The following is a 72,089-nucleotide window of genomic DNA, read 5'->3' as shown; positions in this document are numbered from 1 at the left end:
GAGTCCCTTACTCCGCTTAGAACCCATAATCATTTATTTTTTTCTATGGTCGGGAACCAGGATTGTGTCTCTGGTGCAATTTCTAGATGTTATCCACTACTCCTTGCCCAGGTTCAAGATAAGCATCCATTGAAGCTTAATTTAAAGAGAAATGGGAGCAGGATGTTGGAGTAAAAGTACCTTCACACATAACGATTTCGTTAACGATATCGTTGCAACGTCACACTTTTTGTGACGTAGCAACGATCCCGCTAACGATCTCGTTATGTGTGACAGCGACCAACGATCAGGCCCCTGCTGAGAGATCATTGGTCGTTGGGGAATGATCAGGACTTTTTTTGGTCACTGATCACCCGCTGTCATCGCTGGATCGGCGTGTGTGACGCCGATCCAGCGATGTGTTCACTGGTAACCAGGGTAAATATCGGGTTACTAAGTGCAGGGCCGCGCTTAGTAACCTGATATTTACCCTGGTTACCATTGTAAAAGTTAAAAAAAAAAAAAAAAACAGTACATACTCACATTCTGATGTCTGTCACGTCCCCCGCCGTCAGCTTCCCTGCACTTACTGTCAGCGCTGGCTGTAAGGCCATGTTCACACCATCCTTTTTTTCATGCGAAATCGCCGCGATTTTCCCGCTGCGGGTCCGCAGCTGTTTTCCATGCAGGGTACATTACAATGTACCCTATGGAAAACAGGAACTGCTGTGCCCACATTGCGGAAAATCGCGAAAAAAAGCCGCACTGAATAGCCGCGGTAAAAAAGAAGTACCATGTCACTTCTTTTTGCGGAACTGCAGCGGTTCTGCACCCATAGACCTCCATTGTGAGGTCAAACCCGCAGTAAAACCCGCAGATGAAAAAAATATCTACGGGTTTTCTGCGGTTTGTGGTGCAGAATCGCTGCAGTGTGGCTGCCACCCCCCGTGCTCCGACGCCCCCCCCGTGCCCTCATCTCCCCCCCTTATACTTACCCGGCCTCCTGGTGTCCGTCCGGCCGTCTTCTCCCTGGGCGCCTCCATCTTGCAAAATGGCGGGCGCATGCGCAGAGAGCCCGCCGAATCTGCCGGCCGGCAGATTCGTTCCAAAGTGCATTTTGATCACTGAGATATAACCTATCTCAGTGATCAAAATAAAAAAAATAGTAAATGACCCCCCCCCCCCCTTTGTCACCCCCATAGTTAGGGACAATAAAAAAATTAATATATATATTTTTTTCCACTAAGGTTAGAATAGGGTTAGGGTTAGGGGTAGGGTTAGGGGTAGGGTTAGGGGTAGGGTTAGGGGTAAGGGTAGGGGTAGGGTTAGGGGTAGGGTTAGGGGTAGGGGTAGGGTTAGGGGTAGGGTTAGGGGTAGGGTTAGGGTTAGGGGTAGGGTTAGGGGTAGGGTTAGGGTATTTTCAGCCATTTTAACCTTAAAAAACTTCCTAGAAAACACACAGACTCTGCATAGAAAACTGCATAAAAAATGCATCAAAAAACGCACCAATAAAGCACCAAAAAAAGGACCTGCGTTTTCTGCCAAGAGCTGCAGTTTTTAGTCCTGAAAAAAAAGGAGGTAAATCAGGAACGTGTGAACATAGCCTAAAGCAGAGCACAGCGGTGACGTCACCGCTGTGCTCTGCTTTATGGCCGGCGCTGACACAGTCAGTGCGGGAAGCTGATGGCGGGGGACGTGACAGACATCGGAATGTGAGCATGTAGTGTTTTTGTTTTTTTTTACTTTTACAATGGTAACCAGGATAAATATCGGGTTACTAAGCGCGGCCCTGCACTTAGTAATCCGATGTTTACCCTGGTTACCCGGGGACTTCGGCATCGTTGAAGACAGTTTCAATGATGCCGAAGTCTTTCCCCTGATCGTTGGTCGCTGGAGAGAGCTGTCTGTGTGACAGCTCCCCAGCGACCACACAACGACTTACCAATGATCACGGCCAGGTCGTATCGCTGGTCGTGATCGTTGGTAAGTCGTTTAGTGTAACGGTACCTTAAGAGACAATGAGTAGTGTTGAGCATTCCGATACCGCAAGTATCGGGTATCGGCCGATACTTGCTGTATCGGAATTCCGATACCGAGATCCGATATTTTTGAGATATCGGGTATCGGTATCGAATCAATAGGGATGTGTAAAATAAAGAATTAAAATAAAAAATATTGATATGCTCACCTCTCCGGCGGCCCCTGGACTTCACGCTGCTAACCGGGAGGCTTCTTTGTTTAAAAAGCACGCCTTTCGGACCTGGGAATGACGTCCCGGGCTCTGATTGGTCGCGTGCCGCCCATGTGACCGGCACGCGACCAATCAGAAGCCGCGACGTCATTCGCAGGTCCTCAATTCCTAGAATTAGCAGTTTTGTGAATGAGAATGACGTCGCGGCTTCTGATTGGCCGCGTGCCGCCCATGTGACCGGCACGCGGCCAATCAGAAGTCGCGACGTCATTCTCATTCACAAAACTCCTAATTCTAGGAATTGAGGACCTGCGAATGACGTCACGGCTTCTGATTGGTCGCGTGCCAGTCACATGGGCGGCACGCGACCAATCAGAACCCGGGACGTCATTCCCAGGTCCTAAAGGCGCGCATTTTCAACAAAGAAGCCTCCCGGTTAGCAGCGTGAAGTCCAGGGGCCGCCGGAGAGGTGAGCACATCCCTATGGATCCCAGGGCCTGAAGGAGAGTTTCCTCTCCTTCAGACCTTGGGAACCATGAGAATCCCTTCCGATACTTGATGTCCCATTGACTTGTATTGGTATCGGATATCGGTATCGGCGATACCCGATATTTTTCGGGTATCGGCCGATACTATCCGATACCGATACTTTCAAGTATCGGACGGTATCGCCCAACACTAACAATGAGCAGTGGGATGACATTATCCTCGATTCCCCAGCTGTTCACTAGTTTGGCACAAAGGATGTCACAGATGTTCCTGCTGTATCGGGTATACAGGAATCCCAAATTCCTGCATAATATTGGGGTAAAAGAGGAGGACTTATGCCCGAGATGCGGATGGGGCCCTGACAATTTCCTACATATGTTTTGGTCAGAGGGGCGAGGCCTGGACTCTGAAGATGAGAGACACAGGAATCTGGAGCTCTGTGGGGACAACCAACAAACCGACTACCACAGCAACCAGAAGAAATATTTATTTATTTTATTCTGGACTTATCCAGAACATTACTGGGATTATTTTGAGACTAAGGGTACCGTCACACTATACGATTTACCTACGATCACGACCAGCAATATGACCTGGCCGTGATCGTAGGTAAATCGTAGTGTGGTCGCTGGGGAGCTGTCACACAGACAGCTCTCCAGCGACCAACGATGCCGAGGTCCCTGGGCAACCAGGGTAAACATCGGGTAACTAAGCGCAGGACCGCGCTTAGTAACCCGATGTTTACCCTGGTTACAAGCGTAAAACTTAAAAAAAAACAAACAGCACATACTTACATTCTGGTGTCCGTCAGGTCCCTTGCCGTCTGCTTCCCGCACTGTGACTGCCGGCCGTAAAGTGAAAGCAGAGCACAGCGGCTGTGCTTTCACTTTCACTTTACGGCCGGCAGTCAGTGAGTGCGGGAAGCAGACGGCAAGGGACCTGACGGACACCAGAATGTAAGTATGTGCTGTTTGTTTTTTTTTAGTTTTACGCTTGTAACCAGGGTAAACATCGGGTTACTAAGCGCGGTCCTGCGCTTAGTTACCCGATGTTTACCCTGGTTACAAGCGAACGCATCGCTGGATCGCATCGCTAGATCAGTGTCACACACACCGATCTAGCGATGACAGCGGGAGATCCAGCGATGAAAGAAAGTTCTAAACGATCTGCTACGACGTACGATTCTCAGCAGGATCCCTGATCGCTGCTGCGTGTCAGACACAGCGATATCGTAACGATATCGCTGGAACGTCACGAATCGTACCGTCGTAGCGATCGAAATGGTATAGTGTGACGGTACCCTAACTCAGAGAAGATTAGATATTCCTAACTGAAATTTTTACCTCAGAAACTGGAGGGTAAATAGAGCTATGGAGGAGGGATTTTCCCCCCCTGTCTGCAGCACTAGCTGAGGGCAGGAACAAGGCCAGCCAGACTGCAAATCAACAATACATGTCCTTGCGACTGTGCACGGGAGACAAGACGTACCAGAGCTCCGGGAGAAGTTGCCTTGAGGCTGCCTATCCTTCTGTGTGGCCATGCTGTGGTATAGAGGCCGCAACGGATCCTGGGGAGAGTGGCGGCTGAGACCATCAGAGCGGAGGCGCGCGAGGAGCCTGACAACAGAGCCCGACATCGGAGAATCTGCCGCCTGGGAATCTGGAGCCTCAGCACTTGCTGAACGCAGGAACAAGTCCTGCCGGATTACAGAAACACTAGAAAACCCCTCGTGACATTGCCCGGGGGACCCACTATACCAGAGCTCTGGGAGAAGTTGCCCTGAGGCTGCCTTTGTCCTGAACGGATAAGCCGAGGTACGGAAGCTGCATCAGATCCCAGGGTCAGTGGCGGATGGGACCATCGGAGCAGAGCCGCCCACCTAGACTGATACCAGAGAGTGCTCCTGTAATCGGAGAATCTGCCACCAGAAGATCCGGAGCCACAGGTGAGATATCAGCGAGCACTATAAGCCTTTAGCGGAGATGGGACTGGGGGGAGTTGTGGTGTACAGGGAGGGCTGCTCCATAACCCTTAAACACTGACAGCATTAACAAGACCTACGGCATTCCTCACTAACAGCAGCCGCAGACACCCCAGTGACTCTTCGACTTTTCTCCCACATTATACATGAGTCTTGGAGCTTGAGGCACCTCTGTTATCCGCGCCTGTGAGGATCCTATACCCTCGAGGGCTTTACAACTTAAGGTACCTTCACACTGAGCAACTTACCAACAAGAAAGACAACGATCTGTGACGTTGCAGCGTCCTGGATAGCGATCTCGTTGTGTTTGACATGCAGCAGCGATCAGGATCCCGCTGTGACATCGCTGGTCGTAGCTGAAAGTCCAGAACTTTATTTGGTCGTCAGGTCGGCGTGATTCGTCATGTTTGACAGCAAAAGCAACGATGCCTGCAATGGTTTTTCATGGAGCGAACAACCAGCGAGAACGATAAGTATGTCACTGTATCGATCCTGCATCGTTCAGCTGTTACAGTGTTTGACGTCTCCTAGCGACCTAAACAGCGACGCTGCAGCGATCAGCATCGTTGTCTATATCGCTGCAGCGTCGCTTAATGTGACGGTACCTTTAGAACCAGCTCTCTGACTCTTCAATTAGCTGGCTTAGCCGCAACACTGTGGCGGCTTATACAGACAAGTTCCATACTACACCTTGACACTGTGCTTTGAGACCGGAGAGAACCTTGCTAAGGCAAACCTGGAGACCTAATCCCCTAAAGCTGTTTTGAGTGGACATCTGCGGAACCCCGTTAGTATTAGTTTCCCCTACAGTGTGCTTATTCTAACGCATCTGCCAGCTTTGGATTATACCAACTAGAAACCAACACTGGTCTTGTGAACTGACCCCAACCTTGATTTCTTCCGCACCTATCCCTGGAACTGTTTTATACAAATTTACAAGACTTCAACTTGATATAAGTTTTTGAAATATAAGTTAAAGTGTTCTACTTTCATATTTTCTCTTTATTGCGTACCAAGCCATATCAATAGGAGGTAATTAATCCTTTAGGATTATCTTGACTTCCTAGTTAAAAAGCATTATTTGGGTCATACTTTTCCTACAATCTATTTGTGTTTTGACTCAATTCTCTTAATTTTCTATAATTTTTCCTTCAACACACCCAATACCTCAAAGATTGTAATTACAGTTGATCCTTAGTAATCTTATTTAGCTGATTATACCTTAATATTTGTTTATTATTAGGTTAAATACTGTGTTTTGACCTTCCACCTTACACCATGGCTTCTTGATCTTGACACTGTTTGTACATTCTTTAGCTCTATTAGGCTAATATATAGTCTTCCATCATACTTTATATAGCCATAATATTACATTAGCCTAATTATCCGTACCCTTTAACATACCATCTTGTTTTCTTTTCTACACTGTGACCTAAATCTATATATATCCACTATACTATATCCCTTTCAGTGACTTGTTATAATATCTACCTACAAGAATCGAACCTATTCTTATATACTCATTCTAAAATGAATAACAGTGGACTAAAACCTAAAACCACCCAAAACTCAGAGAGAAATACTCTCAGCATCATTCTTATTGTAACCCTTCAGAGGATCAATCTAAAACCATTAGTCTATTAAAATCAAGATCTCTTCTTAAAAAGGAAGAAAACCAGAACCTAAATATGCCCCTTACTTACAGCAAAGCTACTAAAATTGGAGGTCCTCCAAAACTTCAAACGGATACCCTCACCTTAAACCCGTTGACAAAAAAAGGCGCAGACATAGACACACAGATCTACATCCAAAATTCTCACTTAATAAATCTTTAGTTGAGGATATGGACCTCTCGATATCAACTAAAAGAAAAGAACCGGGTGACTGGAGTCATAAATATACCTCTTCTCAGGAAGTCACTGAGGATAAATAGGACGACTCCTCTCCAAACTTAAGCCTATATAAAAACCGTTTAAAAAAAAAAAGACTCTGACTCCTCCTCTCCCATAGTTAATAAGAATAACACTTCGGTAAAGGCAGAGGACCTCCCTAGGCCTGGGAAAAATAATGCAGAGGCCTACATGATGGACCTCGCTAATAAGATCAATGTAAATATGAAGATAAGTTTTGAGAAACAAATAGAACTTTTTCAATCCACTTTTGACCCTTTTCAACAAAAAATTGGAAGACCGTGAAAAAAAATTGTTGCAGTTGAGGACAAAACTGACAAGCTTTCTACGGAAAACCAATCAATAAATCAAGAACTCTGCAAACTCAAATCCAAACTAGGGGACCTAGAGGACCGCAGTAGTAGGAACAACATAAAAATTAGTGGAATCTCAGAGAATATTACTCTCAATAATCTCTCTGATTATGTGAAATCACTTTTCAAAAAAACACTACCATCTCTATCTATCTCCGAACTGACAATAGATAGAATCCACCTTACAAACTCCTTCCATGGACTTTTCCTCAAAAAAAGAAGTAGAATCCACTGGCGTGTAGGATTCCTTCAGGCGAACTCCAGTTTAGTGTAATACACTGTTCTGCATTGCTTATTTTTATTATACTTTACTTCTGATTTTGTTAATGTGATGCGGCTGCAGTGCAGTTTAGCGCAACCTCCACGAGGGGGTGCTGGTGAGGGAAGAGAGGTTGCACACTAACAGAGTAGCAACACTGAGCAGCCGCGTAGGTGTCACAGGTAACGAAAGATTGGTCAGACAAGCAGTCAGAAACTGTCAGGAGCAGAGGCACCAGAGGTCACAGCATGCACGAAGTCAGAGACAAGCAAGAAGTCAGAGCCAAACAGGAGCGTGGTATCCAAAACGTGAGACGTAAGACGAAGTCTAGGTACAAGCAAGAAGTCAAAGCTGGTCGGGGAACGAGGTATCAGAGAAGGAAAGCAGGAGGCGGGGTTCAGAGATCAGGCCGAGTCAAACAATGTTAGGAAACCACCAGACAAACAATACGTCACGGATAGGGAACAGGTCTCACACAAATACGAGAAGTCAGAGGCAGAAGGATCACCAGGGTATATGGGTCAGCTGCTCTAGCCTGGAAGCATGAGCTATCACTGACGCTGGCTGGCAGACTGCAGAGGACTGAAAAAGCCCAGCCAGCTCCAAAACGAGGCAGAGGGTGTCAACCCCCGCATGACCAGTCCAGAGAGGAAATAACAAAACAAACTCTGGACCAGATCATGACAGTTAATTGTTATATTAAGTTTCTTTTTGAATGCTTTTGATTATCATATACATACCCATTATAACTTGAGGGGTAAATTCCCACTATATATAGGTATTTTTTGTTTTTAAATTTTCAAGAGCATCAAACTTATGTAACTTAACTTACACTTACGTAAGAGGCCTAAACAGCAAGGTTTACAAAAGAGGCCTAACAAAAGGTTCATTTAATATGCTTAAAGGAGACCAAATTTCAGAAGGACAACCACCCCAAATTTTTCCATAAGAATTTGCCACACGTTTTTGAATCTGCAAACACCAGAAAAAAGCCCGGTGTATTGACAATTATAAAAAATTACATCTCATTTGAATTTATTGAAGAACATAGTGACACTCAGGGTAGATACCATATCTTGATTTGTCAACTGAATAACCAACTATGTACAATAATTGAAGTGTTCGCTCCCAATAAACAACACAAAGTTTTTAGATAAATTACTAAAAAAAAAAGTTAATTTAATCAGGAAAGACGAGTTAATTATGTTGGGAGACTTTAACATAGATCTCAACGGCCACTTGGACTCCTCGTCCGCAATCCAGTACTTATCTACTACCCTGAACAACTGGCTCTTTAAAAATAACCTCTTCGACATATTCAGAAGTATCAATGCCACATCTAGGGAATTTACTCACTTTCAGACGTCCAGCAATCCGCTTCACATATCAACTTATTTATTACTGACATATTTACTCTCCCCAAATTCAAAACAGTCACAACTGAACCTAAAACCATCTCCGACCATGCTCCAGTCTCAGGTGAAATCATTTTGAGTCCCCCTTTAAAAAACAACTTTCTATGGAAATGCAATTCCACCCTTTCACACAATCTCAAACACAAAGAAGATATAAAATCTGCCTTAGAAAACTATTTTGAGGACAATAGCTCTGATACAATAAACCCTTTTATCCGCTGGAACGCACATAAAGCCGTCATGAGAGGCATTATGATGCAAAGCTCTTCTAGATGCAAAAAAGCAAGCCGAGCAAAAATTACAGAACTACAATCCCAAATAAAAAAATAAGGAAACCCTACAATCTAGTCTCTCCTCTCCCTCTACAACAACACAACTAGGAATCCTTAAGCTCAGGAAAGATTGAAAATCTGAAATCTTTTCATCTTACGATTCTGTAATTGAAACATCTAAGTAAAAACTCTACTCATCATTTAATAAACCCACTAGATACATGATGAACCGACTGAAACAAAAAAGAATCCATGGCCGAATAAATAAAATTATTTCCCCCAACGGTATTCTCCTTTTACATCCCAAGGATATAGTAGATGCGTTTGCTAAATTTTACCACAACCTTTATAATATTAACCTACAATCCCCTTCCCCTCAACCAGATAAAAATGTTATTGAGTCAGTCCTTTCATCCATAAACCTTCCTAAACTAAATCCGAAAGACTTAGACCTACTTAGCACTCTTCTAACAACTAAAGAAATAGTTGATGTCATCCAACAATTAAAACCTTTTAAATCCCCAGGTCCCGACGGTTTTAATAATGAATGCGTATCCCCATATTTTTCTCAAATTTTTGACCTGGCATCCTCTCAAGGTTCCTTCCCAACAGAAATGCTAGAAGCCACCATCATCTTAATTCCCAAGCCAAAAGGTGAACTATAGAATGTAAAAATTTACAGACCCATCTCCTTAATTAACTCAGACATTAAAATATATTCTAAAATCCAGGCCAACAGACTGAACTGTGTTCTTCCACAATGGATTAATAACGACCACATTGGCTTCGTTAAAGGAAGGTAGCCCACAGATGGCACTGGAAGAATCATCAATATCATCAAATTAATCAATGCCTCTAAACTTCCTTCAATTACCCTTGATGCAGAAAAAGCGTTCGATAGAGTTAACTGGGATTTCCTAAAGCTTTCGGTTCTAAAATTTGGCTTCAATGAGCAGTTTGTCATATGGCATGGCGCTTTACTCCAACCCCAGCGCCAAAAGTTACTGTAATAACCACCTATCCAACTCCTTTCCGATCACCAACGACACTAGACAGGGCTGTCCCCTTTTGTTCATTATAGTCATGGAACATTTGACCCCCAAAAAATCAGAGAAAATAAAAATAATTTAGGAATTCATACACCATCTCGCCACTTTAAAATAAGCCTTTTCGCAATCTACTGATGACTTTCTCAGACCCTCTTAACTCTATAAAAGAACTCTTAAACATACTTAAAGTCAACGAAGACAAATCAAAAATTCTATACTTCAACTTAAGCGACGTTCTAATCAACAAAATAAAAGAAATGCCATCTCTAGGCTGGGCAGAAAAGGACATTACTTACCTTGGAATAACCATTAGTAAAGATATTAACTCTTTAATCACCTCTAATTTTGATCCATTATTTAGCACTGTCACCAAGGATTTTTTCTATTAATGGATATAGAGACCTTTCATGGTCAGGCAAATCTTTAATAGTCAAGACTTTTGTACTTCCCAAAATATTATACATTTTTAGAACGCTACCTCTCAAACTATCTACCTCTACTTAACGAGCCTTCAATCTCTAATTAACTCTTTCATATGGAAGTATAAGAAAGCAAGAATCACTAATAACACCCTATATAAAAATAAATGGCACGGCGGATTGGGTCTTCCAAATATTTCAGCCTATTATCTAGCCAACCTCATTAAACAGAGCATGTACTGGTTGACCCAAGTTGACCCGCCGGCCCGGCTTGACTTGAAAATCACTTTAAACAATAATAGATCTCCACTGTAATATGGTAATACCTTACATATCAATGATCATTATTGTTTTACTCATTATTGAGTTCTCCTGCACCATATATTCCCGTTCCCCAGTTATCCCTCGCTTACCCCCCTATAACTACCATTCCCCCTTCCTACCCTTTTAGAATGTTTAAAAAGTTAATAAAACTTATTGGAAAGACATATGTTTTGGTCATGTGGTTCCATAGGGAATTTCTGGACCCAAGACATAGACCACATAAATATGGTGTTTGGGGTTGTGATTCCTACGCATCCTCTGGTTTGTGTCTTGGGTTTTGTGGACCGGGTTGCTGAAAATGCAAACATAAGGTTGGCACTTAAAAGAAAGTTATATCAAACCTGGAAAACTATAGCAGCGCACTGGATAGACAGAGAGCCACCGTTTAGGGAAATTAAGGAAAATATGAATCTTCTGCTACGTCTTGAAGATGGAGTATATTAAAAGAGGAGAGCTCTGCATAAATTCTGTAAAATATGGGACGACTGGAAAATTCACCAAGGCTTGGATATTGTGTCCTTACTTGGGGGTGATGGGTAATATTATTAATGGGGTCGAGCGAGATATGTCCGATTAAGGTCCTCGGAGTGATGCACCTTTTTTTAATACCAATTAAAATACTGGTGCACAAAAACAATATCATCACCACATTAGAGAGAAATACTTAGAAAAGGCCAAGGGAGGTGCCTGGCCCTACTCTAATATCTAAAAAACACCCTACCTGACAGCGGAGGTTGGTACCCTTTTCCTGCGCAGTGGTGCCCCCGCTCACCGTCGACTGTCCCTTCTACCCCTCAAGAAGCCCTGTAGGAAGGGTGAAAATCCTGAAACCTAATGGTCTGATATAGTGGGACAAAGCAGGAAAGATGAAGTTAACGGGTGTGGTCTTATGTTGGAGACAAGGGGCTGATAACTACACTGACCCTGTCTTCCCCCGGCTTCACAGCGGAGGTTGGCACCCTATACTACAATATAACAATAATGGCCCTTCCCTCGACAGCTATCCCAAACAAAGCCCTAACAATGGGCTGTTATAAAACATAAGGTGCTGAAGTGCTTAGATATAGCATGGTAGGGTCATATAGACCACGGGCCCAAACTTAATGTTATAGACTAGCACAAGAGCTTGAAGTGGGAAGTACATATACAAATTACCATATCAGATAACCATAATCCCGATACATCAAAAATAATAATAAAATGGGAGAAGTTCAACCCCACAGTTTCAAAAGCACACTTCTCCATAAATGGAGTCAAGATACACATGTCAAATCCTCCAGAGCTCCTGAGTAAAAAAGGCCCATAAAGCATGTATATACAATATAAACTCGGCGCGTTTTCCCTCTCACATGAGGTTCATCAGGAGTAAATATACATGTCAAAGACTGCTACTTAGCTTAGTTATCTCAATATGTTCATAGTGATGAAGTCTACAGCTCATAGGGTCAGTCCCGTCCAGACGAAGTGCTCCAAGATAAGCCAAGTTGCAGTCTTTGACATGTATATTTACTCCTGATGAACCTCATGTGAGAGGGGAAACGTGTCGAGTTTATATTGTATATACATGCTTTATGGGCCTTTTTTGATTCAGGAGCTCACCCCCTCCTGTCCTGGTATGCATGGCTCACCCCCTTCCTTCCTGGTATGCGTGGCCCACCCCCTCTCCCGTCCTTGTATGCGTGGCTCACCCCCTCCCGTCCTTGTATGCGTGGCTCACCCCCTCCCATCCTGGTATGCGTGGCTCACCCCCTCTCCCATCCTGGTATGCACGGCTGTTATGAAGGCAATCCAGTGACACAGTGTGCCAGCAATCAGAGCACATACAGTGATCTGACAATAACCCAAAAACAATAGAACGAGCTCTGAGACGTGGAATCTCTGTAGACTGCAAACCTGAACCTATCCTAAACACAATTAAAGGTGGCTGTGGATTGCGCCTGACACTACCTATGCAACTCGGCACAGCCTGAGGAGCTGACTAGCCTGAAGATAGAAAAACAAGCCTGACTTGCCTCAGAGAAATACCCCAAAGGAAAAGGCAGCCCCCCACATATAATGACTGTTAGCAAGATGAAAAGACAAACGTAGGAATGAAATAGATTCAGCAAAGTGAGGCCCGATATTCTAGATAGAGCGAGGATAGCAAAGAGAACTTTGCAGTCTACAAAAAACCCTAAAGCAAAAAACCACGCAAAGGGGGCAAAAAGACCCACCGTGCCGAACTAACGGCACGGCGGTACACCCTTTGCGTCTCAGAGCTTCCAGCAAAACGAATTGACAACCTGGACAGAAAAAGTAGCAACAAAAGCAAAGAAGCACTTATCTAAGCAGAGCAGCAGGCCACAGGAAAGATCCAGAAGCTCAGATCCAACACTGGAACATTGACTAGGAGCAAGGAAGACAGAATCAGGCGGAGTTAAATAACAAAGAAGCCAACGAGCTAACCAGAACACCTTAGGGAGGAAGCTCAGAAGCTGCAGTACCACTTGTGACCACAGGAGTGAATTCAGCCACAGAATTCACAACACATGGCTCACCCACTCCCGTCCTGGTATGCGTGGCTCACCCCTTCCTGTCCTGGTATGTGTGGCTCACCCCCTCCCATCCTGGTATGCATGGCTCACCCTCTCCCGTCTTGGTATGCATGGCTCACCCTCTCCCGTCCTGGTATTCGTGGCTCACCCCCTCCTGTCCTGGGATGCGTGGCACACCCCGTCCTGTCCTGGTATGCGTGGCTCACCCCCTCCCGTCCTGGTATGCGTGGCTCACCCCCTCCCGTCCTGGTATGCGTGGCTCACCCCTTCCTGTCCTGGTATGTGTGGCTCACCCCCTCCCATCCTGGTATGCATGGCTCACCCTCTCCCGTCTTGGTATGCATGGCTCACCCTCTCCCGTCCTGGTATTCGTGGCTCACCCCCTCCTGTCCTGGGATGCGTGGCACACCCCGTCCTGTCCTGGTATGCGTGGCTCACCCCCTCCCGTCCTGGTATGCGTGGCTCACCCCCTCCCGTCCTGGTATGCGTGGCTCACCCCTTCCTTCCTGGTATGCATGGCCCACCCCCTCTCCCGTCCTTGTATGCGTGGCTCACCCCCTCCCGTCCTGGTATGCGTGACTCACCCCTTCCTGTCCTGGTATGCGTGGCTCACCCCCTCCCATCCAGGTATGCATGGCTCACCATCTCCCGTCTTGGTATGTGTGGCTCACCCCTTCCTGTCCTGGTATGCGTGGCTCACCCCCTCCCATCCTGGTATGCATGGCTCACTCTCTCGCTTCTTGGTATGCATGGCTCACCCTCTCCCATCCTGGTATTCGTGGCTCACCCCCTCCTGTCCTGGTATGCGTGGCACACCCCCTCCTGTCCTGGTATGCATAGCTCACCCCCTCTCATCCTGGTATGCATGGCTCACCCCTTCCAGTCCTGGTATGCGTAGCTCACCCCTCCTGTCCTGGTATGCATAGCTACCCCCCTCCTGTCCTGGTATGCGTGGCTAATCCCCTCCTGTCATGGTATGCTTGGCTCACCCCCTCCCGTCCTGGTATGCGTGGCTCACCCCCTTCCTTCCTGGTATGCGTGGCCAACCCCCTCTCCCGTCCTTGTATGCGTGGCTCACCCCCTCTCCCATCCTGGTATGCGCTGCTCACCCCCTGCCGTCCTGGTATGCGTGGCCACCCCTTCCTATCCTGGTATGTGTGGCTCACCCCCTTCCATCCAGGTATGCATGGCTCACCCTCTCCCGTGTTGGTATGCGTGGCTCACCCTCTCCTGTCCTGGTATGCATGGCACACCCCCTCCTGTCCTGGTATGCATAGCTCACCCCCTCCCGTCCTGGTATGCGTGGCTCACCCCTTCCAGTCCTGGTATGCGTGGCTCACCCCCTCCTGTCCTGGTATGCACAGCTCCCCCCCCTCCTGTCTTGGTATGCGTGGCTCACCCCCTCTCCCGTCCTGGTATGCGTGGGCTCACCCCTTCCTGTCCTGGTATGCGTGGCTCACCCCTTCCCGTCCTGGTATGCGTAGCCCACCCCCTCCTGTCCTAGTATGCATGGCTCACCCTCTCCCGTCTTGCTATGCATGGCTTATCCTCTCCCGTCCTGGTATGCGTGGCCCACCCCCTCCTGTCCTGATATGCGTGGCTCACCCCCTCCCGTCCTGGTATGCATAGCTCACCCCCTCTCGTCCTGGTATTCATAGCTCAACCCCTGTCCTTGTATGCTTGACTCACCCCCTCTCCTGTCCCGGTATGCGTGGCTCACTGCCTCCTGTCCTGGTATGCGTGGTTCACCCCCTCCTGTCCGGGTATGCATAGCTTACCTCTCCTGTTCTGGTATGCATAGCTCACCCCCTCTACCGTCCTGGTATGCGTGGCTCACCCCCTCTTCCGTCCTGGTATGCATAGCTCACCTCCTCCTGTCCTGGTATGCATAGCTCACCCCCTCTCCCATTCTAGTATGTGTGGCTCACCCCCTCCAGTCCTGGTAAGCGTGGCTCACCCCCTCTCCCGTCCCGGTATGTGTGGCTCACTGCCTCCTGTCCTTGTATGCGTGGTTCACCCCCTCCTGTCCGGGTATGCATATGCAGCGCCCCAGAGACCTGGTCGTTGCAGTATGACGCTCTGCCACTAAGGGGAGTGATGGTACGTCCGATGGCACTAAAGGAGTTCTCCTGACCAGGTATCACCAGAACACTTTACACTTCACGCTCCGGCCACTAGGGGGAGCAAAAGGCTTTATTTATTGGGCCACTCCTCACACTGGTAAAACTAGGGGTCGGGGAGGAAGTTAGTCAGAAGCTGACTGGGTTGGATTCAGGCAACATCCCGTGGCAGGGGGTGTTGCAGGGAGAAGACACAGGGGGGTCCCTGTCGGGCGTGGGAACCTGGCAGGTGCCTAGCAAACAGAACAGAACGTAACGGAACCGCGCCTGCACACCCCGCGGCGGTATCCAAGAGAGAGACACGAAGGGAAGGATATTGTGGAACAGTGTAAACGAGATCAAGCACAAAGGAGTACCAGTAGGAGTCGTGCCGTGAGACCGAGGCAACATCCTACTGATGCGTGTAGCCGGTGGCCGGAACACCGCGGGAGTAACTGACTCTAGGCCTTACTCCGAACTCCGCAGGACAGTTAATTATAGGTTGGCTGTCTCACTTAAACACCTACGAAGACATAGGGGGCAACTGTGGGAGAGGGGCGTCTCTAGGGTCCGGAAGAACTCCAGGCCTTCCCGTCATACGGGTGCGTCCTAGCATTAACGTACCTGGGGGACGTTGAACTAGAAAGATCTGGAACCAAAAGAAAGAGAGAGCTGTAGAGAACGAACGAACGAGAACAGCAGTTGTGAGGACTATTCCGAATGCTCAGCAGGGTAGGACTACAACACAAACAGGCGCTATTGTTAGGCAACGATTTCCATCTGCGAAGAAAACTCTGGATGTGCCCATCAGACCGGCCTGTCTCAGATAGCCCTGTTAAGCGTGCTCTGGATTGTGGGTCCTGAAGTCTTCAGTAAAGAGGTAAAGAGACTGCAACCCTGTGTCCTCGTTATTGACTGCACCTCACACCATCACCATCTACCTTACTGGGAAGCCCTGGGGACATACTTCACCTGTGGGAAGGTATACCATCCAGCTGCCATTCCATCACCCCAGCGGACCCCACAGCAGCGTCGGTTACCCTGTCCGAACACCACAGGTGGCGTCACGAACCCCTGACAGACTGCACCACCTTTATTGGACGCCCCTTAGCAGGGTCACGGACCGGGTCTAGCCACCATGACAGCCTCAGAACCGAACCAGAGAGGCCCGGTACCGAGAACTCGTGGCCCTGTGTCTGGGGGCGCTCCAACTTGGCGTCACGAACAGGATCCTACTTAAGCCTGAGAAGCAGGTCATGTGTGCCTTGGAACTGTGATTGAAACGTGTTGGACTGTGATTTATTGCAAGGACTGTGTATTGCTGATTGTCGCATGATTCCCGCCAAAACCGCCGCCATTGCCGCACCACGAGGAGCGCAGAAGGAGGGCGTGTCATGGGAGGAGATCGAGAAAACGGCGCGAACAGCAGCATCCGCCCACTCCGACTACGGCTGCAGGACAACGAGCTCAGGAATGGAGGAGCTCAAACACCCCGTGTGTGTGCCACTGCAGACCAAGGAGCAGAGCTGACGACCAGCGGGTACCTGAATGACGACGGAGTGACCTGGGGCCACCGCAGCCCAGCGGAGCCGAACCAGGGCTTGCCGCCACAGGGGAACCCGGATCCCCTGGAATTGCCGGAGGAGGCATCGGACCACCCGACTCCAGACGGGGGGTCAGCGACGGCGAGGAAATGGAAGTCGGAGCTGTGCTGGAAGGCCGCCCGGGGGGAGTCGTGGTCAGGGCCGCAGCGGACTCCAGTGTCCTCGTCAGCGGAGCTGACCGACATCGGTGGAACCACATCAGACGCAGGTACCAAAAGCGACCCTGCCCCACTGACCGCTCCGGTGACTGCTCCCCAGCCCATTGATGACTGTTCTCCTGCTACTGAGATTGTGGTGGCGGCCCTTTATGCCATGAAGGGGATCCAGCCCCCACTGCAGACACCTCTGGGTATACCGATAGACATCAGCCCCAGGGGGGTGGTCTTTGAGTGGAATGCTCCCCGGTTCCAACCAGACGGGTCCTGACAGGAGGGCTCCTACATCATCAGGCTCACCTGGGATCAGTATAGATGAAGTTTGATTTCACAATGGGAAGACCAGGAACGAATGGAACAGACTGTCCGACCAGAGGAACGGGTGCCCCTCGTCAATTGCTGCCCTGAGAGGCCCGGTACCGAGAACTCGTGGCCCTGTGTCTGGGGGCGCTCCACATAGCTCACCTCTCCTGTTCTGGTATGCATAGCTCACCCCCTCTACCGTCCTGGTATGCGTGGCCCACCCCTTCTCCCGTCTCGGTATGCGTGGCTCACCCCCTCTTTCGTCCTGGTATGCATAGTTCACCTCCTCCTGTCTTGGTATGCATAGCTCACCCCCTCTCCCATTCTGGTAAGCGTGGCTCACCCCCTCTCCCGTCCTGGAAAGCATAGCTCACCCCCTCTCCCATCCTGGTATGCGTGGCTCACCCCTCCAGTCCAGGTGTGCATGCTTCCGATTCAAAAAAAAAAACTCACCCTACAGTGTGCCCTCGCAGTCGCAGCACCTCGTTCCGGCTACTAGCAGCGCTTCCTGTGCTGATCGATCACATGGCACGGCTCATTAAGGTAATGAATATGCGCTCCACACCTATGGGAGTGGAGACGCTTGCATATTCATTACCTTAATGAGCGGTGCCACTTGATTGCTCAGCACAGGAAGAGGCAGGCGCCGGGACCAATGAGATGCTGATGCTCCGAGGGCACGCTAGTGGGTGAGTAGGATGTCTTCTGGAAGCCGGCGGCTGCGGGTGTCACTGTGTAAGAGAAATGCATATTAATTTTTCTTTAGCAGCAGCTCAATTACAACAGCAGCCGCCGGCTCCTGCCTCTGTCACCCGCTGCTCCCTCTCTCTCGCCGGCTCCTGCCGGTGTTACCCGCTGCTCCAGCGCTCCCCCTCCCTCGCTGGCTCCTGCCTCTGTTACCTGCTGCTCCACCGATCCCTCTCCTCCGTCGGCTCCTGCCTCTGTTACCTGCTGCTCCACCTCTCCCCCTCTTTTGCCAGCTCCTGCCTCTGTCACCCGCTGCTCCTCCGCTCCCACTCCATTGCCAGCTCCTGCCTCTGTCACCCGCTGCTTCGCCGCTCCCTCTCCCTCGCCGGCTCCTGCCAGTGTTACCCGCTGCTCCAGTGCTCCCCCTCCCTCGCTGGCTCCTGCCTATTTTACCTGCTGCTCCACCGATCCCTCTCCTCCGTCGGCTCCTGCCTCTGTTACTCGCTGCTCCAGCGCTCCCCCTCCCTCGCTGGCTCCTGCCTCTGTGTTACCTGCTGCTCCACCGATCCCTCTCCTCTGTCGGCTCCTGCCGGTGTTACCCGCTGCTCCACCGCTCCCTCTCCCTCGCCGGCTCCTGCCGGTGTTACCCGCAGCTCCAGCGCTTCCCCTCCTTCGCTGGCTCCTGCCTCTGTCTCCCGCTGCTCCTCCGCTCCCACTCCATTGCCAGCTCCTGTCTCTGTCACCCGCTGCTCCGCCGCTCCCCCTCCCCTGCCAGCTCCTGCTACCCACTGCTCCACCGATCCCCCTCCCCCGTTGGCTCCTGCCTCTGTTACCTGCTCCTTCACCGCTCTCCCTCCCTCGCTGGCTCCTGCCTCTGCTACCCGCTGCTCCGCCGCTCCCCCTCCCCTGCCTGTTGTGAATTCTGTGGCAGAGTTCACTCCTGTGGTCACAAGTGGTACTTCGGCTGATTCTCTCTGGGAGCTTCCGTTTGTGGAGGAAAGTGGTACTGCAGCTTCTGAGTTTCCTCCCTCAGGTGATCTGGTGAGCTCGTTAGCTGCTTCTCTACTTAACTCCACCTAATGCTTTGATCCATGCTTCCTGTCAATGTTCCAGTGTTGGACTTGTGTATCTCTGGATCATTCCTGTGGCCTGCTGCTCTGCATAGCTAAGTGCTTCTTTGCTATTTGTTGCTATTTTTTCTGTCCAGCTTGTCTATTTGTTTTGCTGGAAGCTCTGGGACGCAAGGGGTGTACCTCCGTGCCGTTAGTTCGGTACGGAGGGTCTTTTTGCCCCCTTTGCGTGGTTTTCTTTAGGGTTTTGTGTAGACCGCAAAGTTATCTTTCCTATCCTCGTTCTGTCTAGAATATCGGGCCTCACTTTGCTGAATCTATTTCATCCCTACGTTTGTCTTTTCATCTTACTCACAGTCATTATATGTGGGGGGCTGCCTTTTCCTTTGGGGTATTTCTCTGAGGCAAGGTAGGCTTATTTTTCTATCTTCAGGCTAGTTAGTTTCTCAGGCTGTGCCGAGTTGCATAGGGAGCGTTAGGCGCAATCCACAGCTGCCTCTAGTTGTGTTTGGAGAGGATCAGGGATTGCGGTCTGCAGAGTTCCCACGTCTCAGAGCTCGTTCTATTATTTTGGGTTATTGTCAGATCACTGTATGTGCTCTGATCGCTATGCACATTGTGTTCCTGAATTGCCTATCACAACACCTGCCTCTGCTACCTGCTGCTCCACCGCTCCCCCTCCCCCGCTGGCTTTGACAATGACTCGTGTATAAGACGAGGGGGGCGTTTTCAGCATAAAAAATGTGCTGAAATACTCGGCTTATACACGAATATATAAAAAAAATCAACTAATTGTGTTGTGACAACATCTGAACACTACCTAATAATAGCAATGAAAATATTCATGGTTTTCTTCACCAGAGAAAACAAGGACTATGACAGAAACTGACAGGTAACCCTGTGTAGAAATGAAGAAATGACAGATGTCATGCTGGAGGACATCTTGCCGTCATCTTACTGTTTCAGGTGACCTAACAGCAGTTGTCCGTGGTCACAAAGACCACAACTTCCATGGCATCACCGGCTCACAAGAGACACAATGCCCGGAGCAGAAGTGAGGAAGAGCAGACTGGACACCGCTCCTATTGTTATTGGTCAGCCATGAGCCAAGGGCTATGCTCACATTGTGGATGAGAAGCATGGGCAAGTATCAGGCATTGGCTGGATGTCGGCCATGTCTGCTTCTACCCGCCCCATCCCTTATCGGAAATATGCAAATGCATGTAGAAAAGCCGTGGAGACACCATCACGTGTTTCTCAACGAAAGCATTTGCATATTTCCCATAAGGGATGGGGGCAGTGTTCTAGATCACTGCGTTGAGAAACACGTGATGGTGTCTCCGCGGTGTTGGATGTTTTGATCTCCCCGAGGTCATTCATCCTTATGTTTATAGTCCTTTTACTAGGCACTGCTCCTAATAGCCAGTTTCCTATTCCACACTGATGAGGGGCAAATACCCCGAAACAGCTGTCTGTGGATGGATGCCATGTTTTCGCATAGGTGGTTTTCCTTTTTAGATGCTGCCCTTCCCGTGGTTGTTCCTTCCCGGTGAAAGACCTGGCTATTTATTGCTTGCGTTGAGAAACACGTGATGGTGTCTCCGCAGCTTTTCTACATGCATTTGCATATTTCCCATAAGGGATGGGGGCAGTGTTCTGCATCACTGCGTTGAGAAACACGTGATGGTGTATCCGCAGTGTTGGATGTTTTGATCTCCCCGAGGTCATTCATCCTTATGTTTACAATACTGTATAATGGTCACACATGATGCTCAATACTGTATAATGGTTGCACATGATGCTCAATACTGTATAATGGCCACACAAGATGCTGCGTACAGTATAACGGCCACATAGTGCTCCATACAGTATAAGGGCCCCACATGATGCTCAATACTGTATAATAGCTCCACATGATGCTCCATACTGTATAATGGCCACACAGTGCTCCATACTGTATAATGGCCACACATGATGCTCCATACTGTATAATGGCCACACAGTGCTCCATACCGTATAATGGCTACACATGATGCTCCATACCGTTTAATGGCCACACATGATGCTCAATACTGTATAATGGCTACACATTGCTCCATACTGTATAATGGCCACACATGATGATCCATACTGTATAATGGCCACACAGTGCTCCATACTGTATAATGGCCACACATGATGCTCCATACTGTATAATGGCCACACAGTGCTCCATACTGTATAATGGCCACACATGATGCTCCATACTGTATAATGGCCACACAGTGCTCCATACCGTATAATGGCTACACATGATGCTCCATACTGTATAATGGCCACACAGTGCTCCATACTGTATAATGGCCCCACATGATGCTCCATACTGTATAATGGCCCCACATGATGCTCAATACTGTATAATGGCCACACATGATGCTTCATACTGTATAATGGCCCCACAGTGCTCAATACTGTATAATGGCCCCACATGATGCTCCATACTGTATAATGGCCACACAGTGCTCCATACTGTATAATGGCCACACATGATGCTTCATACTGTATAATGGCCCCACAGTGCTCAATACTGTATGCTCCATACTTTATAATGGCCACACAGTGCTCCATACTTTATAATGACCACACATGATGCTCCATACTGTATAATGGCCACACATGATGCTCAATACTGTATAATGGCCCCACAGTGCTCAATACTGTATAATGGCCCCACATGATGCTCCATACTGTATAATGGCCCCACATGATGCTCAATACTGTATAATGGCCACACATGATGCTTCATACTGTATAATGGCCCACAGTGCTCAATACTGTATAATGGCCCCACATGATGCTCCATACTTTATAATGGCCACACAGTGCTCCATACTTTATAATGACCACACATAGTAACATAGTAACATAGTAACATAGTTAGTAAGGCCGAAAAAAGACATTTGTCCATCCAGTTCAGCCTATATTCCATCATAATAAATACCCAGATCTACGTCCTTCTACAGAACCTAATAATTGTATGATACAATATTGTTCTGCTCCAGGAAGACATCCAGGCCTCTCTTGAACCCCTCGACTGAGTTCGCCATCACCACCTCCTCCGGCAAGCAATTCCAGATTCTCACTGCCCTAACAGTAAAGAATCCTCTTCTATGTTGGTGGAAAAACCTTCTCTCCTCCAGACGCAAAGAATGCCCCCTTGTGCCCGTCACCTTCCTTGGTATAAACAGATCCTCAGCGAGATATTTGTATTGTCCCCTTATATACTTATACATGGTTATTAGATCGCCCCTCAGTCGTCTTTTTTCTAGACTAAGTAATCCTAATTTCGCTAATCTATCTGGGTATTGTAGTTCTCCCATCCCCTTTATTAATTTTGTTGCCCTCCTTTGTACTCTCTCTAGTTCCATTATATCCTTCCTGAGCACCGGTGCCCAAAACTGGACACAGTACTCCATGTGCGGTCTAACTAGGGATTTGTACAGAGGCAGTATAATGCTCTCATCATGTGTATCCAGACCTCTTTTAATGCACCCCATGATCCTGTTTGCCTTGGCAGCTGCTGCCTGGCACTGGCTGCTCCAGGTAAGTTTATCATTAACTAGGATCCCCAAGTCCTTCTCCCTGTCAGATTTACCCAGTGGTTTCCCGTTTAGTGTGTAATGGTGATATTGATTCCCTCTTCCCATGTGTATAACCTTACATTTATCATTGTTAAACCTCATCTGCCACCTTTCAGCCCAAGTTTCCAACTTATCCAGATCCATCTGTAGCAGAATACTATCTTCTCTTGTATTAACTGCTTTACATAGTTTTGTATCATCTGCAAATATCGATATTTTACTGTGTAAACCTTCTACCAGATCATTAATGAATATGTTGAAGAGAACAGGTCCCAATACTGACCCCTGCGGTACCCCACTGGTCACAGCGACCCAGTTAGAGACTATACCATTTATAACCACCCTCTGCTTTCTATCACTAAGCCAGTTACTAACCCATTTACACACATTTTCCCCCAGACCAAGCATTCTCATTTTGTGTACCAACCTCTTGTGCGGCACGGTATCAAACGCTTTGGAAAAATCGAGATATACCACGTCCAATGACTCACCGTGGTCCAGCCTATAGCTTACCTCTTCATAAAAACTGATTAGATTGGTTTGACAGGAGCGATTTCTCATAAACCCATGCTGATATGGAGTTAAACAGTTATTCTCATTGAGATAATCCAGAATAACATCCCTCAGAAACCCTTCAAATATTTTACCAACAATAGAGGTTAGACTTACTGGCCTATAATTTCCAGGTTCACTTTTAGAGCCCTTTTTGAATATTGGCACCACATTTGCTATGCGCCAGTCCTGCGGAACAGACCCTGTCGCTATAGAGTCACTAAAAATAAGAAATAATGGTTTATCTATTACATTACTTAGTTCTCTTAGTACTCGTGGGTGTATGCCATCCGGACCCGGAGATTTATCTATTTTAATCTTATTTAGCCGGTTTCGCACCTCTTCTTGGGTTAGATTGGTGACCCTTAATATAGGGTTTTCATTGTTTCTTGGGATTTCACCTAGCATTTCATTTTCCACCGTGAATACCGTGGAGAAGAAGGTGTTTAATATGTTAGCTTTTTCCTCGTCATCTACAACCATTCTTTCCTCACTATTTTTTAAGGGGCCTACATTTTCAGTTTTTATTCTTTTACTATTGATATAGTTGAAGAACAGTTTGGGATTAGTTTTACTCTCCTTAGCAATGTGCTTCTCTGTTTCCTTTTTGGCAGCTTTAATTAGTTTTTTAGATAAAGTATTTTTCTCCCTATAGTTTTTTAGAGCTTCAATGGTGCCATCCTGCTTTAGTAGTGCAAATGCTTTCTTTTTACTGTTAATTGCCTGTCTTACTTCTTTGTTTAGCCACATTGGGTTTTTCCTATTTCTAGTCCTTTTATTCCCACAAGGTATAAACCGCTTACACTGCCTATTTAGGATGTTCTTAAACATTTCCCATTTATTATCTGTATTCTTATTTCTGAGGATATTGTCCCAGTCTACCAGATTAAGGGCATCTCTAAGCTGTTCAAACTTTGCCTTCCTAAAGTTCAATGTTTTTGTGACTCCCTGACAAGTCCCCCTAGTGAAAGACAGGTGAAACTGCACAATATTGTGGTCGCTATTTCCTAAATGCCCGACCACCTGCAGATTTGTTATTCTGTCAGGTCTATTAGATAGTATTAGGTCTAAAAGTGCTGCTCCTCTGGTTGGATTCTGCACCAATTGTGAAAGATAATTTTTCTTGGTTATTAGCAGAAACCTGTTGCCTTTATGGGTTTCACAGGTTTCTGTTTCCCAGTTAATATCCGGGTAGTTAAAGTCCCCCATAACCAGGACCTCATTATGGGTTGCAGCTTCATCTATCTGCTTTAGAAGTAGACTTTCCATGCTTTCTGATGCTCCATACTGTATAATGGCCACACATGATGCTCAATACTGTATAATGGCCCCACAGTGCTCAATACTGTATAATGGCCCCACATGATGCTCCATACTGTATAATGGCCCCACATGATGCTCAATACTGTATAATGGCCACACATGATGCTCCATACTGTATAATTGCCACACATGATGCTCAAAACTGTATAATGGCCCCACATGATGCTCAATACTGTGTAATGGCCACACATGATGCTCAATACTGTATAATGGCCCCACATGATGCTCCATATTGTATAATGGACACACAGTGCTCCATACTGTATAATGGCCGCACTTGATGCTCCATACAATTTTAACTCAAGGAAAATAGAGTACACATATCACCAACACATCAATCCAATAAAAATAATTTTTTATTAAACATATATGAAAATGACATGTAACATAAAAATACCAGAAGGAACAATAGCTGAGCACTCAAAGGGGGGAACACTGCTCCATTAGTAAGACCAGGTGTAGCATATATCCATACACAGAACACAGCTCCATTGCTGCGGGTGCTTACATATTCACATAAGGGACTCAAGCTTGTGTCAGAGAGTACACGTGTTAAAAGCACCACCCAGTTCTAAGAAAAATATATATCGTTAGCATTAATGCTTACCCATTGTAGGTCAGAAGGTGCAGTGGTCCGCCCTAAGAACCCTGACGCGCGTTTCGCGTTTGATGGCTTTCTCAAAGGGGAGGTAAACTACTCCTGCAACTACCCGTCTTTTTATAGCCATGTAGCTCACTGATTGTGAGGAGGCGCGCGCGTCTGCGTCCCCCACACACCCAGAGAACCGCCCCCCCATCGGCGTCATTGCCCAGTGCGCATGCGGGTGAAAATACACCCGGTGACGTCAGAAGCATGCGCACTGTGCATTCCTGTCGCCCCATAGAGGTACGCTGTGTGGAATGGGTCGCAGTGCGCACGCGCACTATCAGCGGCCATTACATGGATGGAAGAAAAAAGAAGTCCCGGAATATGAGGTGTTGGTAAGTGAAAATAACATATACTGTCAGCGATCACCCTCTAAATGTGCAAATGAGGAAGATCACTGACCCGATATTCACAAGAATAGTGAAAGAAAGAAAAAAAGGTGGGACAGACCTAAACTAACCATACATAACATAGGTTGAATTTAAATAGCCGCAAAAAAGGCCTTAAAAGTGCTAGGAACACTGGGGACAGTGTCATATAAGAAACGCTTCAATAAAAAGAGCATATATTAGTGAAGTGATCCAGAGAAGAATTATAAAGTGCAGAATATACATACATTAAAATCGCTGCTAATATAAAGCATACTTGAATCCAGACACGATAATAAAGTGAAAATAAATAAAGTGACTTAGTGCACCTTTACTAATAAAAAGAGGGACTCTCTACCAGTATTAATGATGACAATTACAATACAGCTTTATAAAGATAGAATTTTTCTTTTTAAACGGCCACCGATGATTTCTCCTTGTCCTCCCAATTCGAGTTCCTCAAAGGACGGGAAAAGTCTTCTATGTCCCATACATATTCAGTACAAAACGAAAAATACACTAAAAGGACAAACAGGACAAAAAATTAAAATACAGCAACATGGGAACAGTTAATGGGATTACCCCATAATAAAAGGTAAATATCTATCTTATACCCCTATAGACTGTGGAAGGAACAGGACATCAAAAGGTCCCAAATCTCATATTATACAAGAACGTCACAAGAAGGGTGCGAAGGTCAATTTTTCATTTAACCCCTTTGGGGATAGGGTATCTAGGATTGTGATCCACCTGCACTCACGCTGAGCGAGAACCTGTTTAAGATTACCACCTCTCACCCCACCGTGAATGCAGTCAATACTGCTCCATACTGTAATAATGGCTCCACATGACGCCCCATACTGTATAATGGCCACACATGATGCTCCATACTGTATAATGGCCACACATGATGCTCCATACTGTATAATGGCCCCAGATGATGCTCCATATTGTATAATGGCCACACAGTGCTCCATACTGTATAATGGCCACACATGATGCTCAATACTGTATAATGGCCACACATGAAGATCCATATCGTATAATGGCCACACAGTGCTCCATACTGTATAATGGCCACACATGATTTTCCATACAGTATAATGGGCCCACATGATGCTGCGTACAGTATAATGGGCCCACATGATGCTGCGTACAGTATAAAGGCCCCACATGATGCTCCATACTGTATAATGGCAAGTATAATGGCCACACATGATGCTCCATACTGTATAATGGCCACATGATGCTCAATACAGTAAAAAGGCCCCACATGATGCTAGGTACATTATAATGGGCCCACATAGTTACCCCACCCATATCATTGCCTTCTCCATCACCACACACACACCTCTCACTGCGCTCCCTCGCAACAGCTGGCAGATTCCTTTGCCGCGGCGCTGAATGATGTCATCCAGCTGCGCCGCTGACTGCTCACGTCGCTGCAGCTGTGTTACGCCACTGATAAAGACCTCTCCGTGTCTCCTGTGCCAGTCAGTGTCAGAGCGAGGAGCAATATCTGCTCCGATCCGACACAGCCAGCGATTGCGCAAGCATTTTAAAGCAGCAGTACATTTGGTCTGAGGCCATGGGGGAAAAGAAGGATCTCGGCCGCAACAGTCTTAAAGGGAACCTGTCACCTGAATTTGGCGGGACTGGTTTTGGGTCATATGGGCGGAGTTTTTGGGTGTTTGATTCACCCTTTCCTTACCCGCTGGCTGCATGCTGGCCACAATATTGGGTTGAAGTTCATATTGGGTTGAAGTCTTTCCATAGTACATGCCTGCACAAGGCAATCTTGCCTTGCGCAGGCGTGTACTACGGAGGACACAGCATGAACTTCAACCCAATATTGTGGCCAGCATGCAGCCAGCGGGTAAGGAAAGGGTGAATCAAACACCCAAAAACTCCGCCCATATGACCCAAAACCAGTCCCGCCAAATTCAGGTGACAGGTTCCCTTTAATGGCAGTGACAAGGCGAGCGTCACTCCGGAAGCGACAAGCAGGGAACGCCGGGAAATGTAGTCCCGTGTCTATGTCAGCGTCACGTGACGGCAAGGGCGGGACCTCCTGGCGGCTGCATATTGGCTATGGCTGGTGGGAGCTGGAGCCGCCGGCCGCACAATGCGGTCAGGACACAGCAGGGATCTGTGTTCTCACGGCTGAGCTTGAACTGTATGGCCCTGACTGCAGCCAACCTGTGTAATGGCGGCTTGTCTGCCTGTACTATGTCAGGCACGCCTCCAGTGTGACACGCACCGGAAATGACGTCACACCTGGAAGAGCCACACAGTCTAGTGTTTACCCCAGAAGCTCCTTTCTCCCCGTGGATTCCCGGTGTGCGGCTCCGCAGGTGGAGTCTGCGCAGTCCTCGTCATCCTCCGTCTGGGGGATTCCTCCTATATCGCCTCCATACTCCGCACCCTCACTATAGCGCTTATTCACACCTGGGAGTCCTGTCTGTGTCTGCAGTGAGTGCGTTTTCCTCTTTGTCTCCAGACAGTAATGTCCTCCCCTGTGTACCGGCCACTGTAAGAATTCTCCCTCCACATGATAAGACTCACCTATTCACCTACAGGGGCCATAAGTCCTTCTATGTGGCCCTAAATAGTATTCGTGACCCCAATGTGCCCCCATATATTACCACTGGCCCCTGTGTGCCCCCATATATTACCACTGGCCCCTGTGTGCCCCCATATATTACCACTGGCCCCTGTGTGCCCCCATATATAACTATTGGTCCCTATGTGCCCCCATATATTAATAATGTGCCCTATGTGCCCCCATATATTAGTAATGTACCCTATGTGCCCCATATATTAGTAATGTCCCCTATGTGCCCCATATATTAGTAATGTCCCCTATGTGCCCCCATATTTTAGTAATGTACCCTATGTGCCCCCATATTTTAGTAATGTACCCTATGTGCCCCCATATATTAGTAATGTCCCCTATGTGCCCCATATATTAGTACTTCCCTTATGTGCCCCCATATGTTAGTACTCTCCCCTATGTGCCCCTATATATTACTAATGTCAATAAAATTATGTACCTAAGTACATATAGGTACGCGCTGGATAATAGCCCATAAAAACTTGAAATAAATCAAGGAGTGGAGTGACCGATATGGATGATAGGTGAAAAGTGCAGCGTCTTAGTATATTCACCAGTATCTGTGATTGATCATTGATGTTATATACAGATACTGGTGAATATACTAAGACGCTGCACTTTTCACCAATCATCCATATCGGTCACTCCACTCCTTGATTTATTTCGAGTTTTTATGGGCTATTATCTAGCGCGTACCTATATGTACTTAGGTACATAATTTTATTGTATCTTATATTCACTACCGACTGGGTGTGGAAGTTGGTTTGGTATCGCAGCAAGGACTAATAGTTTTTCAACACTTTTGCGCCACCATTTATATACATTTTATATTACTAATGTCCCCTGTGTGCTCCCATATATTACACATGATTCTTATGATGTTACATCGGCTTATCTTCTCATTCAGGTCTCTACAATATCGGATCCTCTCAGTGAAGATCTTCTAAATAAGAAAATTTTCCTGATTTATCCATCAAAGATAGATATGGAGAGAGACAAGATGGCGGAGAGGATATTACACCTCACCCTAGAGATCCTCTTCCGTCTTACTGGAGAGGTGAGAGATTCTGATGCCGTCACATTACATCATTCTTATCTATGGGAATAACAGATGGACAGAACTGGAGAGGTGAGGACTCTGGAAATGTCTGTAGTGAGATTTATTATTGTGTCTCTCCATAACCAGGATTACACAGTAGTGAAGAAGACCTCTAGTGAGCGCTGTCAGGACCCTGTGTCTGAGGGGTGGGGAAGACCCCTGAGCTCAATCACGGGGCCTCCACCTCACCCCCTGATACATGAGGACATCAATGACCAGAAGATCCTAGAACTCACCTACAAGATGATTGAGCTGCTGACTGGAGAGGTGACACTGCTGGGAATGCTGGGACATTATACAGTAACATTATGAAGGGATCGGTGGATGACGGTATCATTGTATGTGTCAGGTTCCTATAAGGTGTCAGGATGTCGCTGTATATTTCTCCATGGAGGAGTGGGAGTATTTAGAAGGACACAAAGACCTGTACAAGGACGTCATGATGGAGGTTCCCCAGCCCCTCACATCACCAGGTAATAGACAGGACTAGATACACACGACCTATAATTATCTGTATGTAAAGGATTAATTCAGTCCCTGTATGTGTTTCCTTCAGACCTATCCAGTAAGATGACAACACCAGAGAGATGTCCCCGTCCTCTTCTTCTTCCACACGACTGCAAGCAAGAAGATACCAATGATCATCAGGTAGATGGAGAGAAGGTGTCATGAGATCTCTCCTATGATGTGTAGACGGCTGTGAAGGTCTTGTGCTCAGTCTTGTTTTATCCACCAGTATTACCGTATATACTCGAGTATAAGCCGAGATTTTCAGCCCAATTTTTTTGGGCTGAAAGTTCCCCTCTCCGCTTATACTCGACTCATGGCTGGCGGCGGGTGAGGGGGAGAGACGACTGTAGCATACTCACCTGCTCCTGGCGCTGTCCCTGCATGTCCCAGGTCTTTGGGCGCACGCAGCTTTTCCTCTGTTCGGCGGTCACGTGGTACCGCTCTTTAAAGTAATGAATATGGACTCCACTCCCATAGTGGTGGAGCCGCATATTCATTACTGTAATGAGCGGTACCACGTGACCGATGAACAGAGGAAGAAGCTGTGGGCGCCGGAGATCATCTGTCTGGGAGAAGCTGCCAGGGACCGCGCCGGGAGCAGGTGAGTATTTCATAGTCACCTGTCCACGTTCCACCGCAGGGCGCCGCTCCATCTTCCCCATCCTCTTGCTGTGACTGTTCAGGTCAGAGGGCGCGATGGCGTGTTAGTGTGCGCCGCCTTCTGCCTGAACAATCACTGAGGAGAGACGGGGGCACTAACGAGAGGTGAGTATGTCTTTTTTTTTTTTTTTATTATTGCAGCAGCATTATTTGGGGCACAGTTTTATATGGAGCATCTTATGGGGCCATAATCAGCATTTGTGCATCTTATGGGGCTCCTGATTCAATATGGATATTCAAAAACACTTAACCTACTGATGTCTCAATTAATTTTACTTTTATTGGTATCTATTTTTATTTTTGAAATTTACCGGTAGCTGCTGCATTTCCCACCCTAGGCTTATACTCGAGTCATTAAGTTTTCCCAGTTGTTTTGTGGCAACATTAGGGGTCTCGGCTTATACTTGGGTCGGCTTATACTCGAGTATATTATTATTATTATTATTATTATTATAATACATTTTTATAGCGCCATTTATTCCATGGCGCTTTACATGTGAATATGGGGCAAGTATAGACAAATACATTAAACATGAGCAAAAAACAAGGCACACGAGTACATAAGGAGGGAGGACCCTGCTTGCAAGGGCTCACAGTCTGCAGGGGATGGGTATATACGGTATAGGTTTTATAGTTGTGTAATGAGAACGGTGGAGATGGCAGGATTAGAGCTGATCATAGATGTGACTTCTCCATCTGTCTATGACTTTTACAATATTTGTTTCAGGGTGAAGATCTGACCCATATTAATACTACAGAGACATATGTGAGGGGTGATGAGTGGTGTAAAGAGGAGATTCCTACATATGACTACCCAGGTGAGTAGTGACCACTAAATGCAGAGAAGTCACAGATTCTTCTCCACCACCGGCTGTGGCTGCTTTATCGGTGGTGTAATCCGGCTGTATTACCATGATCACCATTTTGCCTCTAGACCACAATATCTTCCTCCATCCAAAACTGTTCAAAGGACTTTGGGCATTGAAAGCCCTTTCATATAGAACTTACAACCTGGAGGATCCACCTACCCCCTGAGTTTAGGAGACACTGACCATTACCTGCCCAGATCTGTAAACTACAAAGCCAAATGACAGCGTACGTAGAATGTGCTGACAAGTCAGAAAATCACTTCAAGAAAAATATTATGATGGGCCTGTAAGGGAAAGCGGAGGGTAATTATGCTGTTGGCTTCCTAGATCCCTGATATCTTATTGGATGAATCTTCCTTCTCTCCTTTCTGTGCTGCTGAATGTGCTCATATGGTCCCTACAAGACCAGGTCCAGTCTTTCTGGTCAAACTTCACTTTTATGATTGACAACATTAAATGTGCAGTGAGGGCCAAGTGTGAATTTCTGTACAATCACAGCAGAGTTTCTTTTTATCCTGACTTTTCAATTTGTATTAAAACTTCAAGGAGGATTGTGATAAACTACATAAAAACATTATACCTGTGCCATGATATATCTCTAAGCTGTGCACGGCTGATGGCTGTAATATACATTTATTCACGCCTGCAGGAGATGTATTGGCTCGAGCTCTGGTTTCATGGATTCACTCCACAACATAAATTACATTATGTTTTCGATCCTAAGGAATTCAGATTACTGCACAATCTCTCCTGAAATGGGGGCGCTAATACTTTCTCTAATCTTCTGGTCAGGACTCAGTATCTCCAATTGTCCACCATAAATGAGTGCAACTCTGGTTTACTGTTGTTTAATCTGTATTTGTAGTTTTCAGTTAATGAGATTCTCGTGCTCTGGGGTGGGGCTGTGGGCGGGGCTTTATGTGGTGCTCTGATTATATTCATCTGTATTGGCTTATGACAGGTCGCTGATCCCTCACTTACCTGCCCCCATTTTTACAAAATTCAAATAATAGCATTGATATTATTGTTGATAATGCCTATAATATTGTGGCAATTGGGAGGCTTAGAAAAAAAATTACATCCAGCAAAATGACACCAGCGGCGCCTGTCCAGTAACATCTGTCTCCTACTTATAGATGCTACTGCACAGGCGCCGCTGGTGACATTTTGCTGGATGTAATTTATTTTTTAAGCCTCCTAATTGCCACAATATTATAGGCATTATCAACAATAATATCATTGCTATTATTTGAATTTTGTAAAAATGGGGGCAGGTAAGTGAGGGATCAGCGACCTGTCATAAGCCAATACAGGTGAATATGTAATCAGAGCAGCACATAAAGTCCCGTCCCAGAGCATCTCATTAACTGAAAGCTACAAATACAGATTAAACAACAACCACAAGACGAATTTCATCACCATTATCAGTGTAATCAGTATAACGGCACTGACCTGACAGTGTCTGTAGGTTACTGAGCATAATCCTGCTGACAGGTTCCCTTTAAGACAGTGTTCCCCAACTCAAGTCCTCAAGAGCCACCAACAGGTCATGTTTTGAGGATTTCCTTAGTATTGCACAGGTCATTGAATGCTTGCCTGTCCAGGTGATGCAATTATCACCTGTGCAATACTAAGGACATCCTATGTGGTGATAACTTTGGAATTATTCACAAAGGACAGTAAAAAACAAATGGATCTTACAAATTATTTTCCAACTTCACACAATACCCGATATGCGATTGTACACTACTCTCTGGGCACATTGCAGTGTTCAGAATGGAAGGAGCGCCATTTAGCTATTTGAATGTACACCTAGATGGAATAGTTTGCAGACACAATGTATTGGGAGCACTGTTCATGGTCAACTGGCAGCTCAAAATATCTCCACCATGAACATTCTTGGCACTATCTTCTCTGCTTTCCATATCCCAAGGATTGCCTTGTTCATCGCCCTTTAGCACTCTTACATGGATCTGAACTTACACTGGGACCCCTAGGCTTGGACCATGGCGTTATCTGCTATTCTGTGGTATTAGATGGCAAGAATAGTCAGGTAGCTGGGTCAGAACCAGAAGGACAGAATACAGAATCAGAAGACACAAGAGTAGTCAGTAATCGAGACATGGTCAGAAAAATAAACAAATGCACAAGCCGCAAGCTGAGCACAGAGGACTGAACCAGAGGAGAACAACGCTGTTTCTGGCAAATTCCGGCCATGTGCTTTGAGCTTTAGTAGGGTGTGGTACTTTCCAGTTGGCTGAAGTAGGGAGCAGATTACTCCAGCTGGACAGAAGGAACAGATCCCAGATGAGATTGGACACCCCATATGCAGAAGCCCCAATATAACTGAGAGAAAACCAGAATAGTCAAAATCCCAATAAAGTGATTCCATTTTATAAATTAATTCACTCAGGGTTATAATCTATACATATGTGGTCAAAATTGTTGGTACCCCTCGTTTAATGACAGAAAAACACACAATGGTGACAGAAACAATTTGAATCTGGCAAAAGTAATAAGAAATAAAAGATCTATGAAAATTATCAAATGAAAGTCAGACATTGCTTTTCAGCCATGCTTCCACAGAATGTAAAAAAATAAAACTCATGAAATAGGCGTGAACAGAAATGATGGTACCCCTGAAAATGTGACAAAAGGGACATGTTAAATCGCAGTGTGTCAACTAACTAGCATCACAGGTGTCTACAATCTTGGAATCAGTGAGTGGCCGGTATATAGGGCTACAGATACTCACCGTGCTGTTTGGTGACATCGTGTGTATCACACTCAACATGGACCAGAGGAAGCGAAGGAAAGAGTTGTCTCAGGAGATTAGAAAGAAAATTGTAGACAAACCTGTTAAAGGTAAAAGTTATAAGACCATATTCAAGCAGCTTGATGTTCCTCTGACTACAGTTGCGCATATTATTCAGAAATGTAAGATCCACGGGTCTGTAGCCAACCTCCTTGGACGTGGCCGCAGGAGGAAAATTTATGGCAAATCAAAGAGACGGATAATGCAAATGGTAACAAAAGAGCCTAGAAAAACTTCTAAACAGATTAAAGGTGAACTTCAAGCTCAAGGAACATCAGTATCAGATCGCACCAACCGTCGTTGTAAGAGCTAAAGTGGACTTCGTGGGAGACGATCAAGGAGGACACCATTGTAGAAAAAAAATCATAAAAAAGCCAGACTGGAATTTGCCAAACTACATGTTGACAAGCCACAAAGTTTCTGGGAGAATGTCCTATGGACAGATGAGACAAAAATAAAACTTTTTCACAAGGCACATCAGCTCTATGTTCACAGATGGAAAAATGAAGCATATTAAGAAAAGAACACTCCCTATTGTGAAACATGGAGGAGGCTCTGTTATGTTCTGGGGCTGCTTTTCTGCATCTGGCACAGGGTGTCTAGAATCTGTGCAGGGTACAATGAAATCTCAAGACTATCAAGGGATTCTACAGAGAAATGTGCTGCCCAGTGTCAGAAAGCTTGGTCTCAGTCACAGGTCATGCAACAGGATAATGACCCAAACACACAGCTAAAAACACCCAGGAATGGCTAAGAGAAAAAAAATTGGACTATTCTGAAGTGGCCTTCAATGAGCCCTGACCTAAATCCTATTGAGCATCTTTGGAAAGAGCTGATACATGCCATCTGGAAAAGGCAACCTTCAAAAACGAGACAACTGGATCTTGAGTGGGCCAAAATACCTGTCGAGAGGTGCAGAAGTCTCATTGACAGTTACATTAATCGTTTGATTGCAGTGATTGCCTCAAAAGGTTGTGCAGCAAAATATTAACCCTTTTGCGCCAGCGCTTGTTTTTGCCTTCGTGACCGTGCCAAATTTTTCAATTCTGGTCAGTGTCACATTGAGGTCATAACTCTAAAACGCTTCAACGAATCCTGGTGATTCTGAGACTGTTTTCTCGTGACATATTGTACTTTAAGATGGTGATAAAAATGTATTTGATATAACTTGCGTTTATTTGTTAAAAAATGGAAATTTGGCGAAAAGTTTGAAAATTTCGCAGTTTTCAAAATTTTTATTTTTTATGCTCTTAATTCAGAGAGTCATAACACACAAAATCTACTATATAATTGTCTAAGGGTCACTTCTGTCTGTCTCTGTCCTTCTGTCACGGTTATTCATTCGCTGATTGGTCTCGCCGGCTGCCTGTCATGGCTGCCGCGACCAATCAGCGACGGGCACAGTCCGGAAGAAAATGGCCGCTCCTTACTCCCCGCAGTCAGTGCCTGTTGCCCGCATACTCCCCTCCGGTCACCGCTAACACAGGGTTAATGCCGGCGGTAACGGACTGCGTTATGGCGCAGGTAACACACTCCGTCACCGCTGCTATTAACCCCTTTCTGACATTAGACGTACTATCCCGTCGAGGTGGGCCCGTATGACCACCGGCGGGATAGTACGTCATACGCGATCGGCCGCGCTCACGGGGGGAGCGCGGCCGGGTGTCAGATGCCTATCGGAGCTGACATCCGGCACTATGTGCCAGGAGCAGTCACGGACCGCCCCCGGCACATTAAAACCCGACACACCGCGATCAAACATGATCGCGGTGTGCCAGCGGTACTGGGAAGCATCGCGCAGGGAGGGGGGGGCTCCCTGCGGTCTTCCCTGAGACCCCCGCAGCAACGCGATGTGATCGCGTTGCTGCGAAGGTCTCTTACCTTCCTCCCTGCAGCAAGGCCCGGATCCAATATGGCCGCGGCATCCGGGTCCTGCAGGGAGGGAGGTGGCTTACCAAGTGCCTGCTCAGAGCAGGCGCTTGGTAAGCTTGCACTGCTGCAAGTCAGGTCGCTGATCTGACAGTGCTGTGCAAACTGTCAGATCAGCAATCTGTGATGTCCCCCCCTGGGACAAAGTAAAAAAGTTAAAAAAAAAATTTCCACATGTGTAAAAAAAAAAAAAAAAATATTCCTAAATAATGAAAAAAAAAATATTATTCTCATAAATACATTTCTTTATCTAAATAAAAAAAACAAACAATAAAGGTACACATATTTAGTATCGCCGCGTCCGTAACGACCCGACCTATAAAACTATCCCACTAGTTAACCCCTTCAGTAAACACCGTAAGAAAAAAAAAAAACGAGGCAAAAAGTGCTTTATCATACCGCCGAACAAAAAGTGGAATAACACGTGATCAAAAAGACAGATATAAATAACCATGATACCGCTGAAAGCGTCATCTTGTCCCGCAAAAAACGAGCCGCCATACAGCATCATCAGCAAAAAAATAAAAAAGTTATAGTCCTCAGAATAAAGCGATGCCAAAATAATTATTTTTTCTATAAAATAGTTTATCGTGTAAAAGCGCCAAAACATAAAAAAATGATATAAATGAGGTGTCGCTGTAATCGTACTGACCCGACGAATAAAACTGCTTTATCAATTTTACCAAACGCGGAACTGTATAAACGTCTCCCCCAAAAGAAATATATGAATAGCTGGTTTTTGGTCATTCTGCCTCACAAAAATCGGAATAAAAAGCGATCAAAAAATGTCTCGTGCCCGAAAATGTCACCAATAAAAACGTCAACTCGTCCCACAAAAAAAAAGACCTCACATGACTGTGGACTCAAATATGGAAAAATTATAGCTCTCAAAATGTGGTATCGCAAAAAATATTTTTTGAAATAAAAAGCGTCTTTCAGTGAGTGACGGCTGCCAATCATAAAAATCCGCTATAAAAGTAAATCAAACCCCCCTTCATCACCCCCTTAGTTAGGGAAAAATTAAAAAAATGTATTTATTTCCATTTTCCCGTTAGGGCTAGGGTTAGGGTTGGGGCTAAAGTTAGGGTTAGGGTTTAGATTACATTTACGGTTAGGATTAGGGTTTTGATTAGAGTTAGGGGTGTGTCAGGATTAGGGGTGTGGTTAGGGTTACTGTTGGGATTAGGGTTAGGGGTGTGTTTGGATTAGGGTTTCAGTTATAATTGGGGGGTTTCCACTGTTTAGGCACATCAGGGGCTCTCCAAATGCGACATGGCGTCCGATCTCAATTCCAGCCAATTCTGCGTTAAAAAAGTAAAACCGTGCCCCTTCCCTTCCGAGCTCTCCCGTGTGCCCAAAGAGGGGTTTACTCCAACATATGGGGTATCAGCGTACTCAGGACAAATAGGACAACAACTTTTGGGGTCAAAATTCTCCTTTTACCCTTGGGAAAATACAAAACTGGGGGCTAAAAAATATTTTTTGTGGGAAAAAAAAAGATTTTTTTATTTTCACAGCTCTGCGTTATAAACTGTAGTGAAACACATGGGGGCTCAAAGTTCTCACAACACATCTAGATGAGTTCCTTGGGGGTCTAATTTCCAATATGGGGTCACTTGTGGGGGGTTTCTACTGTTTAGGTACATCAGGGGCTCTGCAAATGCAACATGACACCTGCAGACCATTCCATCTAAGTCTGCATTCCAAATGCCGCTCTTTCCCTTCCGAGCCCTCCCATGCGCCCAAACGGTGGTTCCCCCCACATATGGGGTATCAGCGTACTCAGGACAAATTGGACAACAACTTTTGGGGTCCAATTTCTCCTCTTACCCTCATGAAAATACAAAACTTGGGGCTAAAAAATATTTTTTGTGGGAAAAAATGTTTGTTTTATTTTTACGGTTCTGCATTATAAACTTCTGTAAAGCACTTGGTGGGTCAAAGTGCTCACCACACATCTAGATAAGTTCCTTAGGGGGTCTACTTTCCAAAATGGTGTCACTTGTGGGGGGTTTCAATGTTTAGGTACATCAGGGGCTCTACAAACGCAGCATGGCGTCCCATCTCGATTCCAGTCAATTTTGCATTGAAAAGTCAAATGGCACTCCTTCCCTTCCGAGCTCTCCAATGCGCCCAAACAGTGGTTTACCCCCACATATGGAGTATCGGTGTACTCAGGACAAATTGTACAACAACTTTTGGGTTCTATTTTCTCCTGTTACTGTTGGTAAAATAAAACAAATTGGAGATGAAGTAAATTTTTTGTGAAAAAAAAGTTAAATGTTCATTTTTATTTAAACATTCCAAAAATTCCTGTGAAACACCTGAAGGGTTAATAAACTTCTTGAATGTGGTTTTGAGCACCTTGAGGGGTGCAGTTTTTAGAATGGTGTCATACTTGGGTATTTTCTATCATATAGACCCCTCAAAATGACTTCAAATGAGATGTGGTCCCTAAAAAAACAAATGGTGTTGTAAAAATGAGAAATTGCTGGTCAAATTTTAACCCTTATAACTCCCTAACAAAAAAAAATTTTGGTTCCAAAATTGTGCTGATGTAAAGTAGACATGTGGGAAATGTTACTTATTAAGTATTTTGTCTGACATATCTCCGTGATTTTAGGGCATAAAAAATCTAAGTTGGAAAATTGTGAAATTTTCAAAATTGTCGCCAAATTTCCATTTTTTTACACAAATAAATGCAGGTAATATCAAAGAAATTTTACCACTATCATGAAGTACAGTATGTCATGAGAAATCATTGTCAGAATCATCAGGATCCGTTAAAGCGTTCCAGGGTTATAACCTCATAAAGGGACAGTGGTCAGAATTGTAAAAATTGGCCCTGTCATTAACGTGCAAACCACCCTTGAGGATAAAGGGGTTAACCCTCTGTGTCCCCAACTTTTTACTATTGACACTGCCTATGCGGCATCAATAGTAAAAAATGTAATGTTAAAAATAATAATAAAAAAAAAAAACTGCTATACTCACCCTCTGTAGTCGCTTGCGCCGGCTGCCATCTTCCGTTGCAGGTTCCGGTGGCAAAGATGGTATGGCATAAGGACCTGCCATGACGTCACGGTCATGTGACCGTGACGTCATCACAGGTCCTGCGCTCATACCAACCCTGGGACCGGAAGCTGCCGTGGACTACAAGGGGCCCTCGGAACGGTGAGTATGTTTATTTTTTAACCTGTGACAAACTTGGCTGGGCAATATACTACGTGACTGGCCAATATACTACGTGACTGGGCAATATACTACGTGACTGGCCAATATACTACGTGGCTCTGTGCTGTATACTACTTCGCTGTGCAATATACTACGTGGCTGGGCAATATACTACGTGACTGGGAAATATACTACGTGACTGGGCAATATACTACGTCACTGGGCAATATACTACGTCACTGGGCAATATACTACGTCACTGGGCAATATACTACGTCACTGGGCAATATACTACGTCACTGGGCAATATACTACGTCACTGGGCAATATACTACGTCGCTGGGCAATATACTACGTCGCTGGGCAATATACTACGTCGCTGGGCAATATACTATGGCTGGGCAATATACTACGTCACTGGGCAATATACTACGTGGCTGTGCAATATACTACGTCACTACGCAATATACTACATGGCTGGGCAATATACTACGTGACTGGGAAATATACTACGTGACTGGGAAATATACTACGTGACTGGGCAATATACTACGTGGCTGGGCAATATACTACGTCATTAGGCAATATACTACGTAACTGGGCAATATACTATGTGGCTGGGCAATATACTACGTCACTGGGCAATATACTACGTGGCTGCGCAATATACTACGTCACTACGCAATATACTACGTGGCTGGGCAATATACTACGTGACTGGGAAATATACTACGTGACTGGGAAATATATTACGTGACTGGGAAATATACTACGTGACTGGGCAATATACTACGTCGCTGGGCAATATACTACGTCACTGGGCAATATACTACGTGGCTGGGCAATATACTACGTGGCTGGGCAATATACTACGTGGCTGAGCAATATACTACGTGGCTGGGCAATATACTACGTGACTGGGCAATATACTACGTGACTGGGCAATATACTACGTGACTGGGCAATATACTACGTCGCTGGGCAATATACTACGTCGCTGGGCAATATACTACGTGGCTGGGCAATTACTACGTCGGCTGTGCAATATACTACGTGGCTGAGCAATATACTACGTGGCTGGGCAATATACTACGTGGCTGGGCAATATACTACGTGGCTAGGCAATATACTACGTGGCTGGGCAATATACTACGTGGCTCTGTGCTGTATACGTCGCTGTGCAATATACTACATGTCTGTGCTGTATACTACGTCACTGGGCAATATACTACGTCACTGGGCAATATACTACGTCACTGGGCAATATACTACGTCGCTGCGCAATATACTACGTCACTGCAATATACTACGTGGCTGGGCAATATACTACGTCACTAGGCAATATACTACGTAACTGGGCAATATATTATGTGGATGGGTAATATACTACGTCACTGGGCAATATACTACGTCGCTGGGCAATATACTACGTGGCTGGGCAATATACTACGTGGCTGAGCAATATACTACGTGGCTGGGCAATATACTACGTGGCTGGGCAATATACTACGTGGCTGAGCAATATACTACGTGGCTGGGCAATATACTACGTCGCTGGGCAATATACTACGTGACTGAGCAATATATTACGTGGCTGGGCAATATACTACTTGGCTGAGCAATATACTACGTGGCTGGGCAATATACTACGTGACTGGGCAATATACTACGTGACTGGGCAATATACTACGTGGCTGGGCAATATACTATGTCACTGGGCAATATACTACGTGGCTGAGCAATATACTACGTGGCAGGGCAATACACTACGTCGCTGGGCAATATACTACGTCGCTGAGCAATATACTATGTGGCTGGGCAATATACTACGTGGGCTGTGCAATATACTACGTGGCTGGGCAATATACTACGTGGCTGGGCAATATTCTACGTGGCTGGGCAATATATTACGTGACTGGGAAATATACTACGTGACTGGGAAATATACTACGTGACTGGGCAATATACTACGTGGCTGGGCAATATACTACGTGGCTGGGCAATATACTACGTGGCTGGGCAATATACTACGTGGCTGGGTAATATACTACGTGGCTGGGCAATATATTACGTGGCTGGGCAATATACTACGTGACTGGGCAATATACTACGTGACTGGGCAATATACTACGTCACTGGGCAATATACTACGTGGCTGGGCAGTATACTACGTGGACATGCATATTCTAGAATACCCGATGCGTTAGAATTGGGCCACCATCTAGTCGTTAATAAGTAACATTTCCCACATTTCTACTTTACATCAGCACAATTTTGGAAACAAATTTTTTTGTTAGGAAGTTATAAGGGTTAAAAGTTGCCCAGCTATTTCTAATTTTTAGAACAAAATTTACAAAACCATTTTTTTAGGGACCACATGACATTTGAACTGAGTTTGGGGGGGGGTCAATATGACAGAAAATACCCAAAAGTGACACCATTCTAAAAACTGCACCCCTCAAGGTGCACAAAACCACATTCAAGAAGTTTATTAACCCTTCAGGTGCTTCACAGCAATGAATGGAAGGTGGAAGGAAAAAATAGACATTTACTTTTCTTTCACAAAAATGTTCCTTTAGACCCAATTTTTTTTTTAATTTCACAAGGGTAACAGGAGAAAATGGACTATACATTTTGTTTTACAATTTCTCCTGAGCATGCCGATACCCCATATGTGGGGAAATTTACTGTTTGGTTACACGGCAGGGCTCGGAAGGGAAGGCTTTATGAATGTAAAATATACTGGAATAATTAGCGGTTGCCATGTGGCGTTTGGATTGCCCCTGATGGGACTAAACAGTGGAAACACCCCACAAGTGACACCATTTTGGAAACTAGACCCCCCCCAAGGAACTTACCTAGATGTATGGTGGGCACCCCAAATTGCTTCACAGAAGTTAGTAACGCAGAGCCATGAAAATAAAAACTCATTTTTTTTCCACAAGAAATGAACTTTTCGCCCTCAATTTTTCAAAAAAGGTTAACAGGAGAAATTGGACCCCAAAAGTTGTTGTACAATTTGTCCTGAGTATGCTGGCATCCTATACAGTGCCTTGCGAAAGGATTCGGCTCCCTGGAACTTTTCAACCTTTTCCCACATATCATGCTTCAAACATAAAGATACCAAATGTAAATTTTTCGTGAAGAATCAACAACAAGTGGAACACGATTGTGAAGTTGAGCGAATTTATTGGTTATTTTACATTTTTGTGGAAAATCAAAGTCTGAAAAGTGGGGCGTGCAATATTATTCGGCCCCTTTAACTTAATACTTTGTTGCGGCACCTTTTGCTGCGATTATAGCTGGAAGTCGCTTGGGGTATGTCTCTATCAGTTTTGTACATCGAGAGACTGAAATTCTTGCCCATTCTTCCTTGGTAAACAGCTCGAGCTCTGAGGTTTGATGGAGATCGTTTGTGAACAGCAGTTTTCAGCTCTTTCCACAGATTCTCCATTGGATTGAGGTCTGGACTTTGACTTGGCCATTCTAACACCTGGATACGTTTATTTGTGAACCATTCCATTGTAGATTGTCCTTTATGTTTGGGATCATTGTCTTGTTGGAAGACAAATCTCTGTCCCAGTCTCAGGTCTTTTGCAGACTCCAACAGGTTTTTTTTCCAGAATGGGCCTGTATTTGGCTCCATCCATCTTCCCATCAATTTTATCTATCTTCTCGGTCCCTGCTGAAGAAAAGCAGGCCCAAACCATGATGCTGCCACCACCATGTTTGACAGTGGGGATGGTGTGTTCAGGGTTATGAGGTGTGTTGCCTTTACGCCAAACATATCATTTGGCATTGTTGCGAAAAAGTTCGGTTTTGGTTTCATCTGACCAGAGCACCTTCTTCCACATGTTTGGTGTGTTTCCCAGGTGGCTTGTAGCAAACTTTAAAAGACACTTTTTATGGATATCTTTGAAAAATGGCTTTCTTCTTGCCACTCTCCCATAAAGGCCAGATTTGTGCAGTGTACGACTGATTGTTGTCCTATGGACAGACTGTCCCACCTCAGCTGTATATCTCTGCAGTTCATCCAGAGTGATCATGGGCCTCTTGGCTGCATCTCTGATCAGTCTTCTCCTTGTTTGAGATGAAAGTTTAGAGGGACGGCCAGGTCTTGGTAGATTTGCAGTGGTATGATACTCCTTCCATTTCAATATGATTGCTTGCACAGTGCTCCTTGGGAAGTTTGAAGTTTTGGAAATCATTTTGTATCCAAATCCGGTTTTAAACTTCTCCACAACAGTATCACGGACCTGCCTATTGTGTTCCTTGGTCTTCATGATGCTCTCTGTGCTTCAGACAGAACCCTGAGACTATCACAGAGCAGGTGCATTTATATGGAGACTTGATTACACACAGGTGGATTATATGTGTCATCACTAGACATGTAGGACAACATTGGATCATTCACAGATCTACAATGAACTTCTGGAGCGAGTTTGCTGCACTAATAGTAAAGGGGCCGAATAATATTGCCCGCCCCACTTTTCAGTTTTTGAATTTCCACAAAAATTTTAAATAACCAATACATTTTGTTCAACTTCACAATTGTGTTCCACTTGTTGATTCTTCACCAAAAATGTACATTTGGTATCTTTATGTTTGAAGCATATTACTGTATGTGGGAAAAGGTTGAAAAGTTCCAGGGGGCCGAATACTTTCTCTTGGCACTGTATGTGGGAGTAAACCACTGTTTTGGCGCATGGCAGAGCTAGGAAGGGAAGGAGCGCCATATTGTTGAGCAGATTTTGCTGGAATTGTTTGTGGGTGACATGTCACATTGTCAGGAGCCCCTGAGGTGCCAGAACAGCATAAGCCCCCAATAGTGACTGCATTTTACAAAATACTTCCCTGAAAGAATTCTTGTAGTAGTGCAGTGAGCATACTGACACTACAGCTGTTCCATAGAAAATTATACCATTGGGCAGTGAAGAAAATATAATTACATTTTTACCATTAAAATGTTGTTTTAACCTCAGAATTTACATTGGAAAACAGGTAGATTGGTAAATGGTCACTACACCCATAGATGAATTCGCAGAGGGGTGTCATTTCCAATTCCCAGAGGGGTGTCATTTCCAAAATGGGGTCACTTCAGGGGGGATTCTACTGTTATGGCACTTTGGAGAGCCGCTAAGTGCCAGAACAACAGAATCCCTCCTGAAGTGACTCCCCTCTGGTTCTTCATCTATGGATATAGTGACCATTTTCACTACATGGATGATTTCCAGAAACACGTAGTGGAAGTTTTAGAGCAAAAATTGCAAAAATGTCTTTATAGTGCCCAATATCTTGTGCCCAGCTTGTGTCTCTGGAGACATCCCCCCACCCACCCCCGGAAATTAAGCAAGGTCTACTCAGATGTGTCTGTCACTAAATAAACCAAATGCTTGAATGTCAAAACAGTTTACCCCTTAATCCCAATTGACGTACTATCCCGTCAAGGTGACCTGGGACTTAATTCCCAGGGAGGGGATAGTACATCATAGCGATTGGCCGCTCTCACTGGGGGGAAGCGCAGCCGATACGGCCGTGTGTCAGCTGACTATCGCAGCTGACATCCGACACTAAGTGCCAGGAGCGGTCACGGACCGCCCCCGGCACACTAACCCCCGGCACACTGCAATCAAACATGATAGCAGTGTTCCGGCGGTATAGGGAATCATCATGCAGGGAGGGGGCTCCCTGCGGGCTTCCCTCAGACCCTCGGAGCAACGCGATGTGATCGCGTTGCTCTGAGGGCCTCCTACCTTCTTCTCCCTGCAGGCCCTGGATCTAAAATGGCCGCGGGGCTGCATCCGTATCCTGCAGGGAGGTGGCTTACCAAGCGCCTGCTCAGAGCAGGCGCTGGTAAGCCAGGTGCCCTGCATGTCAGATCGCTGATCTGACACAGTGCTCTGCAAAGTGTCAGATCAGCGATCTGACCTTATATCATGAATGTCTCTGTATATTGCATTGATTTTCCATGGTATGCAGTAACTTTCCCCAGCTCTCCCTGGCTCCTGAATGTCTCTGTATATTGCATTGTTTTTTCTATGCTTCCCCTGGATCTGAGTGTCTTGGTGCAGCACATATAATCCTTTTTAGTACGCTTTCTTACCTATCAGCTTGTTCCCATGACCTGTTTTCATGTCTCTCATTGTGTTATCCTGGCATCTCTTTGAGTGGTCAGTCCAACCCCTCCCTCTTTATGACCTCTGCTTAACTCTCTACATCTGGTCTCCCATACCCAGCCACCTCCTCATTCACACCTGATTGCCCTTAACTGGGGATATATTCACATGCAGGAGTCTGCTACAGACGCAGTCTGCTGCAATTTATCTTTTAACTTCCATCTTTTTAATTACATATTTTTAATTATCAATTTGAATTAGACTGAATTGGACTGGAATTGACTGGAAGGTAACAGAATACCAACCACTGCAATGTTTCGGTTTCTTTTCTCTTTCACCCCCATACTACTTTCCTTTTTACAGTCTCCTGCAATCCCTCCACCTAGTAAGGAACTAGTCATTTCTTCCTCCATCCTCCCCAGCCATCTCACCTTCTCCTCAGAACTGTTCCTCCACATACAATCCTTTTTCTCCAGGCACACACGGCCGCATCATGTCCTATCCTGCTCCCACCTTCTAATGCTCTGTCTGCTACTCCTCATGGCTGGTGACATATCCCCAAATCCCGGCCCTCCCCAACTCATTCCTACACTCGTTTCTAACCCCCTGCCACGATCCTCTGCACGTTTTCCCAACCATGACAACCTCATACCCATTGATCCAGCCCCCACTCCCCCGCTCCCCCTACTTGGAGCACTATGGAACGCACGCTCCATCTGCAACAAACTGCCATTTATCCATGACCTCTTCATCACCAACAAACTCTTCTTCCTCGGCCTCACTGAAACCTGGCTCACCCCCTCTGACTCGGCCTCTCCAGCTGCGCTCTCCAATGGCGGATTCCACCTCTCTCACATTCCTCGCCCCAGCAACAAACGTGGTGGAGGAGCTGGCTTGCTCCTGTCTGACACCTGCTCCTTCACTCCAATCCCGCTACCACCCTCCGCTACTCTTCCCTCGTTTGAGGTGCACTCTGTCCGCATCTATTCCCCCCCCCCCAACCTCCAGCTGGCTGTCATCTACCGCCCCCCAGAACTAGCCATCTTCACCTTTCTCGACCACTTCACCACCTGGCTACTTCATTTCCACTCTGTCGACATCCCCACTATCATCATGGGTGACTTCAATATCCCCATTGACACTTCCACCTCAGCTGCCTCTAAACTTCTATCACTGACTGCCTCCTTTGGCCTCACTCAATGGTCCTCTGAGGCCACTCACAAAGATGGCTACACCCTGGACCTCATCTTCACTCGCCTCTGTTCCCTTACTAATCTCATTAACACACCTCTCCCCCTGTCTGGCCACAACCTACTGACATTCTCTTCCCTCTCCTCTCCTAATGTGCAACCCCCACTCCACAAACTCCCTCGCAGAAATCTCAAACATCTTAACTTTCAATCCCTCTCGGAGTTCCTTCTCCCTCTCACAGACATAGCTTCCATTCACGACACAGATGCTGCTGCCACTTTTTATAACGCCACAATAACAGCAACACTCAATTCGGCTGCCCTGCTCATGCATAGTAAAACTCGTACAATTAACTGGCTGACCAGCCTGACCAAAGAATTGAGACGGGCTTCCAGGATTGTTGAGCGGAGATGGAAGCAATCCCGCTCTGCCGACCACTTCACTGCATACAAGCAGTCCCTCGCCAGCTTCAAGTCTGCGCTCACTGCCGCAAAACAAACCTACTTCTCATCTCTCATATCCTCCCTGTTTCACAACCCTAAACAGCTTTTCAACACTTTCAATTCTCTACTCCGTCCCCCAGCACCTCGCCCCTCATATCTGCTGAAGACTTCGCCTCTTTCTTTAAACAGAAGATTGATACGATCAGAGAAAGCTTTGGCCCACAGCGCCCACTACCCCTCTTAGCTGCTCACCCCTGCTCCTCCAAAACCAGCTTCTCCACCATGACAGAAGATCAGCTCTCCACCCTCCTGTCAAGATCACACCTCACCACCTGCACGCTTGACCCGCTCCCATCCCACCTCATCCCTAACCTTTCCACGGTCTTCATCCAACCCTAACGCACCTCTTCAACCTCTCACTCACAACAGGTGTCTTCCCCTCATCCTTCAAGCATGCCAAGATCACACCCATCCTCAAAAAGCCCTCCCTTGACCCATCCTCTGTGTCTAGCTATCGCCCGATATCTCTTCTCCCTTATGCCTCCAAATTGCTGGAGCAACACGTCCATCTTGAACTGTCCTCTCACTTCTCCTCCTGCTCCCTCTTTGATCGGTTACAATCAGGCTTCCGTTCCCATCACTCAACTGAAACTGCCCTAACTAAAGTCACCAATGACCTACTAACTGCCAGGAGCAAGCGACACTACTCTGTCCTCCTTCTCCTGGACCTGTCTGCTGCGTTTGACACTGTGGACCACTCCCTTTTGCTACAAATCCTCTCATTTCTTGGCATCACAGACTTGGCCCTTTCCTGGATCTCGTCATATCTGACAGACCGAACATTCAGTGTCTCCCTCCCCCACACCACCTCCTCACTTCGCCCCTTGTCAGTCGGTGTTCCTCAAGGCTCTGTTCTAGGACCCCTACTCTTCTCCATCTACACTTTCGGCCTGGGACAGCTCATAGAATCCCACAGTATGCAGTACCATTTCTACGCTGATCTGTCTGTCTGCTATTTCAGCCTTCTTTTCTGCTCCCTTTCTACAACCATCAATGTCAATGGCTGCTCACTTTCCCCAGTCCCACACGCCGGTGCCTCGGGGTGATCCTCGACTCTGTCCTCTCTTTCAAGCCACATATCCAAGCCCTTGCCTCCTCCTGCCATCTCAAACTCAAAAATATTTCCCGGATCCGTGCTTTCCTTGACCTCGACACCGCAAAAACGCTAGTGCATGCCCTTATCTCCTGGCTCGACAACTGCAACCTCCTACTCTCTGGACTCCCCTCTAGCACTCTGGCACCACTCCAATCCATCCTACACTCTGCTGCCCGACTAATCTACCTGTCTCCCCGCTATTCCCCAGCCTCTCCCCTATGTCAAGCCCTTCACTGGCTTCCTATCACCCAGAGACTCCAGTTCAAAACCCTCACACTGACATACAAAGCCATCCACAACCTGTCTCCTCCATACATCTGTGACACGGTCTCCTGGTACCTACCTACACGCAACCTCCAATCCTCTCAAGATCTCCTTCTCTCCTCCCTTCTCATCTCTTCTTCCCACAACCGTATCCAAGACTTCTCCCGTGCTTCCCCCATACTCTGGAACTCTCTACCCCAACACATCAGACTCTCGCCTACCATAGAAACCTTCAAAAAGAACCTGAAGACTCACCTCTTCCGACAAGCCTACAGCCTGCAGTGATCCTGAAGTTACTGAGCCGCCACACAACCGGCCCTACCCTCTCCTAGTGTTTCATCACCCATCCCCTGCAGACTGTGAGCCCTCGCGGGCAGGGTCCTCCCTCCTTATGTACCCGTGTGCCTTGTTATCTGCTCATGTTTAATGTATTTGTCTATATTTGCCCCGTATTCACATGTAAAGCGCCATGCAATAAATGGCGCTATAAAAATGTATAATAATAATAATCTCAATTCCAGCCAATTCTGCGTTGAAAAAGTAAAACAGTGCTCCTTCCCTTCCGAGCTCTCCCGTGCGCCCAAACATGGGTTTACCCCAACATATGGGGTATCAGCGTATTCAGGACAAATTGGACAACAACTTCTGGGGTCCAATTTCTCGTTACCCTTTGGAAATTAAAAATTTGGGGGCTAAAAAACCATTTTTGTAGGAAAAAAAATATTTTTTATTTTCATGGCTCTGCGTTATAAACTGTAGTGAAATACTTGGGGGCTCAAAGTTCTCACAACACATCTAGATAAGTTCCTTGCGGGGTCTAGTTTCCAATATGGGCATTTAACTAGTTAATAGCGGCGGGTGAATCGCGATTTCACCCGTTGCTATTGCGGGCACATGTCAGCTGTTCAAAACAGCTGACATGCCCCGGCTTTGATGCTGGCTCACCGCCGGATCCCTGCATCAAAGCGCGGTATCTGACCTTGGACGTACTATCCCTTCCGAGGTCAGAAAGAGGTTAAGGGTACCATAATTTCTGTCTAGGCCTATTCCCTGAGTTTTATTTATTTTTAATTCTGTGGAAGCATGGTTGAAAAGCAATGTCTAACTTTCATTTGTTCATTTTCATAGATTTTTTATTTATTATTACTTTTGTCAGATTCAAGTTATTTCTGTGACCATTTTGTGTTTTTCTGGCATTAAGTGAGGGGTACCAACAATTTAGACCACATGCGTAAGAGGAATTAATACTATGACTCCACAGCCACTTTCCGGAGAATAACACGCAATGGATGTTGGAGAGAAAAAATTACACATTCACCATTTTATTACCCAGCACATAGTGCCCAGATTGTGCTCTAGGAGACACACACCACAAATTAAGTGGATTCTTCTCACTATAATATTGCTAAATACAGGGATCCTAAATGTTGTTTGAGTCCCCACTGCAAGACTCAGAAGTGAAAGCGGATTTTGCTGGATTGGTGTATAGAAACGCTGTTGCTTTTCAACAGCCTTTGAGCCACTAATAGTGTGGGAAACCTCTGTTTTTCCATTGATAGATGATAGACCTGAGTGGGAACTTGTTTTTGTGAGATAAGAATTGGTTTTATTTTCGCCTACATAACATTGATTGGTTTCTTTTTATTCGATATTTGGGAGGCAGAATGAACAAACAGTTGAACACCACGCACTACTGGTTCATCCAACAAAGTTTTCTATTAGACTGTGAACTGTCATTGTCTTGGTAAATAATTAATTAAATATTTTTTACATAGCTTGCAATTTTTATGGACAGTTTAAGTAGAAATGTTCAATAATATAAAACTCAAGGATATTTTATTAAAAATAAATGTTTTTTATTTTAGCAGATGACTGTACCAGGAGATCAGAGGGGCAGCTGATATCTTCAATTTTTAAATCTAATGATCTTGAGATCCTACAAGATTCAACTGAAGTGATTGCTGTTACTGCAGATATATCATCATCCATTCACAGCAAAGATCTATCATCTGATCCTATGAAACAGGTCCCATCTTCTGATTCATTACTGATTACTAAGGAAAATCAAAGTCACAAAAGAGGCATGAAAAAACAAACTGCTCCTAAAGCAAAGAAGTCATTTTCATGTTCAGAATGTGGGAAATGTTTTAACAAGAAATCACATTTTGTTAGACACCAAAAAACTCACACAGGGGAGAAGCCTTTTTCCTGTTCAGAATGTGGGAAATGGTTTGCACATAAATCACTGCTTGTTACTCACCATAGAACTCACACGGGGGAGAAGCCTTTTTCCTGTTTAGAATGTGGGAAATGTTTTAACAGGAAATCACATTTTGTTAGACACCAAAGAACTCACACAGGGGAGAAGCCTTTTTACTGTTCAGAATGTGGGAAATGTTTTGCACATAAATCAGTGCTACTTACTCATCATAGAACTCACACAGGGGAGAAGCCTTTTTCTTGTTCAGAATGTGGGAAATGTTTTAACCAGAAAGTGAATCTTGATAAACACCAAAGAATCCACACAGGAGAGAAGCCTTTTTCATGTTCAGAATGTGGGAAATGTTTTACTCAGAATTCACGTCTTGTTACACATGAGAGAACCCACACAGGGGATAAGCCTTTTTCATGTTCAGAATGTGGGAAATGTTTTAAATGGAAAATATATCTTGATAGCCATCAAAGAACCCATGCAGGGGAGAAGCCTTTTTCCTGTTCAGAATGTGGGAAATGTTTTAACCTGAAATGGTGTCTTGTTAGACACCAAATAACTCACACAGGGGAGAAGCCTTTTTCCTGTTCAGAATGTGGGAAATGTTTTAACCACAAATGGCATCTTGTTAACCACCAGAGAACTCATACAGGGGAGAAGCCTTTTTCCTGTTCAGAATGTGGGAAATGTTTTAACTATAAATGGCATCTTGTTAACCACCATAGAACTCACACAGGGGAGAAGCCTTTTTCCTGTTCAGAATGTGAGAAATGTTTTACCCTCAAAGAGAATCTTGTTAGACACCAAATAACTCACACAGGGGAGAAACCTTTTTCCTGTTCAGAATGTGGGAAATGTTTTAACTACAAATGGCATCTTGTTAACCACCATAGTACTCACACAGGGGAGAAGCCTTTTTCCTGTTCAGAATGTGAGAAATGTTTTACCCTCAAAGAGAATCTTGTTAGACACCAAATAACTCACACAGGGGAGATGCCTTTTTCATGTTCAGAATGTGGGAAATGTTTTATCCAGAAATCACTTTTGGTTAGTCATCAGAGAACCCACACAGGGCAGAAGCCTTTTGCCTGTTCAGAATGTGGGAAATGTTTTAAATGGAAAGTGCTTTTAGTTAGACATCAGAGCAGTCACACAGAGGAGAAGCCTTGTTCATTTTCTTAATGTGGGAAATATTTTTCTTGGAAATCAACTGTTAATAAACATCAGAGACGTCACATAGGGAAGAAGCCTTTTTTATGTTCATAATGTTGGAATAGTTTTAGCCAACATTGAATCTTCTTAAATGGGTTGTCTCTTGTCATTCCTCATGTTTGCTGACAGAAAGGATAAAACTAAACTTTATTAACTCCAAATGTAAAACTATACCTATAATTTACCCCCTGAAGGTTAGTCAGTAGGTGACTAATAGAAAAAACATTTACCCCACAGTTCAGTGTATAGGGTGAGGTGACTTATACCCACTCACTCTCCATTTCTACGGGTTTCATCGTCCTCACCAAAAGGCGACTCATCAGGAGACTATTTAATATTGACCTATATTCCAGCGAAACTAGACAAAAAAACTAAAATCATGTGTCATGTTATCCGAAATAGTCAGAAAACTAGCCACATATTGGCAGATCCCAGACCTGAACCTATATACATCGTAAGTTTATAAGCCACTCCAGTGTCAGGAATAGATAGTATGTGAAAATACAGTATAATTCTTGTGTTTTTCTCCTATAGGGAGTGCCCTAGTTTGGTATTGTAACAGCTGTGTAACGAATGGAAGCGGAGGCACAGGTGATGAAGTTCAGTTTCGTTTTTTATTTTTTGAGTGGAACCTCGGGACCTCGGTCCGGGGGGCTCCGAAGGGGACGTAACTAGTAAGCCCCAGGTATCCGTAGTAAGATCCCTCGAACAGGACAAGAATGGAATACCTGGGGGACACAGGTGCTACCTCCAGTTAGATCCCGGACATGTGGTAGCTGTCCCAGCGGGACAAACGGATAAACAGATATGGTAGAGCTGACCGGCGGACACTGGGTATGAGATATGAAGCTGGCTCTGGTGAATGAAGTCATATTCTAGGTAGATGGGAGGAAGCTGGCTCCAGCACCTTTAGTGTTGTCCAGGAGTTTGGATGGCGAGTGACAGAACGGGATGGCAGTTGAGTATGTAGGTACAGGTGTCCTCTTAGGACAGCCGAACCACTGATCACTGATATTCTGTGGAAACAAACATACATATATATACAAAGTATAAGCAGAGTGCCAAACAGAATTCTATAACAGCGCAGACAGAGCAGGAACAGAACCGGAAATAGGAAGAGTAGATACTCGTTGCTTCGGCACCCTCCCTATGACAGAGGGGCCAGAAGTAGTAATCGGTGCACTGCCATTGGTTAATTGGAATTTTCAAAAAATGCAGGCTTTCCCTTTTGAGACTGGAGGTATGCGCACGCGTGTCTTAAGCATTCTCCCTGGATCCATGGTGGTGGCGTGCCAGGAAGTGGGGGAGAGAGAAGCAGCAGCAGGACGCCGAGGAACAGACAGAGAACGAGGATCCAGACAGGGACCTCACAGAGGTACGGAAGCAGCCTCAGGAGCGGGTGAGGGACCAGAACTGGGGGCAGCGCCAGAACCGAGTGTAACAAGCTGTTAATTAGTAGTGCAGACAAATTGTCCTGGACTAAACTCCGTTTTCAGACGGCCCAAGATGTATCACTCAGGGAAAACTTACCTGCTCCAAAGATCAATAGCAGCTTCTAACTAATGGCCATGCTGCGGTCTGTCAAGGAATGAGTACAATATCATTATAAAGACTAGGGATGTGTGCAAACATAATGTCTGGGAGATCTGTGCAATTATTTAGTATGAATATGGAGATTTTCTCTGAAAGTTAAGTGTTCCCTGAGCGTTATATACTGTATTTTCACATACTATTTATTCCTGACACTGGAGTGGCTTATAAACTTACAAAGTATATAGTTTGAGGTCTGGGGTCTGCCAATATGCGGCTGGTTTAAGTGAGTGTGTATAAGTCACCTCCCCCTATATACTGAACTGTGACAGTCCCGACAAGTACTCCGGCAGCTGTGCTCTGCTTGCGATGTCCCTGCCATGTGCTGCTTACAAGCATAAAGCAGCTGCTGGCTTCGGAGCAGAACTCTGTGAGGGAGCACCGGGTAGGTAAGTGTAATGTTTTTTTTTTTTTTTTTTTAAATGTTTTCTGATGGGGCGATGCATACCAGGATGGGGGTGGGGGGGCACTTATAAGGATTGGGCCAGTCATATCAGAAAAGGGATGGGGCCCTGCATACCAGGATGAAATGGGGGCCTTCATACTAGTATAGAGATGAGGGCGATCATTCCTGTCAGGATAGGGATGAGGGGGCCAAATATACCAGGATAGGGGATATTAAGTACGAGTTGACCACATTTTTGAACATGACCAGGAAGCCAGGGCCGCGGCTGCTCTCTGCCTCATGATGCTTGATTTGTCCGAAGGTGGGGGCAGTGACGTCAGCGCTGATTGGGCACAGGGCTCACATGACGTAAAAGCCTCAAAAGAGCCCTAAGAACACAAGCGCCAACACCAGTGAAACGGCGCCACCATGGGAGGTTTGTATGAGGATTTTTATTTTAACAGGACCAAACATGAGGAATGAGAAGGGCTTGTCCAATTAGTTGTCAACCTCTATAAACATCAAAAATCCCACACAGGGAAAAGCCATTATTATACCTAGAGTGTAAGAAATGAATTACAGAAAAATCGTATTTTGTCGACCTTGAAAAATAACTCAGACAGGGAGAACCTATATATATATATTATTGACAAATTGTACAAAAACATGATGTGCGCAGCGTGCGTTCAAGGTGAGAATATTATATAGGAATTTTATACGATAAACCAAATACCAACAGAAAATAAATGACTCAAAACAAACATTTATCAGTAAAAATAACTCCTCTTTATTAGGTAAAGTATAAAAGAATTGCACCATTTTCCGATACCTGTCGCGTATGCATTTTTCATGATCTCGGATTGAGAGAAGGCTTATTTTTTGTGTGCAGAGCTGATGTTTTAGTGATACCATTTATGATCGCCCGTTATTGCATTTTAATGCAATATTACGGCGACCCAAAAAATGTAATTCTGGTGTTTTGACTTTTGATCGTTACGCCGTTTAGCGATCGTGTTAATTCTTTTTTTATATTGATTCTGAACGCGGCGATACCAAATATATGTATATTTGATTTTTTTTATATTATTTTGAATAGGGCGAAAGGGGGTAATTTGAACTTTTAATTTTTTTTATATTTTTAAAAGCATTTTTTTGCTTTTGGCATTGTGAAGACATACATCATTGTATCTTAATTAACCATTAGCAAACAAAGAATAATAGAATGTTATCTGTATGTTTATTTCTGGTTGGTCAAGAAAACAGACTTTTGTTTGTGTAGGCCGGTAATATTGACTTTTATTGTGGCTTATCCTTGATTACTAGTGATGTTTGCTCGTATGCTAATTATGCAGTGTGTTAGGGTACCGTCACACTATACGATTTACCAACGATCACGACCAGCGATACGACCTGGCCGTGATCGTTGGTAAGTCGTTGTGTGGTCACTGGAGAGCTGTCACACAGACAGCTCTCCAGCGACCAACGATGCCGAGGTCCCCAGGTAACCAGGGTAAACATCGGGTTAATAAGCGCAGGGCCGCGCTTAGTCACCGCTGTGCTCTGCTTTCACTTTACGGCCGGCAGTCAGTGAGTGCGGGAAGCAAACGGCAAGGGACCTGACGGACACCGGAATGTAAGTATGTAGTGTTTGGTTTTTTTTACGCTGGTAACCAGGGTAAACATCGGGTTACTAAGCGCGGCCCTGCGCTTAGTAACCCGATGTTTACCCTGGTTACAAGCAAACGCATCGCTGGATCGGTGTCACACACACCGATCCAGCGATGACAGCGGGAGATCCAGCGACGAATGAAGGTTCCAAACGATCTGCTACGACGTACGATTCTCAGCAGGATCCCTGATCGCTGCTGATGTGTCAGACACAGCGATATCGTATGGATATCGCTGGAACGTCACGGATCGTACCATCGTAGCGACAAAAGTGCCACTGTGAGACGGTACCCTTACGGAGCCAGTTTGTTGACCTCTAAAGCAGAGAGGGAAAAACTATGCAAATAGTTTAAATAATGAAGTAATGCTACTTGATCTCATCTCCATTCTTGCCCTTTATGTAAATACTGAATGAGGGACACTTGTTAAGTCTAAAAATAGGTTACATGCCTCTGTATAAAGAGACTCAGGGAGAGAAACAGCCAGAGAGAGTCTGCCAAGACATCCATACATCCAAAGGACCGGACACAGGACAGCAGCCATTTTACATCATGGCTCCATTACAAGGGACGCGGATCTATCATTCTATAAGAAACAACCTTAGGGGTTTTCTGCCTCCGTTGGAAGAATACAGATCTGCTCCATTGGCCATCGCTGAACCATGGATTGACATGAGATTTAAGACATGAGATTAAGTGCACCATACAGTTGTGCTCAAAAGTTTACATACCCCGGCAGAATTGTTTCTTTCTTGACCTTTTTTCAGAGAATATGATTGACTAGATTGTGGCCCGATTCCAACGCATCGGGTATTCTAGAATATGCATGTCCCCGTAGTATATGGACAATGATGATTCCAGAATTCGCGGCAGACTGTGCCCGTTGCTGATTGGTCGAAGCAACCTTTATGACATCATCGTCGCCATGGCAACCATTATGACATCTACGTCGATACTGTGCCCGTCGCTGAATCAGAAACGTGGGATTTCTACGTCCTTTATGACATCATCGTCGCTGTGCCCATTGCTGATTGGTCAAGGCCTGGTGGCCTCGACCAATCAGACGCGGGATGTCTACGTCCTTTATGACATCATCGTCGCTGTGCCCGTTGCTGATTGGTCAAGGCCTGGCGGCCTCGACCAATCAGAGGCGCGGGATTTCTACGTCGATACTGTGCCCGTCGCTGATTGGTCGAGGCCTGGCGGCCTTGACCAATCAGAGACGCGGGATTTCCAGGACAGACAGACAGACGGAAAAACCCTTAGACAATTATATATATAGATAACACCAAACCTTTTTCTCCACTCATGGTTAGTGGTTGGGAGAAGCCATTTATTGTTAAACTATTGTTTTCTCTTTTTAACCCCTTCAAGACCCTGCACTTTTTCATTTTTGCTTTTCAGTTTTTGCTCCCCTTCTTCCCAGAGCCATAACTTTTATGTTTTTCCGTAAATACGGCCATGTGAGGGCTTGTTTTTTGTGGGACCAGTTGTACTTTTGAATGACATCATTGGTTTTACCATGTTGTGTACTAGAAAACGGTGAAAAACGGTGGATTTTGTTTTACCATGTTCACCAAATGCTAAAACTGAGTCGCCATTATGATTTTCCAGGTCATTACGAGTTCATAGACACCAGACATGTCTAAGTTGTTTTTTATTTAAGTGGAGAAAAAAAATCCAAAGTTTGCTAAAAAATAAAAATTTTGCCATTTTCCTAGATTTCTGGCGTCTCCATTTTTCATGATCTCTGGTTGGGTGAGGGCCTAGTTTTTGCGTGCCAAGCTGACGTTTTTGTTGATTCAATTTTGGTGCAGATACAATGTTTTGATTGCCCGTTACTGCATTTTTAATGCAATGTCACGGCAACCAAAAAACGTAATTCTGGCTTTTTGACTTTTTTCTTGCTACGCTATTTAGTGATCAGGTTAATCTTTTTTTTATTGATCGGGTGATTCTGAATGCGGCGATACCAAATATGTGTATATTTTTTGTTTAAATCATGTTTGAGTGAAGCAAGAAGAATAAAAGTAGACGATACACTCTAGTATATCAGCAAAATACCAGGTAAAGTTACACGTTAGTCAAGAAATGCATTACAGCAACATCATGTATCTTGCACTTAACATTCTAAAAAGTAATACTACTGCTTGATATTATAATATGTTGACAGTAAAGAACAATTGAAGTGAATAATAACCTATATTAATTCTCATTATGACTATTCAGTAATCACAATGCGTATTCAAACTAAAGAAGGGGTGGAAAACAAACAAAGAGATTAGAGTAAAGAAGAGATAGAGGGGTAGAAAGAAGAGGAGAGGATTGGGTAGGGTAATGGGGCAGGGTGGGGAAAGGCGCGGCCATCATCCCGTCCCAGTTGTCAGGACGTAAACTGATGAATGATCTAATGATAAGTGAGAGCGAGTCATGCATTACATCAGGCTTCAAAAATCCAGAGATCCAGGTCAGGGGTTTCCCTGAAAGCTATCCAGGGGGCCCATGTGATATAGGTTTTATTTACATTGCCTAGAGATTGATTTATTAACTGCTCCATCCTATAGATGTCATTGAGTTCCGCCACAAACTCCGCACGTGAGGGAAATTTTTCCTGTTTCCAAAAGCGTGGAATCAAGTTCCTAGCCGCGGTGAGAAAGTGTCTGAGGATGCTCTTTTTATATCGGGAAATCGACAAATCACATAGGGATAGTAATGCTATGCATGGAGAAGGTTGAATCTGAGTAATAGACATCTTGTTATAAAGCTCAAAGACAGCCAACCATAAGGCTTTTATGGGGGGGCACCAAATGTGCATATAAGAGCCAGTCTCCTTTAAGCATCTCCAACAAGTGTCAGGAGTAGTGGGGAACACGGCATGTACCATAGAGGGGCATCTATACCATCTTGCCAAGATCTTGTAGCTCCTCTCCTGTGACACCGCGTATAATGACGATCTAAACGTGAAGAGAAGAATTTTTTCTCTATCCTCAGGCAGTAAAGGCCTTCCCAGTTCACCTTCCCATTTCGAGAAGAATGCTGGTGATCCCTGCAGTGGAGCCCTTCCCCCCTGGAAGATTTTATATAGCAGCGAGACAGTATGATCTGGAGGGCTTGTTGAAGTGCAAAGCGTCTCAAAGGGAGTTAGCGGTCTGCCAATATTGGTTTGTTTAGAGATTGCATAAATGAAACTTTTGAGTTGTTCATAGAAAAACCAATCAGTAAAGGGTGCTTCCTCCTCTGGAAATAGTTCCTGGAGGGATTTCATCCTGTTCTCTTTTAGATAGTCATGGAGAATGGGTTTGGAATCTTTTCTCTTGTTTAAATACATCTCTCTTTTTAGCCCCGCAGGGAAGGCAGGGTTGTCGTAGATTGGGATCAAAGGTCCTGGGAGAGTTGTGATCTTGAGGTCTGAGTTTCTATTTTTAATGAGAAGCGATATGTTTCGTGTAAGGAAGGGTAGGCAGGCGCCTGTTCTTGATCCACCCCCGGACCAGAGAATAATCTGAGAGTCACAGCCATTCAGATCATTCTCTAGCTTTACCCATTTTTTACTATTTATGTTGTGAAAGAGGTCTAGTATACATGTTCCTAATGAAGCGTAACTATAGGTCGCAAGATCTGGGAGGCCTAGACCACCTGTCAGTTTTGATCTGCTTAATAACGTGTAGGAAATGCGTGCCCGATTATGAGACCATATAAACCAGGTGATTATTTGTTTAAGGCGAGAAAAGAAGGAAGCTGGCAAGTATAGAGGTATTGTTTGGAAAAGGTATAAAAGGCGCGGTAAGAGGTCCATTTTAACTGCGTTGATCCTGCCTAGCCAAGACAACTGGAGCCTATGCCATTTTTCTAAATCTAGGTTAACCTTTTGTAGGGCTGTTGTAAAATTGGTCTCAAACAATTTGGATATCTGGCTGGTTATTTTAACACCTAAGTAAGTGATGGAGTCAAAGCGCCATTTAAATGGAAAGGTGGTCTTTAGTTGTTCGACCAAGGGGAGTTGTAATGAGATGTTTAAGATTTCGGATTTGTGGGAGTTCATTTTAAAATTACTTAGGAGGCCGAATTTGTGCAGTTCCGAGATAATGTTTGGTAAGCTCGTAGATGGGGACGTGATGTATAGCAGAATATCGTCTGCAAAAAGTGCTATCTTATGTTCTTCGGAGCGCAATTTTATCCCTTTGATTGAGGGGTTATTATGTGTATATTTTTTATTTATTTATTTTTTTTTTTTATTTTGAATGAGGCGAAAGGGGGGTAATTTAAACTTTTTATATTTCTTTATATTTTTAAAAACTTTTTTTTTTACTATTGGCATGCTTCAATAGTCTCCATGGGAGATTAGAAGCTGCCATAGGCCGATCAGCACTGCTATATAGAGGCGATGATCAGATCGCCTCTATGCAGTAGAATTACTTGCTATGATGCTATGGAATTACTTGCTATGAATCGCGATTCCACCCACAGCTATTCTGGGTCATGTCAGCTGTTCAAAACAGCTGACATGTCCCAGGAAAGATTTGGGCTCAGCGCCAGAGCCCACATCAAAGAGAGGGAAGCAACCTCTGCAGTACGGATGATCCTGATGAAAAGTTCACATACCCGTTTCTTAATACCATGTATTGCCCCATCTTGCATCAATGACAGCTTGATGTCTTTTGTGGTAGTTGTGGATGAGGTTCTTCATTTTCTCAGATGGTAAAGCTGCCCACTTTTCTTGGCATAAAGCCTCCAGTTCCTGTAAATTTATTCCTGCGCTGTCTAGCATGAACTGCACGCTTGATATCTTCCCAGAGTGGCTGAATGATATTGAGGACAGGAGACTGAGATGGCCACTCCAGCATCTTCACTTTGTTCTGCTGTAGCCAATCACAGGCTGACTTGGCCTTGTGTTTTGGATAGTTGTCATGTTGGAACATCCAAGTACGTCCCATGCGCAGCTTCCGAACTGATTATTGCAAATTTGCCTCCAGTATTTGCTGATAACGTGCTGCATTCATCTTTCTTTCAAATTTGTCCAAGTTTCATGTGCCTTTGTATCTCACACAACCCCAAAACATCAGCGATCCACCTCCGTGCTTTACAGTAGGAATGGTGTTCCTTTTATCGTAGGCCTTGTTGACGTCTCTCCAAATGTAACGTTTTTGGTTGTGGCCAAAAAGTTCAATTTTGGTTTCATCACTCAAAATTACCTTGTTCCAGAAGTTTTGAGGCTTGTCTCTGTGCTGTTTTGTGTATTGTAAGTGAGATACTTTGGCTCAACCATGCAGCCCATTTTTCTTCAAGTGCCTCCTTATTGTGCATCTTGAAACAGCCACACCGCTAGTTTTCAGAGAGTCCTATATTTCAGCTGATATTATTTGTGGGTTTTTCTTTGCATCCCGAACCATTTTCCTGGCAGTTGTGGATGACATTTTTGTTGGTCTACCTGACCGTGGTTTTGTTTTTACAGAGCCCCTGATTTTCCATTTGTAAATCAGTTTGAACACTGTTGACTGGCATTATCAATTCCTTGCATATCTTTTGTATCCCTTTCCGGTTTTATACAATTCAACTACCTTTTCTGTTGTGAATTCTGTGGCAGAGCTCCCTCCTGTGGTCACAAGTGGTACTTCGGCTGGTTCTCTCTGTGAGCTTCCGTTGGTGGAGGAAAGTGGTACTGCGGCTTCTGAGTTTCCTTCCTCAGGTGATGTGGTGAAGTCGTTAGGTGCTGCTCTATTTAACTCCACCTAGTGCTTTGATCCTGTCCTCCAGTCAATGTTCTAGTATTGAACCTGTTTCCTCCTGGATCGTTCCTGTGGCCTGCTGCTCTGCATAGCTAAGTTACTCTTTGCTATTTGTTTGCTGTTTTTTTCTGTCCAGCTTGTCAATTTGTTTTTGTCTGTTTGCTGGAAGCTCTGGGACGCAGAGGGTGTACCTCCGTGCCGTTAGTTCGGTACGGAGGGTCTTTTTGCCCCCTTTGCGTGGTTTTTGTAGGGTTTTGTGTTGACCGCAAAGTTACCTTTCCTATCCTCGCTCTGTTCAGAAAGTTGGGCCTCACTTTGCTAAATCTATTTCATCTCTACGTTTGTCTTTTCATCTTAACTCCCAGTCACGTAGTATATTGCCCAGTCACGTAGTTTATTGCACAGCGACTGTTACTGTTGTGAATTCTGTGGCAGAGCTCCCTCCTGTGGTCACAAGTGGTACTTCGGCTGGTTCTCTCTGTGAGCTTCCGTTGGTGGAGGAAAGTGGTACTGCGGCTTCTGAGCTTCCTTCCTCAGGTGATGTGGTGAAGTCGTTAGGTGCTGCTCTATTTAACTGAGTTAAGATGAAAAGACAAACGTAGAGATGAAATAGATTTAGCAAAGTGAGGCCCAACTTTCTGAACAGAGCGAGGATAGGAAAGGTAACTTTGCGGTCAACACAAAACCCTACAAAAACCACGCAAAGGGGGGGCAAAAAGACCCTCCGTACCGAACTAACGGCACGGAGGTACACCCTCTGCGTCCCAGAGCTTCCAGCAAGCAGAAAAAAACAAATTGACAAGCTGGACAGAAAAAAACAGCAAACAAATAGCAAAGAGTAACTTAGCTATGCAGAGCAGCAGGCCACAGGAACGATCCAGGAGGAAACAGGTTCAATACTAGAACATTGACTGGAGGACAGGATCAAAGCACTAGGTGGAGTTAAATAGAGCAGCACCTAACGACTTCACCACATCACCTGAGGAAGGAAGCTCAGAAGCCGCAGTACCACTTTCCTCCTCCCACAGGAGGGAGCTCTGCCACAGAATTCACAACACTTTTCCAATAGATCTGTTGACAATTCTTTTGCTTTCCCCATGATTCACAATCCAGAAAAGTCAGTGGCTGGATGAAAGATGCAATAGTCTGTCTGTATCCCAGAAACTCACACCGCTTTTATGCCCACACACTGATTACAAGCAAACAGGTGACGGTTACCTTTAGTAGCCATTCACACCCATTTGTGTCAACCTCTGTGCATGTTATCAGGCCAAAATCAGCAGGGTATGTGAACTTTTGATCAGGATCAATTGATGTTTTGAGTTGTCATTATGATTGAAAAAGAGAAAACACAATAGTTTGACACTAAATGGCTTCATCCAACCTCTAACCATGAGTGGAGAAAAAGTTTTGGTGGTATCATTCATATTCTCGAAAAAAAGGCCAAGAAAGCAAAAATTCTGCAGGGGTATGTAAACTTTTGAGCACAACTGTATTTATTGAGTATAAGATAAATACATACATAGATATATGTAAACAAATTGTAGATATATCACTTAATATCAGTTTATAAGGTCAATAAATACTGTGCACTTATAAATGAATAGCTTCTATAATGAGAGGACACAGAGCAAAGAGTATAAATAATAAGAAAATAAAGGGCTAAAGGTGCATTACATTCCTGGAATAAAACTAGGAGATATTAAGTGTAGCAAGTGCTATATGGAATATTCCAGGAATATAGTACAGCCCATATAGTGTAAAGGAGTAAACATCCTAACAAGAGATGGAGATTACAAATCCTATAGATGATGTGCCGGTAGAATACAGATAAGGATGAAATATTTACCACTATACCCTCTTACGCGCGTTTCACCACATCAGCTTCCTCAGAGGGTATGGATAAGTGTTTCCAACAAACCAAAGTCCTGCACTAATCCAGGCAAGTAACTCTGGGATACAGTGGGAGTGTTTCTAAAGTAATTGGGGCTGTTCCCCGGTCACATCTATGGAACACATGATTGAGTCTGCCAATGTAAGCCAATCACATTGGTGGTTATTGTTTATACCAGCCCTTTCCTAAATGCATTTGTGACTCCCCCGGGTGGTGTGTCATGTGCGGGATCCGGGAAACAGCATCACACTCCATCCCAGGTAACGCAACCTCCGTATGGGCCCACCCCACGTGAGCGTTCAGCATCCCCAGTGAAGGAGGAGGTTCAGGATGAAAACCTGTTGGTAAGACCAAGATGAATAATGCTGCATAGAGCCATCTGGTAGCGATCAGTCAGGTAAAGTGATAGTGAGGGGTGTCAGGAAACCAAAAAATGCATGTGAAAAGTGCCAGATGTGAGATCACCAAGTGACCAGTGAAAGTGCAACGGGTGAGAAATGCAGAATAAAAAGTGATATGCTAAAGTTATAAATAAGACCGTGTCTATTATTAATTTTTGATCCCAAAGATGCGCTAGGTCTTATTTTCAGGGGATGTCTTATTTTTTCATGAAGAAGACTTCAGATTTGTTCCCGTATATACTGTATGGTAGTTGTCAACACAAACCAGCATAACCAGACTGTGAATCCTATGCAGAATTTCTTGTTACTACTGGACCATTATTTCCATGTACAACAATCTATGGTTCATTTACCGATCCCGATATTTATGAACACAAAGCAAGATGTATTCAGTGACAGTCATGTCATCATCTTCTGGAACCTCATCATAACAATCCAACCTCTGAATTTCCTTGTGAATTTCTTGTGACTCCATGTCTTTCAGAATCATTGGCCCAAATCTCTCCTGTGTAGCAATAGCGCAGTCCTTATTGAGTAGTCCTTGTCCATGTAGCCTGCTTGTAGTGAATTGTAACACATCTGTCAGTGATTTTTTCCCACGAATTCTGCCCCCAAGTCACAACCTCTTGCAGTTTAGGCTTCACAGTGTTTCCACGCTGATTTCTCTCCATTCTATTTTCAATGTAGTCATTAATTTCCAAGCTTGTTTATTGCAATATGCAGAGGTTGGAGATAGGCCGTCCTTCCTGCAGGAATCATTACTGGATCTATTCTTCTTTCGTAGAGGAATGGCTTCATGTCTTTAGCGCGGGGTGTGCCGGCTGCATCCCAGACTAGCAGACTCTTTGGCTAGACCCACTTCCTTATAACTGCTTGTGTGGCCCAGGCTTTATCAGTTTCAAGAATAAAAATGCCTGAAACACGTTCAATCTTTTCCTTCTTGCCCTTAGAAATTATTAAAGGTGGGACTTTAGTAGCATCCAGAGGAATTGCCAGAATCCAGGTAACACGTGCACTTCCATAACCAGTGGAAAGAATGTACACTGAGGAGGCACCCGCTGCTCAATTGTTGGTTGAGACACTTGGCCCACAAACACTGCAGCTTCATCCATAGCAATCATATTGGAAAGATTGTATTAGGAGAAGTCAGCGTCATCAATAAAGGACTTGAATGCAAATGCACGTTTCAGAATTCCAACATCTTCCAGCCTAAACAGTGTTGTGGATCTTCTTAAAGACCGTTCACTTCCTGAAGGAAACGGTCCAGCCAGGGTTGTGATGCTTTGAATTCGAACTGTGGTGCCATTGCAAGGGCAAATTCTTGAACCTGAGCCCTATTCACAACCAAAGCCTTTGATCTCCTGCCAACAACCCATTCACAGATCATGTCTTCCAGCTCGGTGGATAATGGTTGCCAACCTGATCCACACTTGTGCTATTTAGCATTTCTGTTGTTCACTTGTTGACTGAGGTTACCGTAATCTGCTCGTCATTTTTGGACCATTCGGATGCTCAACATCTTCTCTTTGCAGAAATCAGTAAGATTTTTGCCCCAGGAGTCTTCCACGATTCCTTTCTTGTACGCGACAGAATAGCTCTTTCCTTTTGCGCTCATGTCTAGGGGTAAAAATATACCAGCACTGTTTATTTCTTGTACTTTAGACCCTTCGATAGAAAAGCAGACACCCCGTAAAGCAGGGGTGTCCAACCTGTTGCCCTCCAGCTGTTAAAAACTACAACTCCCATCATGCCTGGACAGCTATCACTACAGCTTTGGCTGTCCAGGCATGATGGGAATTGTACAGTAGTTTTGTAACAGCTGGAGGGCCGCAGGTTGGACCTCCCTGCCCTAAAGAATCAGTGACCCTCTGGTTGCCTGACACACACAGGGCCACAAAAAATAACATTAAGGGCTGTAAAGTACCTGGATCCCACAGTCAGGAGAGGGTAACAATGTTCCACAGCAGCTCCTGGACCACTTGCATGGCAGGGACGGTATTGCAGCTTCCGGCCACCAGGGGGAGCTCACCACGGCACACTGGTACAGGACAGCGGAGACTACCCCACGGTATGGTGGCAGGAGACTGGTTAACGACTGTAAAAGGACGGGATTTCCCCCCTCAAATACTAAATTTATAGTTATGAAAGGAGGAACTCCGTACAACACCATGGAATCAATGTTGCTATATAAATAATAACTATCCCTACACCTCTATTGAGGTCCGATATTAACGCCATAATTGACTATTAACACCTTAATCCCATATGACATACTATCCTGTCAAGGTGACCTGGGACTTAAAATTCCCCGTGACGGGATAGTACGTCATATGTGATCGGCCGCGCTCATGGGAGCGCGGCCGGGTGTCAGCTGACATCCGGCACTATGCCAGGAACGGTCACGGACCGCACATTAACCCCCAGCACACTGATCAAACATGATTGCAGTGTTCCGGCGGTATAGGGAAGCATTGTGCAGGGAAGGGGCTCCCTGCGGGCTTCCCTGAGACGATCGGTACAAGGCAATGTGCTCACCTTGTACCGAGCGTCTCCTTCCTGCAGGCCCCGGATCCAAAATGGCTGCGGGGCTACTTCGGGTCCTGCAGGGAGGTGGCTTACCAAGTGCCTGCTCAGAGCAAGCGCTGGTAAGCCTGCAGCCCTGCATGTCAGATCGCTGATCTGACAAAGTGCTCTGCAAAGTGTCAGATCAGCGATCTGTCACAATACAGTGATGTCCCCCCTGGGACAAAGTTAAAAAGTTTAAAAAAATAATTTTTAGATGTGTAAAAAAAAATAAAATTTTTAAATAAATAAAAATATATATAGTTCCCATAAATACATTTCTTGATCTAAATAATTTTAAAAAAGTACACATATTTAGTATCGCCGCGTCCATAATGACCCAACCTATAAAACTGTTCCACTAGTTAACCCCTTCACTGAACACAGTAAAAAGAGGCAAAAAACAACACTTTATTATCATACCGCCGAACAAAAAATAGAATAACACACAATCAAAAAGACGAATATAAATAACAATGGTACCGCTGAAAACGTCATCTTGTCCCGCAAAAAACGACCCACGATACAGTATCATAAGCCAAAAAATAAAAAAGTTACAGTCCTCAGAATAAAGCGATACAAAATAATTATTTTTTCTATAAAATAGTTTTTATCGTATAAAAGTGCCAAAACATAAAAAAATGATGTAAATTAGGTATCGCTGTAATCGTACTGACCCGAAGAATAAAACTGCTTTATCCATTTTACCAAATGCGGAACGGTATAAACGCACGTTCCCCCCAACCCCCCCTCCCGAAAAGAAATTCATGAATACCTGGTTTTTGGTCATTCTGCCTCAAAAAAATTGGAATAAAAAGCGATCAAAAAATGTCACGTGCCCGAATATGTTACCAATAAACAGCGTCTTTCAGTGTGTGACCGCTGCCAATCATAAAAATCCACTAAAATACCCACTAAAAAGGTAAATCAAACCCCCCTTCATCACCCCCTTAGTTAGGGTAGCATAAATTTTTTTTAAAAATGTATATATTTCCATTTTCCCATTAGGGCTAGGGTTGGAGTTAGGGCAAGGATTAGGGCTACAGTTAGGGTTGGGGCTAAAGTTAAGGTTGGGGCTAAAGTTAGGGTTGGGGCTAGGGTTAGGGTTTGGATTACATTTACGGTTGGGATTAGGGTTGAGGGTGTGTCAGGGTTAGGGGTGTGGTTAGGGTTATGGTTGGGATTGGGGTTAGGGGTGTGTTTGGGGTAGGGTTTCAGTTAGAATTGTGGGTTTCCACTGTTTAGGCATATCAGGGCTCTCCAATCGCGACATGGCGTCCGATCTCAATTCCAGCCAATTCTGCGTTGAAAAAGTAAAACAGTGCTCCTTCCCTTCCGAGCTCTCCCGTGTGCCCAAACAGGGGTTTACCCCAACATATGGGGTATCAGCATACTCAAATAAATAATACAAATTTGGGGGGCTAAAAAAACATTTTTGTGGGAAAGAAATTATTTTTTTTTTCACGGCTCTGCGTTATAAACTAGTGAAACACTTGGGGGTTCGAAGTTCTCACAACACATCTAGATAAGTTCCTTGGGGGGTCTAGTTTCCAAAATGGTGTCACTTCTGGGGGGTTTCTACTGTTTAGGTGCATCAGGGGCGTTGCAAATGCAACGTGACGCCTGCAGACCAATCCATCTAAGTCTGCATTCCAAATGGCGCTCCTCTTCCGAGCTCTGCCATGCACCCAAACGGTGATTTACCCCCACATATGGGGTATCGGCATACTCAGGACAAATTGGATAACAGCTTTTGTGGTTGAATTTCTCCTGTTACCCTTGGGAAAATACAAAACTGGGGGCTAAAAAATAATGTTTGTGGAAAATGATTTTTTATTTTCACAGCTCTGCGTTATAAACTGTAGTGAAACACTTGGGGGTTCAAAGCTGTCAAAACACAGCTAGACAAGTTTCTTAGGGGGTCTACTTTCCAAAATGTCACTTGTTTGGGGTTTCAATGTTTAGGCACATCAGGGGCTCTCAAAACGCAACATGGCGTCCCATCTCAATTCCAGTCAATTTTGCATTCAAACGGCACGCCTTCCCTTCCGAGCTCTGCCAGTGCGCCCAAACAGTTGTTTACCCCCACATGTGGGGTATCTGCATACTCGGAACAAATGGCACAACAACGTTTGGGGTCCAATTTCTTATCTTACCCTTGGAAAAATAAAAAATTGGGGGCGAAAAGATCATATTTGTTAAAAAATATGATTTTTTATTTTTACGGCTCTGCGTTATAAACTTCTGTGAAGCACTTGGTGGGTTAAAGTGCTCACCACACATCTATATAAGTTCCTTATGGGGTCTACTTTCCAAAATGGTGTCACTTATGGGGGGTTTCAATGTTTAGGCACGTCAGGGTCTCTCCAAATGTGACATGGCGTCCCATCTGAATTCCAGTCAATTTTGCATTGAGAAGTCAAATGGCAATCCTTCCCTTCTGAGCTCTGCCATGCACCCAAACAGTGGTTTACCCCCACATATGGGGTATCAGCGTACTCAGAACAAATTGTTCAACAACTTTTGTGGTCCATTTTCTCCTGTTACCCTTGGTAAAATAAAACAAATTGGAGCTGAAATAAATTTTGTGTGAAAAAAAGTTAAATGTTAATTTTTATTTAAACATTCCAAAAACTCATGTGAAACACCTGAAGGGTTAATAAACTTGTTGAATGTGGTTTTGAGCACCTTAAGGGGTGCAGTTTTTAGAATAATGTCACACTTGATTATTTTCTATCATATAGACCCCTCAAAATGACTTCAAATGTGATGTGGTCCCTAAAAAATATTGGTGTTGTAAAAATGAGACATTGCTGGTCATCTTTTAACCCTTATAATTCCCTAACAAAAAAAAATGTTGGTTCCAAAATTGTGCTGATGTAAAGTAGACATGTGGGAAATGTTACTTATTAATTATTTTGTGTGACATATCTGTGTGATTTAAGGACATAAAAATTCAAAGTTGGAAAGTTGCAAAATTTTCACCAAATTTCAGTTTTTTTCACAAATAAACGTAAGTTATATCGAAGAAATTTTACCACTATCATGAAGTACAATATGTCACGAAAAAACAATGTCAGAATCGCCAAGATCCATTGAAGCGTTCCAGAGTTATAACCTCATAAAGGGACAGTGGTCAGAATTGTAAAAATTGGCCCGGTCATTAACGTGCAAACCACTCTTGGGGCTTAAGGGGTTAATGATTAATATCAACTTAATATGCCTCAACATTAACTTTTCCTTATACTATATACTAACTGAGACAAATCAGTGTAACAATAAAGGATATTTATTACACATAAGCAAGTCTGCAGTCTATAACATACATATATATTTATACCCAAGCTGGCGACAATATACAGGTCCTTCTCAAAAAATTAGCATATAGTATTAAAGTTCATTATTTACCATAATGTAATGATTACAATTAAACTTTCATATATTATAGATTCATTATCCACCAACTGAAATTTGTCAGGTCTTTTATTGTTTTAATACTGATGATTTTGGCATACAGCTCCTGATAACCCAAAAAACCTGTCTCAATAAATTAGCATATCAAGAAAAGGTTCTCTAAACGACCTATTACCCTAATCTTCTGAATCAACTAATTAACTCTAAACACATGCAAAAGATACCTGAGGCTTTTATAAACTCCCTGCCTGGTTCATTACTCAAAACCCCCATCATGGGTAAAGGTACCGTCACACTAGACAATATCGCTAGCGATCTGTGACGTTGCAGCGCCCTCGCTAGCGATATCGTCCAGTGTGACAGGCAGCAGCGATCAGGCCCCTGCTGTGCTGTCGCTGGTCGGGGAAGAAAGTCCAGAACTTTATTTGGTCGCTGGACTCCCCGCAGACATCGCTGAATCGGCGTGTGTGACACCGATTCAGCGATGTCTTCGCTGGTAACCAGGGTAAACATCGGGTAACTAAGTGCAGGGCCGCGCTTAGTAACCCGATGTTTACCCTGGTTACCAGCGTAAAAAAACAAACAGTACATACTTACATCCAGCTGTCTGTCCCTTGCCATCTGCTTCCTGCACTGACTGCTGGCCGTAAAGTGAAAGCACAGCGGTGAGTCACACAGCGGTGACTCACCGCTGTGGCTGTGCTCTGCTTTCACTTTCCGGCCAGCAGTCAGTGCAGGAAGCAGACGGCAAGGGACAGACAGCTGAATGTAAGTAAGTACTGTTTGTTTTTTTACGCTGGTAACCAGGGTAAACATCGGGTTACTAAGCGCGGCCCTGCGCTTAGTTACCCGATGTTTACCCTGGTTACCGGGGACCTCGGGATCGTTGGTCGCTGGAGAGCTGCCTGTGTGACAGCTCAACAGCGACCAAACAGCGACGCTGCAGCGATCCGGATCGTTGTCGGTATCGCTGCAGCGTCGCTAAGTGTGACGGTACCTTAAGACTAGCGACCTGACAGATGTCAAGAAGGCCATCATTGACACCCTCAAGCAAGAGGGTAAGACCCAGAAAGAAATTTCTCAACAAATAGGCTGTTCCCAGAGTGCTGTATCAAGGCACCTCAATGGTAAGTCTGTTGGAAGGAAACAATGTGGCAGAAAACGCTGTACAACGAGAAGAGGAGACCGGACCCTGAGGAAGATTGTGGAGAAGGACCGATTCCAGACCTTGGGGAACCTGAGGAAGCAGTGGACTGAGTCTGGTGTGGAAACATCCAGAGCCACCGTGCACAGGCGTGTGCAGGAAATGGGCTACAGGTGCCGCATTCCCCAGGTAAAGCCACTTTTGAACCATAAACAGCGGCAGAGGCGCCTGACCTGGGCTACAGAGAAGCAGCACTGGACTGTTGCTAAGTGGTCCCAAGTACTTTTTTTCTGATGAAAGCAAATTTTGCATGTCATTCGGAAATCAAGGTGCCAGAGTCTGGAGGAAGACTGGGAAGAAGGAAATGCCAAAATGCCTGAAGTCCAGTGTCAAGTACCCACAGTCAGTGATGGTGTGGGGTGCCATGTCAGCTGCTGGTGTTGGTCCACTGTGTTTCATCAAGGGCAGGGTCAATGCAGCTAGCTATCAGGAGATTTTGGAGCACTTCATGCTTCCATCGGCTGAAATGCTTTATGGAGATGAAGATTTCATTTTTCAGCACGACCTGGCACCTGCTCACAGTGCCGAAACCACTGGTAAATGGTTTAATGACCATGGTATTACTGTGCTCAATTGGCCTGCCAACTCTCCTGACCTGAACCCCATAGAGAATCTGTGGGATATTGTGAAGAGAAAGTTGAGAGACGCAAGATCCAACACTCTGGATGAGCTTAAGGCCGCTATTGAAGCATCCTGGGCCTCCATAACATCTCAGCAGTGTCACAGGCTGATTGCCTCCATGCCACGCCGCATTAAAGCAGTCATTTCTGCCAAAGGATTCCTGACCAAGTATTGAGTGCATAACTGAACATTATTATTTGATGGTTTTTTTGTTTGTTATTAAAAAACACTTTGATTGGATGGGTGAAATATGCTAATTTATTGAGACAGGTTTTTTGGGTTATCAGGAGTTGTATGCCAAAATCATCAGTATTAAAACAATAAAAGACCTGACAAATTTCAGTTGGTGGATAATGAATCTATAATATATGAAAGTTTAATTGTAATCATTACATTATGGTAAATAATGAACTTTAACACTATATGCTAATTTTTTTGAGAAGGACCTGTGTATATATATATATATATATATATATATATATATATATATATATATATATATATACGGATACTACAACTCTAATACAGTAATATCACTACAGTATACAGTGATATCCCAACAATATCACACAGTGGTAACCCACAATGTCCAGTAATATCACAACAGTATCACCATAATATAAAGACCCACAATTAACTGCCCGATTCCCCTATTCATACATGCAATATCAGCCCTCCCAATCTATAGCTTGCTATCTCTGAGTAGTACTGGGCCTATTAAGAAAAGGGGATACAGAGTATACTTAAGCCATGTGGGTC

At 44.9% G+C, this 72,089-nt stretch overlaps 1 protein-coding gene across 2 annotated transcripts; it reads left to right on the top strand.

Moving 5' to 3' along the window:
* Positions 1 to 27,651: 27,651 nt before the first annotated feature.
* Positions 27,652 to 51,973, top strand: LOC138663200 (oocyte zinc finger protein XlCOF6-like). 2 transcript variants are annotated; one of them, XM_069749357.1, is made up of 7 exons: positions 27,652 to 28,074; positions 29,124 to 29,273; positions 29,403 to 29,582; positions 29,665 to 29,788; positions 29,872 to 29,963; positions 31,213 to 31,303; positions 50,308 to 51,973. In XM_069749357.1, exons 1-7 carry the CDS (start codon positions 27,868 to 27,870, stop codon positions 51,834 to 51,836), a joined length of 2,373 nt encoding a protein of 790 aa, XP_069605458.1. In that variant the 5' UTR covers positions 27,652 to 27,867; the 3' UTR covers positions 51,837 to 51,973. The 2 variants fall into 2 exon arrangements, with proteins under 2 accessions (XP_069605458.1, XP_069605459.1); XM_069749358.1 differs by having other exon boundaries at positions 27,803 to 28,074; positions 50,311 to 51,973.
* The last annotated feature ends 20,116 nt before the right edge of the window (positions 51,974 to 72,089 follow it).

Source organism: Ranitomeya imitator, chromosome 2 (genome assembly GCF_032444005.1).
Source record: "Ranitomeya imitator isolate aRanImi1 chromosome 2, aRanImi1.pri, whole genome shotgun sequence".
NCBI classification, from domain to species: Eukaryota; Metazoa; Chordata; class Amphibia; order Anura; family Dendrobatidae; genus Ranitomeya; species Ranitomeya imitator.
This window is presented reverse-complemented; position numbering and strand designations above follow the sequence as displayed.

Coding starts and splice junctions, on each gene's coding strand:
- LOC138663200 (XM_069749357.1), top strand. CDS start 27,868: ATGACGTCACACCTGGAAGAGCCACACAGTCTAGTGTTTACCCCAGAA. Junction 29,789..29,871: donor CCAGCCCCTCACATCACCAG/GTAATAGACAGG, acceptor TGTTTCCTTCAG/ACCTATCCAGTAAGATGACA. Junction 31,304..50,307: donor TCCTACATATGACTACCCAG/GTGAGTAGTGAC, acceptor TTTTTATTTTAG/CAGATGACTGTACCAGGAGA.